Source organism: Salmo salar, chromosome ssa07 (assembly GCF_905237065.1).
Source record: "Salmo salar chromosome ssa07, Ssal_v3.1, whole genome shotgun sequence".
Classification (NCBI taxonomy): Eukaryota; Metazoa; Chordata; class Actinopteri; order Salmoniformes; family Salmonidae; genus Salmo; species Salmo salar.
The window spans coordinates 57,153,377-57,214,324 of record NC_059448.1 but is presented as its reverse complement, the minus strand read 5'-3'; the positions used below and the strand labels follow the sequence as shown (position 1 = coordinate 57,214,324).

General features: G+C 46.3%; 2 protein-coding genes and 1 long non-coding RNA gene across 3 annotated transcripts; 2 read left to right on the top strand and 1 right to left on the bottom strand.

The window, feature by feature from the left end:
• The first annotated feature begins 2,324 nt into the window (after positions 1-2,324).
• Positions 2,325-27,450, top strand: LOC106609682 (NUAK family SNF1-like kinase 1). The gene is made up of 7 exons (XM_045722353.1): positions 2,325-3,099; positions 12,604-12,724; positions 17,471-17,622; positions 20,547-20,612; positions 20,780-20,899; positions 25,088-25,220; positions 25,641-27,450. Exons 1-7 carry the CDS (start codon positions 2,791-2,793, stop codon positions 26,762-26,764), a joined length of 2,025 nt encoding a protein of 674 aa, XP_045578309.1. The 5' UTR covers positions 2,325-2,790; the 3' UTR covers positions 26,765-27,450.
• A 19,018-nt stretch (positions 27,451-46,468) lies between these two features.
• LOC106609709 (complement C1q-like protein 2) lies at positions 46,469-47,483 on the bottom strand. Its single transcript, XM_014208680.2, has one exon. It carries the CDS (start codon positions 47,299-47,301, stop codon positions 46,753-46,755), a length of 549 nt encoding a protein of 182 aa, XP_014064155.1. The 5' UTR covers positions 47,302-47,483; the 3' UTR covers positions 46,469-46,752.
• A 4,900-nt stretch (positions 47,484-52,383) lies between these two features.
• On the top strand, positions 52,384-55,904 carry LOC123743856 (uncharacterized). The gene is made up of 3 exons (XR_006770723.1): positions 52,384-52,526; positions 52,694-52,813; positions 55,690-55,904. It is a non-coding gene; the product is annotated as an uncharacterized lncRNA (long non-coding RNA).
• Positions 55,905-60,948: the final 5,044 nt, after the last annotated feature.

Below are 60,948 nucleotides of genomic sequence, written 5' to 3'. Positions count from 1 at the left end.
ATGTGTCGGGGGCTAGGGTCAGTCTGTTACATCTGGAGTATTTCTCTTGTCTTATCCGGTGTCCTGTGTGTATTTAAATATGCTCTCTCTAATTCTCTCTTTCTCTCTTTCTGTCTTTCTCTCGGAGGACCTGAGCCCTAGGACCATGCCTTAGGACTACCTGGTATGATGACTCCTTGCTGTCCCCAGTCCACCTGGCCGTGCTGCTGCTCCAGTTTCAACTGTTCTGCCTGCGGCTATGGAACCCTGACCTGTTCACTGGACGTGCTTGTTGCACCCTCGACAACTACTATGATTATTATTATTTGACCATGCTGGTCATTTATGAACATTTTAACATTTTAACATCTTGACTATGTTCTGTTATAATATCCACCCTGCACAGCCAGAAGAGGACTGGCCACCCCTCATAGCCTGGTTCCTCTCTAGGTTTCTTCCTAGGTTTTTGGCCTTTCTAGGGAGTTTTTCCTAGGAGTTTTTCCTAGCCACCGTGCTTCTTTCACATGCTTTGCTTGCTGTTTGGGGTTTTAGGCTGGGTTTCTGTACAGCACTTTGAGAATATCAGCTGATGTACGAAGGGCTATATAAAAATAAATTTGATTTGATTTGAAATTTGATCAATACTATGACAGTGGATATTGCTTGTCCGCCTGCCGCTAACTCTAGCAGGCTTGTAGCTGCGCTTCCACGTCACACATGGTTAGTCGAACGCCAAACTCTTCGTTGAGACAATGCTGAAAAATCAACCCATGTGCAAGTCAGTGCCACAGTTTCATTTGTGAAGAAATCAAAATGAAAGAAAATTTATTTTTACAAATTCAGCAGACTATGGTGTGAAATAGGCTTTTAGAAGTGCTGTCTTTATTTGATTACTTAATTAATTAATGCCGTCTTTGGTGTGCTTATCGCTCCTTATTCTATGTGTGGAACAGCTTGTTGTGTTGTGACCTCTGACCCTGTCAATTTGACTGTTAAACTCATGGGTACACTAGCAATGGCTGGCAGTCTTGACTTGAATAGGAACTACCATCTATGGTTGGTTGTGGCTGTCAGTTTGTCTTTTGCACATTTCTAAATACAATAGTGTGAAAAAACATACAGTTTGGTAAGCAAATGCTGTTGTTACTTTTTGGTTTATTTGTTTTCATTTGAAATTGTCAAAATTAAGTAAGGTACTGAATTGTAACCCAGAAATGATTTGATATTGAGATAAAAACAGCTGCATTAGACCTTTAAATGCTCTCCAAAGGAGGACATATTGTCATTCTATTCATAAAGGCTACTAGCCTAATGAATAAATAAAGGTAAACCTATGTTTGTGCATCAGTGTCCCTCTGCCGAAGAGATGTCAGTATGACATCTTACTATAGCAAAATGACATTGGCTAAGGCTAGCTGGCCAGTCAAGTGGATCTATTACACTAACAAGGATCCTATCAGTAGGGTACAACAACATGAGAAGTGAGAATGTATATTGTATTTCTAATCTCTCTCTCTCATTCCCTTCCTGTGTGGGTGGGTGTAAATGATTTCTCTAGGGACTACAGGAGGGCCTGGTTTACCATTAGGTAGTCTGAGCACCCATAGGCACACCATGTTCAAGAGGAGTGTCACCATGTTAAGTAATTACACACATCGCCTGCTACAGAGCTATAGGACAAACCAAGGTCGCCTCATCTCAAGGTTGGAATGCATTTACTGGAGAATTCTACAGAGAATTGACTAATATTGTCACGCCCTGACCTGAGAGAGAGGGTTTGTTTCTCTATGTGGTTAGGTTAGGGTGTGGGGTGGGGTGGGCATTCTATGTTTTTGTATTTCTTTGTGTTGGGCATAGTATGGTTCCTAACCAGAGGCAGCTGTCTATCGTTGTCTCTGATTAGGAACCATACTTAGGCAGCCTGTTTTTCCTGTGGGTTTTGTGGGTAGTTGCTTTCTGTTTAGTTTGACGGAACTGTTGGCTGTCATTTTGTTTATTTTGTCTAGTGTTCGTTTTCATTAAAAAATAACGATGAGCACTCAACACGCTGCGCCTTGGTCTCCTCTATATGACGCCAGTTACAAATATAACCCTTTATCAAAATAAGAGCAGGGCTAGTAATACATTCATACTTTTCTAACATTGTCTTTTGCTCCAAGTTTGCTTGTTCTTTCAACAGGCAAAGCCAGCACAGTGTACAATACTTGCTTTTAGCCCATGTCTCTCTTTCTAATAATACACACAAAAGGCAATCATGGAAAGGGGACAGTATGGGTCTAGACCCCACCCCCCTCCTGCCGCTACTGGCTCCAGCTCCTTACACCTCTCTGACAAAAAGAAACAGCGAAAGGGAGAGAGGGCGTATGAAAGAGAGTCGATGAGAAACAAACCCGAACAGCTCTGTGTGTCACACTCGAATACATCGCATCCACAGGTATGACCTAGGCGCGGATCGTCGCTGTCAAGACAAGCGCAACATCGGAGAGAGCAATTACGCATGGTTCTGATAGAGAATGAATGCGAAGCTGTATCCAACAATTCCAAAACGCCCGGTTGGTCTCATTTTGCTACCATTAAAGCGTCAATAGGATTACCATAAGGGAGCGACCAAAACGGAGCACAGTAGAAACGTCTTTACAATTGAGGAATAAGAGATTTTGCTCCAATGATTGAATAATTTACTTTTAATCAAAACACAAATATTTGTATATATTTGGAGGTGTATTTCCAAGGACACATACATTAAAGCACGGATAGCCGTCATTAGGTCCACTTGGATTTGATCATATTGACACTTTATTAGTTATCCTGATGGAAACTGCTTCAAAAGCTCGTCGACTATCCAATGTGTCCACGGCATCTAACGTGTCCAATGTGTCCGCGTCCAGCGCTGGGACTGAGGTAGGACAGAGCGATGTGCAGATTTGGGGGGACAGACCTTTACCTGTCGACTACCTTGGTGACGTCTCGATCCTGGATGACGGAAGATGGTCGAACTCTAGCGTGAAGAAACATCACCACAAGCACAACCTGAAGCACCGCTACGAACTGCTGGAGACACTGGGGAAAGGGACATACGGCAAAGTGAAGAAAGCCATCGAGAGACAATCCGGCAAAGTGGTGAGTTTTAGACTCACTTTTAGACTCAGCGCCAATAAAACGAGTGTGACATTTGGAACTTTGTGTGTTACAACAAATTAATAACACCAGTATAATGTAGGTTGTGATGTAAGAACATCAAAACACAGCGTCTGGCAACTGAATATAGTGACATTTTGGTGTTTCATTGATAAATATTCATAAACACTCCCATGTGCATGGTGTGTCAATCAGAAATCAATTGAGAATTCCCTGATGATGTTATGTGGGATTTCAGCTTTCCAATTTAAATTCAGAAATGAGCCGATTTAATGTGGTTTTATGGCCATAATTACACACTTGGCTTCAGGAGACAAAATCGGTTGTATTGCCTCAGAGGTCACACTGCTTATACAAGATGAGTCAAAGGTCAGTTTAAAAATACATTGGGGCCCATGTAGCTACATGTAGTTTCCATTTATAACATGTGTTTTCAGTGTTACCAGACCTCAGAAGAATGAGTCTCTTGTCTAATTCTGTTGACTTTAACTTGTGAGTTTTGATGAGCTGAGATGCATGAGTAAAAATGAAAGTTTTGTCCCAATGAACATGAACTGACAAATCCATGTAATAATCCACCTTGAACCACCTTCCCTGTAGCCATGACATGTGAATTATAGGGATATTTCAGGTATTTTGTTGACTAGTACTAAAATAGGTCTAGTGGGTTATTCAACCTCTGTACTGTGTGAAGAGACAGTAGGAGGGGGAGAGAGAGCAGAGAGAGAGAGAGCGATACTGAGGGTATTATTTGACCTCTGGTCACCCCCTGGCTGGGCAACTAGAACTTTCCAAGTGTGAGGTATGCAGGAGGAAAGTAGACAGTCTGGTGTGTGTGTTTCCTCGTTCTGACTAACACCTAGGTGTGAAGGAAGCAGAGGCTCTTGGAGAGGTTACGTGTGGGGTACACACACACAACCCCACATATATATACATACACGCCGAGAGCTTCTCACTTGGTCGCTGAATTGATGAGGTACCTAATGACGAGAGAGAGAGAGAGATTCTCACTGGTTATCCTGTAAAGCCAGGAAGCGCAGACCCCACATAGCCTCCAATACATTACCCTTCTGTGTGTGGGCTCTGTCAGGCATAGAAATGCCTCCCTGTCCATGTCTAGGAGGTCTGGAGACATGCCTGTTTCAGGACACCCTGCTTACTAGACAGAGAGAGAGAGGATGAGCCAGTGAGTGAACACACACTCACACAGACAATACAAACAGAAGTCTGGATGGAATAGTTTGGGGATTTTTAGGCCGCGGTGACTCATTGAGATTAGCTGCTATAAAACCACCAGCATAGCGTACAGTCTCCTGGCTGCTACCATGCAAGAGTCTTCAGTCTCCTGGCTGCTACCATGCAAGAGTGTTCAGTCTCCTGGCTGCTACCATGCAAGAGTCTTCAGTCTCCTGGCTGCTACCATGCAAGAGTGTTCAGTCTCCTGGCTGCTACCATGCAAGAGTGTTCAGTCTCCTGGCTGCTACCATGCAAGAGTGTTCAGTCTCCTGGCTGCTACCATGCAAGAGTCTTCAGTCTCCTGGCTGCTACCATGCAAGAGTCTTCAGTCTCCTGGCTGCTACCGTACAAGAGTCTTCAGTCTCCTGGCTGTTACCGTACAAGAGTCTTCAGTCTCCTGGCTGCTACCGTACAAGAGTGTTCAGTCTCCTGGCTGCTACCGTACAAGAGTCTTCAGTCTCCTGGCTGCTACCGTACAAGAGCATTCAGTCTCCTGGCTGCTACCATGCAAGAGTGTTCAGTCTCCTGGCTGCTACCATGCAAGAGTATTCAGTCTCCTGGCTGCTACCATGCAAGAGTGTTCAGTCTCCTGGCTGCTACCATGCAAGAGTGTTCAGTCTCCTGGCTGCTACCATGCAAGAGTATTCAGTCTCCTGGCTGCTACCATGCAGAGTGTTCAGTCTCCTGGCTGCTACCATGCAAGAGTGTTCAGTCTCCTGGCTGCTACCATGCAAGAGTGTTCAGTCTCCTGGCTGCTACCATGCAAGAGTCTTCAGTCTCCTGTCTGCTACCATGCAAGAGTCTTCAGTCTCCTGGCTGCTACCATACAAGAGTCTTCAGTCTGCTGGATGCTACCGTAAAATAGAAGTCAGTCTCCTGGCTGCTACTGTAAAAGAGCAATCAGTCTCCTGGCTGTTACTGTAAAAGAGAAATCAGTCTCCTGGTTGCTACCGTAAAAGAGCATTCAGTCTTCTGGCTTCTACCATACAACAGCATTCAGTCTCCTGCCTGCTACCATGCAAGATCGTTCAGTCTCCTCGCTGCTACCATAAAAGGGCATTCAGTCTCCTGGCTGCTACCATACAACAGAGTTCACTCTCCTGGCTGCTACCGTAAAAGAGCATTCCGTCTCCTGGTTGCTACTGTAAAATAGCATTCAGTCTCCTGGCTGCTACCGTAAAAATAACATCCAGTCTCCTGGCTGCTACCGTAAAATAATATCCAGTCTCCTGGCTGCTACCGTAAAATAACATTCAGTCTCCTTGCTGCTACTGTAAAATAACATCCAGTCTCCTGGCTGCTACTGTAAAATAACATTCAGTCTCCTGGCTGCTACTGTAAAATAACATTCAGTCTCCTGGCTGCTACCGTACAAGAGCATTCAGTCTCCTTGCTGCTACCGTAAAATAACATTCAGTCTCCTGGCTGCTACTGTAAAATAACATTCAGTCTCCTGGCTGCTACCGCACAAGAGCATTCAGTCTCCTGGCTGCTACCGTACAAGAGCATTCAGTCTCCTGGCTGCTACCGTACAAGAGCATTCAGTCTCCTGGCTGCTACTGTAAAATAACATCCAGTCTCCTGGCTGCTACCGTACAAGAGCTTTCAGTCTCCTGGCTGCTACCGTACAAGAGCATTCAGTCTCCTGGCTGCTACTGTAAAATAACATCCAGTCTCCTGGCTGCTACCGTAAAATAACATTCAGTCTCCTGGCTGCTACTGTAACATAACATTCAGTCTCCTTGCTGCTACCGTAAAATAACATTCAGTCTCCTGGCTGCTACTGTAAAATAACATTCAGTCTCCTGGCTGCTACTGTAAAATAACATTCAGTCTCCTGGCTGCTACTGTAAAATAACATTCAGTCTCCTGGCTGCTACCGTACAAGAGCATTCAGTCTCCTGGCTGCTACCGTAAAATAACATTCAGTCTCCTTGCTGCTACCGTAAAATAACATTCAGTCTCCTGGCTGCTACTGTAAAATAACATTCAGTCTCCTGGCTGCTACCGTACAAGAGCATTCAGTCTCTTGGCTTCTACCGTACAAGAGCATTCAGTCTCCTGGCTGCTACCGTACAAGAGCATTCAGTCTCCTGGCTGCTACCGTACAAGAGCATTCAGTCTCCTGGCTGCTACTGTAAAATAACATCCATTCTCCTGGCTGCTACCGTACAAGAGCATTCAGTCTCCTGGCTGCTATCGTACAAGAGCATTCAGTCTCCTGGCTGCTACTGTAAAATAACATTCAGTCTCCTGGCTGCTACCGTACAAGAGCATTCAGTCTCCTGGCTGCTACCGTACAAGAGCATTCAGTCTCCTGGCTGCTACCGTACAAGAGCATTCAGTCTCCTGGCTGCTACCGTACAAGAGCATTCAGTCTCCTGGCTGCTACCATGCAAGAGTCTTCAGTCTCCTGGCAGCTACCGTAAAATAACATTCATTGGGACTCTGAGTCAGTCAATCATGATACACATAGTTGAGTCGACATGTGTGTGTCTGATCTGTCTCTCTCACTGACTGACTGAACGTTTGTGTTCCCACCCTGAACCTTTTTTCCCAAAAGAGACATAAAACACAGTCATATGGTGGAGGGTTGAGAGAGCCTTTAGATTGAATGTTATGTAATTATGCAGCTTTCCCTGGCCTGGCCTGGCCTGGTCTGGTCTGGTAATGTTGTTATCAAGGCAGTGAGAGGAGCAGGTTGACAGGGTCAGCCAAGCAGCAGGAAGGGAACACTTCTATGTTGACCTGTCAGGGTGTGTAAGTGTGTGTGAGTGTGTGTAAGTGTGTGTGAGTGCCTGTGTTCTGCGCCAGCTTCTCTGAATAGATTGGTATTTCAGAGACAGGTCTAAGGAGAGAGAGAGAGAGAGAGAGAGACAGAGATAAGAGGGGGGGGTACCAGCTGGGCTAGTCTGGTGTATACATCACAATAAACCCCCAGTAGCATCTCTCCTCTCCAGCTGGGTTAGTCTGGTGTATACATCACAATAAACCCCCAGTAGCATCTCTCCTCTCCAGCTGGGCTAGTCTGGTGTATACATCACAATAAACCCCCAGTAGCATCTCTCCAGCTGGGTTAGTCTGGTGTATACATCACAATAAACCCCCAGTAGCATCTCTCCTCTCCAGCTGGGTTAGTCTGGTGTATACATCACAATAAACCCCCAGTAGCATCTCTCCTCTCCAGCTGGGCTAGTCTGGTGTATACATTAATAAACCCCCAGTAGCATCTCTCCTCTCCAGCTGGGTTAGTCTGGTGTATACATCACAATAAACCCCCAGTAGCATCTCTCCTCTCCAGCTGGGCTAGTCTGGTGTGTACATCACAATAAACCCCCAGTAGCATCTCTCATCTCCAGCTGGGCTAGTCTGGTGTATACATCACAATAAACCCCCAGTAGCATCTCTCCTCTCCAGCTGGGCTAGTCTGGTGTATACATCACAATAAACCCCCAGTAGCATCTCTCCAGCTGGGCTAGTCTGGTGTATACATCACAATAAACCCCCAGTAGCATCTCTCCAGCAGTGTTAGTCTGGTGTATACATCACAATAAACCCCCAGTAGCATCTCTCCGCTTATCATTCTCATCAACCCTGTGTTTAACATTATCTGTAATGACCATGCTGTGAATAGCAGCACCTGCTATGGTGAGCCTCCTTTCCACTCCACTGCACTGATGCAGGGCATACCCTTTCCCTAATTTCTTCATCAACCAGTCTGCCTGTAAACCAACACATCTGGTTTCTACCACAGACAAAGTCCTGGTTTGTATCTGTGACAGCTCTTCTTCTCTTATAGCTCGAGGCTAAAGAGCACACATGAACACACACACACACACACACACCACTGAGCCCAGTCGCCAGCTGTTGTATGGCCCAAACGGTGGTTGTGACTAACGATCCATAACCCTGGGCTGGAGGGGTAAGGGTGTGTCCGTCCTGTCTACCCAGCTGTACAGTAGGCAGGGATCACCATTCACTATCACCACAATAGACTATTCATGAGTTCAGAGTTGCGTCCCAAATGGCACCCTTCGGTCCAGAGTAGGGCACTATGTAGGGAATAGGGTGCCATTTGGGACATATACTAGACTTTGACTGTAGTTAAGGAAGGACTTAGAACCTATTCAATATAGTTCTGTTCTCTGTATTTCCTTTAATAAATTATAATATGCAACTGTAACCACATTCTACACTCTGTTTATAACCCATAAACATTTAAAAAAATATATATATTTAATTGGACACTTAACCATAACACATGGTTTGTTACCATAACACATGATTTGTTACTATATTACATGATTTGTAACCATAACACATGATTTGTTACTATATTACATGATTTGTAACCATAACACATGATTTGTTACCATATTACATGATTTGTTACTATATTACATGATTTGTTTGGCAGCATGAATGAAGGATGCTTTGTTGCGAAATAGGAAGCCAATTCTAGATTTAACTTTGGATTGGAGATGTTTGATGTGAGTCTGGAAGGAGAGCTTACAGTCTAACCAGACACCTAGGTATTTGTAGTTGTCCACATATTCTAAGTAAGAACCGTCCAGAGTAGTGATGCTGGACGGGCGGGCAGGTGCGGGCAGCGATTGGTTGAAGAGCATGCATTTAGTTTTACTTGTATTTAAGAGCAGTTGGAGGTCACGGAAGGAGAGTTGTATGGCATTGAAGCTCGTCTGAAGGGTTGTTAACACAGTGTCCAAAGAAGGGCCAGAAGTATACAGAATGGTGCCGTCTGCGTAGAGGTGGATCAGAGACTCACCAGCAGCAAGAGCGACATCATTGATGTTACTATATTACATGATTTGTAACCATAATACATGATTTGTTACTATATTACATGATTTGTAACCGTAATACATGATTTGTTACTATATTACATGATTTGTAACCATAATACATGATTTGTTACTATATCACATGATTTGTAACCATAATACATGATTTGTTACTATATCACATGATTTGTAACCATAATACATGATTTGTTACCTTAACACATGATTTGTTACTATATTACATGATTTGTAACCATAATACATGATTTGTTACCATATTACATGATTTGTTACCATATTACATGATTTGTTACTATATTACATGATTTGTAACCACAACACATGATTTGTAACCATAATACATGATATGTTACTATATTACATGATTTGTAACCATTATACATGATTTGTTACTATATTACATGATTTGTAACCATAATACATGATTTGTAACCATAACACATGATTTGTTACTATATTACATGATTTGTTACTATATTACATGATTTGTAACCATATTACATGATTTGTTACCATATTACATGATTTGTAACCATAATACATGATTTGTTACTATATTACATGATTTTTAACCATAACACTTGATTTCTAGACATCCAAGGCACCATTGTTTTGAAACAATGCTGAGTCTAGAGGCAGACGTCTTAGTAGCCACCTAGCCTCACTTTGTTAGGAAAGTGGAAATCCAATGTACCACATACAGGGCATTACCAATACTAATATCATTCCATATGATGTAATAGAGTCTTATCAGACGTGTTGCATAATGTTCTGATACTGCTACTGCCAGCCTGCCACTATGTCTTCTGAGAAGGGGGGGATATTTTACTTCCATACACTTGTTTGCGTCCCTTATGGCACCCTATTCCTTATATAGTGTACTACGTTTGACTAGCTCGGGTATAAAGTAGTGCACTATATAGGGAATAGGGTGCCATTTGTGACACATATTTTGTCAAAGGGGAGATAAAAAACTCCCTAAAAAGGAATGATGGAGGATATGGTGCCATGAGTGACGCAGGGAATAAGGAAGTACATCTCACTGGAACTTCCTGTCCCTGTCGGCTGACTCATAACCCCCCCCACCCCTCCCACACACACACAAAAATATGCTGGGGATATTTCCTGTCCCATTTAACAAGGCTAATGTCATCCCACTGTGTTCATTATGAGTGTGACGTGTGGAACCAGCATGGTCTGTCTGAGATACTGTAGAGCAGTGGTTCCCAACCCCAGTCCTCCACTTCCCTCAACAGTACACATTGTTGTTGTGGTCCTGGACAAAAACCACCTGATTCCTCATTGAGGGCCTGATGATTAGTTGACAAGTTAAATCAGGTGTGCTTGTCTGGGGCTACAATAAAAATGTGTACTGTTGAGGGTACTGGAGGACTGGTGTTGAGAAACACTGGTGTAGAGTACTGTTACTTCTATACTCTATCTGTTCCACAGTAGGACACACGTAACTCTGATTAGAACTATTTATGTGGCTCTCAAGACATTGGGAGCCCCACACACACACACACACACACACACACACACACACACACACACACACACACACACACACACACACACACACACACACACACACACACACACACACACACACTGCGCTGTGAAAAATGGAACATGTATTTGTATCTAACCTCATTTAGCATCTGTTGTCTCCAGTGGGCTGGCTGCGTGTCCTTCCATAAACCTAGTTTCTCTCTTCAAGGTTGTGGTAAAACTTCACCATCCATCCTCTCCTCCTCCTCCTCTGAGAGAGAGATATTCTTGAGGGTCTTGGCCCAGTTAGAGACACAGCCAGGTTATTTTCCACTACCAGAGGACGGGACACTGCTTATGAGCTTTATTGTGAGACCTAGAACAATCAAAAGTTTATGAGCACATAAGAGTAAAATAGTATTTCTTTCCTCTCGCAGGGGACTGGACAAGTTTTACGACTCTTACAAGACCTGAAACAATAAACATAAGTACAAAAGGGAATTGACCACACAAAAGTGAAAATATACCACAGAGATAAACAATGAAACAGTATTACTGTTACTGTCAATTCATCGCTTCCTATCGCCGCTGTATCTGTGGAGAGCCATGAGACTGGCAATGGACAATACTACTCTGTTGAAGACCTGAGACCTGAACCATGCTGCCCCTCTGACCTCACTGACCCAGGGCAGGATAATACTCTGTTGAAGACCTGAGACCTGAACCATGCTGCCCCTCTGACCTCACTGACACAGGGCAGGATAATACTCTGTTGAAGACCTGAGACCTGAACCATGCTGCCCCTCTGACCTCACTGACCCAGGGCAGGATAATACTCTGTTGAAGACCTGAGACCTGAACCATGCTGCCCCTCTGACCTCACTGACCCAGGGCAGGATAATACTCTGTTGAAGACCTGAGACCTGAACCATGCTGCCCCTCTGACCTCACTGACCCAGGGCAGGATAATACTCTGTTGAAGACCTGAGACCTGAACCATGCTGCCCCTCTGACCTCACTGACACAGGGCAGGATAATACTCTGTTGAAGACCTGAGACCTGAACCATGCTGCCCCTCTGACCTCACTGACCCAGGGCAGGATAATACTCTGTTGAAGACCTGAGACCTGACCCATGCTGCCCCTCTGACCTCACTGACCCAGGGCAGGATAATACTCTGTTGAAGACCTGAGACCTGAACCATGCTGCCCCTCTGACCTCACTGACCCAGGGCAGGATAATACTCTGTTGAAGACCTGAGACCTGAACCATGCTGCCCCTCTGACCTCACTGACCCAGGGCAGGATAATACTCTGTTGAAGACCTGAGACCTGAACCATGCTGCCCCTCTGACCTCACTGACACAGGGCAGGATAATACTCTGTTGAAGACCTGAGACCTGAACCATGCTGCCCCTCTGACCTCACTGACCCAGGGCAGGATAATACTCTGTTGAAGACCTGAGACCTGAACCATGCTGCCCCTCTGACCTCACTGACCCAGGGCAGGATAATACTCTGTTGAAGACCTGAGACCTGAACCATGCTGCCCCTCTGACCTCACTGACACAGGGCAGGATAATACTCTGTTGAAGACCTGAGACCTGAACCATGCTGCCCCTCTGACCTCACTGACACAGGGCAGGAGAAGCCAGAGACAGTTCTACTAAACGCTGAGCTGTTGTATTGACCCAGTATTGATCATCTGTTAGTCTCCCGTGACAGACGATAACATTTAAACGTCTGTGAATGTCATCAGGTCCTGTCAAAATACAAGGGTCACTCCAATACAACATGTTCACAGTGGACTCAGATAACTGTGTGTGAAGTCATCTGTTATCACACTCTAATCAGTGATCACACTTCTGTTGTGTGACCTGTGTGTGATCTGCCATCAGTGTGTGATGATGTGATGTTCTCTCTCTCTCTTCTGTCAGGTGGCCATTAAGTCCATCAGGAAGGAGAAGATCAAGGATGATCAGGACATGGTTCACATCCGCAGAGAGATCGAGATCATGTCCTCCCTCAAACACCCTCACATCATCTCCATCTACGAAGGTAGGTCTGAGAGAGAGAGAGACAGATAGGGAGAGAGACAGATAGGGAGACATGGAGAGAGAGAGAGACGGAGAGAGAGAAAGAGAGACAGAGAGAGGGAGACAGAGAGAGAGACATGGAGAGAGAGAGAGACACCGAGGGAGAGCAGTTCATTTGTTTGTCTTTGCACATACTGCACTGTACAGCGAATCAGAAGGGAACATTGGGGAGATTCCACTGAAGATTCCTCATCCCTCTGTCTCCACTATCGCCAAGCCCAACATCTGTGGATGTTTACTATGATGTTGGCTGCTTACGTAGGAACAGGGAACACACACACACACACACACATACGACTGAGAGACCAAGTGTAACCCAAAACAAACCCAAATAACACTCAAATAGCAACACATGTAATAACATAGACTTGTATTTGTATTTTAAGTACATCTGTCTGGATAATTTGAACATTTGAGTATATTTGGATGTGAAAGCCGTCAGTGTCTTGTTGCCTTGCTGGTGTGTGTCTCATTGTGAAACCACAGAGGTTCTGTGAGGGCAGCCAGCAGTACCATCTCTGTGTTCTGTACAGTATCTGTCATCAACTATACAACAGAGTCTTTAACGGATGAATACTACATGTGCTTATTGTTGTGGTTTGGACCGAGCCCAGAAAGCCCTAGAAACCTATAGACACACACTTAATCAAGTTTATACAGCCTCGCCCCCGGTGTCACCTGAATGAGAGAGAGAGAGAGAGAGAAAGAGGAGGAGGGAGAGAGAAAGAGGAGAGAGAGAGAGAGGAGGAGAGAGAGAGAGAGAGAGAGAGAGAGAGAAGAGAAGGGAGAGAGAGAGAGGAGGAGGGAGAGGAGAGAGAGAGAGGAGGAGAGAGAGAGAGAGGAGGAGGGAGAGAGAGAGAGAGAGAGAAGAGAAGGGAGAGAAAGAGGAGGAATAGAGAGAGAGAGAGGAGGGAAGAGAGAGACAAGGGAGAGAGAGAGGAGGAGGAGGGATAGAGAGAGAGAAGAGGAGGGAGAGAGAGAGGAGGAGGGAGAGAGGAGAAGGAGGGAGAGAGTGAGACAGAGAGAGAAAGAGAATGAGAGGGAGGAGGAGGGAGAGAGGACGGAGAGAGAGAGGAGAGAGAGAGAGAGAGAGAGGAAATAGGAAATAGAGAGAGAGATAAGCGGAGGGAGAGAGGAAGAGGAGGAAGAGGAGAGAGAGAGGAGAAGAGAGAGAGAGCAAGGAGGGGGAGAGAGAGAGAGCAAGGAGGGGGAGAGAGAGAGAGGAGAAGAGAGAGAGAGAGGAGGTGGAAGAGAGAGAGAGGAGGAGGGAGCGAGAGGAAAAGGAGAGAGATGAGAAAGAGGAGCGGGAGAGAGAGAGAGGAGGAGGGAGAGAGAGGAGAAGAGAGAGGCAGGGAGGAGAGAGAGTTTCCAGTGTATCCAGTTCTGTAGTGAAGTAAAACTTGTAAAAAATAGTAATAGTAAAGTACAGATAGTACTTTAAAGTATTTTTACTGAAGTACTTTACACCACTGCCTTTGTCACCCTTCACGGTGGCAAGGTTAAAGACATGATGTATCCAGTTCTACAGGCCTATGTCACCCTTCATAGTGGCAGGGTTGGAGACATGATGTATCCAGTTCTACAGGCCTATGTCACCCTTCATAGTGGCAGGGTTAGAGACATGATGTATCCAGTTCTACAGGCCTATGTCACCCTTCATAGTGGCAGGGTTAGAGACATGATGTATCCAGTTCTGTAGGCCTATGTCACCCTTCATAGTGGCAGGGTTGGAGACATGATGTATCCAGTTCTGCAGGCCTATGTCACCCTTCATAGTGGCAGAGTTGGAGACATGATGTATCCAGTTCTGCAGGCCTATGTCACCCTTCATAGTGTCAGAGTTGGAGACATTATGCATCCAGTTCTGCAGGCCTATGTCACCCTTCATAGTGGCACTGTTGGAGACATGATGTATCCAGTTCTGCAGGCCTATGTCACACTTCATAGTGGCAGGGTTAGAGACATGATGTATCCAGTTCTACAGGCCTATGTCACCCTTCATAGTGGCAGGGTTAGAGACATGATGTATCCAGTTCTGTAGGCCTATGTCACCCTTCATAGTGGCAGGGTTGGAGACATGATGTATCCAGTTCTGCAGGCCTATGTCACCCTTCATAGTGGCAGAGTTGGAGACATGATGTATCCAGTTCTGCAGGCCTATGTCACCCTTCATAGTGTCAGAGTTGGAGACATTATGTATCCAGTTCTGCAGGCCTATGTCACCCTTCATAGTGGCAGAGTTGGAGACATGATGTATCCAGTTCTGCAGGCCTATGTCACACTTCATAGTGGCAGGGTTGGAGACATGATGTATCCAGTTCTGCAGGCCTATGTCACCCTTCATAGTGGCAGAGTTGGAGACATGATGTCTTTGGACTCCCAGTGTTTTGGGGCCTGACCAGTCTCATTCATTAGTCTCTATGTTTAGACTAGAGGGGAGAGGGCCCACCTCTGAGTCTACTAGCCTGTATCTAATACGGATTAACTGAACTAGCTAGGTAATTACATTGAGGAGTGGCTGGAGATGACTGCCATAGGTCGCAGCTAGCAGACAGACTGAAGGCCAGACAGTCAGACGCATACAGATGGGCAGAATAAGACACACACACACACACACACACACACACACACACACACACACACACACACACACACACACACACACACACACACACACACACACACACACAAACACAGTGGAACCAGCCCCCTGTAGTTTTCTGGTTCCACAGCAACAGCAGCAGATGAAGTGTCCAGGAGTCAGAGAAAGTTCAGGTTCAGTCCTGGCTAGCCAGCCCACAACCAGCACTGTAGAGATCCTTCCTTAGATGTCAAAACACTGTCGAACACAAACATGATAAATGATGAAGAAAGTTATCACCTGACCAATATAAATACCCTTTATTTTATCACATAAACGGTCTACAACGGTCAGTTCGTGGGGAGTTTCCAGGAGCTCTGGACCTGAGTCAGCTGTTGTTATTGTGCAGAGCCATATAGTGTAGAAGGAGAATAGACAGGTCCTCTGGCAGCCTACTATCGACTGACAGGCTACTGTCGCTTAGCTCCAGGTCAGGTCCAATGGAAAGAGTTCAGGATCTGGGAGAGGACAGACAGACAGACAGACAGACAGACAGACAGACAGACAGACAGACAGACAGACAGACAGACAGACAGACAGACAGACAGAGACACAGAGACACAGGGACACAGGGACACAGAGACACAGAGACACAGAGACACAGAGACACAGAGACACAGAGACACAGAGAGAGAGAGACCAACAGTACTCTCCTGTCCTGGGCGAGGACATGACTCAGATATCACAGTGTTCCTCAACTATAGCAGGGTAGAGCAGTGTTCCTCAACTATAGCAGGGTAGAACAGTGTTCCTATACACTAGCAGGGTAGAGCAGTGTTCCTCAACTATAGCAGGGTAGAACAGTGTTCCTTAACTATAGCAGGGTAGAAGCGTGTTCCTATACTATAGCAGGGTAGAACAGTGTTCCTATACACCCCGCAGGGTAGCACAGTGTTCCTCAACTATAGCAGGGGTGGAATAGTGTTCCTCAACTATAGCAGGGTAGCACAGTGTTCCTCAACTATAGCAGGGTAGCACAGTGTTCCTCAACTATAGCAGGGTAGCACAGTGTTCCTATACTACAGCAGGGTAGAACAGTGTTCCTATACTACAGCAGGGTAGAACAGTGTTCCTATACTACAGCAGGGTAGTCGGTGTTCCTCAACCCAAGCAGGGTAGAACAGTGTTCCTATACTATAGCAGGGTAGAACTGTGTTTCTCAACCATAGCAGGGTAGCACAGTGTTCCTATACTATAGCAGGGTAGAACTGTGTTCCTATACTATAGCAGGGTAGAACAGTGTTCCTCAACTATAGCAGGGTAGAACAGTGTTCCTCAACTATAGCAGGGTAGAACAGTGTTCCTATACTATAGCAGGGTAGAACAGTGTTCCTCAACCCAAGCAGGGTAGAACAGTGTTCCTCAACTATAGCAGGGTAGAACAGTGTTCCTATACTATAGCAGGGTAGAACAGTGTTCCTATACTATAGCAGGGTAGCACAGTGTTCCTATACTATAGCAGGGTAGAACAGTGTACCTATAATATAGCAGGGTAGAACAGTGTTCCTATACTATAGCAGGGTAGAACAGTGTTCCTATACACTAGCAGGGTAGAACAGTGTTCCTATACACTAGCAGGGTAGAACAGTGTTCCTATACTATAGCAGGGTAGAACAGTGTTCCTATACTATAGCAGGGTAGAACAGTGTTCCTATACTATAGCAGGGTAGAACAGTGTTCCTATACTATAGCAGGGTAGAACAGTGTTCCTATACTATAGCAGGGTAGAACAGTGTTCCTATACTATAGCAGGGATGAACAGTGTCCCTATTCTAAACAGTTAACAGTTAACAGCATTAAAACACAACAATGTGAACATTATCAGTGACCTCGCCGTTGAAACACAGAAGCAAGATCACCAGTTGTGCTAAATTGGCGACAGTATGTCTCTCTGTGTTCTGTATTTACTCCAAAGGGCCCCATTGTTGAAACTGTGGACCCTGGTCAAAAGTAGTGTTCACTATATCTGGAAATACAGGGCTATTTGGGATGCAACCTGAGATGCGTTTGCTGATTTCAAACTCATCCCATCCTGATGTTGTCCTCTGTGTATGTCCTTGTGTCCAGTGTTTGAGAACAAGGACAAGATAGTGATCGTGATGGAATACGCCAGTAAGGGAGAGCTGTATGATTACATCAGCGAGCGACGGCGGCTGAGCGAGAGAGAGACACGACACTTCTTCAGGCAGATTGTTTCTGCCGTGCACCACTGTCACAAGGTAAGAGATACGCTGATCTGAAGTCTGTTTTACTCTCTTCTGTATGGTAAAGGCTAGGACCTGTGGAAGGCTGAGCTGATCCTAGGTCTGTGCCCTAAGCCAAAGGACATTTCTACAAGGAAGAGCTATGTAGCCACAGGACCCTACAGCAGATGACCCTACAGCAGACCAGAGTACAGTACCCTACAGCAGACCAGAGTACAGGACCCTACAGCAGACCAGAGTACAGGACCCTACAGCAGACCAGAGTACAGGACCCTACAGCAGACCAGAGTACAGGACCCTACAGCAGACCAGAGTACATGACCCTACAGCAGACCAGAGTACAGGACCCTACAGCAGACCAGAGTACAGGACCCTACAGCAGACCAGAGTACAGGACCCTACAGCAGACCAGAGTACATGACCCTACAGCAGACCAGAGTACAGTACCCTACAGCAGACCAGAGTACAGTACCCTACAGCAGACCAGAGTACAGGACCCTACAGCAGACCAGAGTACAGGACCCTACAGCAGACCAGAGTACATGACCCTACAGCAGACCAGAGTACATGACCCTACAGCAGACCAGAGTACAGTACCCTACAGCAGACCAGAGTACAGGACCCTACAGCAGACCAGAGTACAGGACCCTACAGCAGACCAGAGTACATGACCCTACAGCAGACCAGAGTACAGTACCCTACAGCAGACCAGAGTACAGGACCCTACAGCAGACCAGAGTACAGGACCCTACAGCAGACCAGAGTACAGGACCCTACAGCAGACCAGAGTACAGGACCCTACAGCAGACCAGAGTACATGACCCTACAGCAGACCAGAGTACAGTACCCTACAGCAGACCAGAGTACAGGACCCTACAGCAGACCAGAGTACAGGACCCTACAGCAGACCAGAGTACATGACCCTACAGCAGACCAGAGTACATGACCCTACAGCAGACCAGAGTACAGGACCCTACAGCAGACCAGAGTACAGGACCCTACAGCAGACCAGAGTACAGGACCCTACAGCAGACCAGAGTACAGTACCCTACAGCAGACCAGAGTACAGTACCCTACAGCAGACCAGAGTACAGTACCCTACAGCAGACCAGAGTACAGGACCCTACAGCAGACCAGAGTACAGGACCCTACAGCAGACCAGAGTACAGTACCCTACAGCAGACCAGAGTACAGGACCCTACAGCAGACCAGAGTACAGGACCCTACAGCAGACCAGAGTACAGGACCCTACAGCAGACCAGAGTACAGGACCCTACAGCAGACCAGAGTACAGGACCCTACAGCAGACCAGAGTACAGGACCCTACAGCAGACCAGAGTACAGGACCCTACAGCAGACCAGAGTACAGGACCCTACAGCAGACCAGAGTACAGTACCCTACAGCAGACCAGAGTACAGGACCCTACAGCAGACCAGAGTACAGTACCCTACAGCAGACCAGAGTACAGGACCCTACAGCAGACCAGAGTACAGTACCCTACAGCAGACCAGAGTACAGGACCCTACAGCAGACCAGAGTACAGTACCCTACAGCAGACCAGAGTACAGGACCCTACAGCAGACCAGAGTACAGGACCCTACAGCAGACCAGAGTATAGTACCCTACAGCAGATCAGTTAGCTCACACAATAAGACACATAATTGCCCTTCTGTGCCCATGTAGCAGCCCATCCCCCAACCTCCACCCTCCCCTTCCCTCAGGCCCTCTCCACCTCCAGGTTGAGTGCTGTTCCCTGGGGAGATGGAGAGAGGGTTGGCCCTTTGTCCTCCACAGTCCCTACAGCTGGAGGCTATGACTGATGTCATTACTGTAGGTCCTGTTGGAGTGATGTCATATCCCCAGCTGGGAGAGACTGAGGGTGCATCCCAAATATAGTGCACTACTATGGGCCCTAGTTAAAAAAGTGTGCATTATAAAGGGAATAGGATGCCAGCTGGGAGAGGATGACTGACAGATAGGGCTGGCTACAGCTGCTGGTGACATCCTGGTGAGGGAGTTGTCGGGGGGCAACCGTGACATCCTGGTGAGGGAGTTGTCGAGGGCAACCGTGACATGGTGAGAAGGGAGGAGCCGGACATAGAGATACAGTAGGTTAGGACAGGGCAGAGCTGCAGTGACAGACTGAAGGAAGTGTGGCAGAGTATAGACTTCCCCTGCTTCCTCCCTACAGATAGAGAGACAGGGAGGGAGGGAGGGAGGGAGGGAGGGAGGGAGTGTGTGAGAGTTAGAGAGAGAGTTAGAGAGACACACAGAGAAATGGCGAGAGAGAGAGGTCAACCACATCTGCCTTCCATGGTTAAGTGAATTATCAACACACAGTGCATGGTCAAACTGTTCATGTGGTTCCTCTGGTTCATGTCGAACCATGACCACACTTCCTGTCACTGGCTGAACTCCAAATGGCACCCTGATCCCTACATGCTGCACTGACTACTGCACTCATCTGGCCCAAAGTAGTGCACTATGTAGGGAATAGGGTGGCATTTGAGATGTGGATCCTGTGTCCCACATGTTTAATGGCTGTTTATGTAAATGTTTAGTGTGTCACCCAACAACACGAGAGATGTTTATGAGAATACATTTTATCATTGAAATGAATTAAAGATGCTAGATTTATATAGAACATGTGCCACTTGAAAAGAACCATTGCGGATGAGCTCACCAAACATGGTAGACAAAAGAAAGGTGCGCATGTGTGTGTGTGTGTGTGTGTGTGTGTGTGTGTGTAAGCGGGCGTGTGTGTGTGTATGCAGGTGTGTGTGTGTGCGCAGGTGTGCGTGTGTGTGTGTACGCGGGCGTGTGTGTGTATGCAGGTGTGTGTGTGTGTGTGCGCAGGTGTGCGTGTGCGTGTACGCGGGCGTGTGTGTGTGTAAATGGGTCACAGTTTAATTAGACTTGTCCTGTTTTGTCTTTGTAGAACGGAGTGGTGCACAGGGATTTAAAACTGGAAAACGTGCTGCTGGATGAAAACTGTAATATCAAGGTAAGATCTTTGACTTCGTAGAGATGTCAATCTCTTGTCTTTCATATGCTGTACTTCAACACAGCATCTTAGGGATAGGGACAGTCTCTTTACAGGTGCAATCAGGGATCTGCGAGTCTTATCCAAGGGTAATTTAACGTTGATTGTCATGCTCTTCTCTCCTCCAGATTGCTGACTTTGGTCTGTCCAACCTTTACCACAAAGACGAGCTCCTTCAGACGTTCTGTGGCAGCCCTCTGTACGCCTCACCAGAGATCGTCAACGGCAGGCCCTACCATGGTCCAGAGGTACACACACACACACACACACCAGTGGTTCTCACCAGTGGAAAATCCCCAGATCAAATTCCCCCTTACAGTTGGATAAGGGAAACACTGAAGGGAACCCCCATCCCAAAAAGTACTCTTGCTCCCTGGGCCTTCTGGGTTTGTCCTTAAGCTGACAAGTGAAGGTAGTGAACACCCGTTCCTGTCTTGGAGGAAGTTTACTCACACACACATTTCTCCCACACACACACACATTTCTCCCACACACACACACACTTCTCCCACCATGACACTTTCACACGCACGCACGCCCGCCCGCCCGCACAAGCACACACACACACACACACACACACACACACACACACACACACACACACACACACACACACACACACACACACACACACACACATCCTGTCAGGCCCAACCAGCCAGGCTTCACAGCCACTTCCCCAACAGCCAGCCCAGGTCAGCTCACTCATCTGTTACCAAACATAGACCCAGAATGACTGTGACTCCAGGATTTCACTGAGTCCCATCATTTCATGAGACATTAGGAGCCGCCCCTCTCCCACCCTACAGTAAATATTACATAATGACCCCTACACCACCTGACCCTGTGTCACCCCTCTCCTACTCCCATCTCCTTTAGCTTCCTGACCCTGTGTCACCGCTCCCCTACTCCCATCTCCTTTAGCTTCCTGACCCTGTGTCACCCCTCCCCTACTCCCATCTCCTTTAGCTTCCTGACCCTGTGTCGCCGCTCCCCTACTCCCATCTCCTTTAGCTACCTGACCCTGTGTCACCCCTCCCCTACTCCCATCTCCTTTAGCTTCTTGACCCTGTGTCTCCCCTCCCCTACTCCCATCTCCTTTAGCTTCCTGACCCTGTGTCTCCCCTCCCCTACTCCCATCTCCTTTAGCTTCCTGACCCTGTGTCACGCCTCCCCTACTCCCATCTCCTTTAGCTTCCTGACCCTGTGTCACCCCTCCCCTACTCCCATCTCCTTTAGCTTCCTGACCCTGTGTCTCCCCTCCCCTATTCCCATCTCCTTTAGCTTCCTGACCCTGTGCCCCCCCTTCCCCTACTCCCATCTCCTTTAGCTTCCTAACCCTGTGTCACCCCTCCCCTACTCCCATCTCCTTTAGCTTCCTGACCCTGTGTCACCCCTCTTCTACTCCCATCTCCTTTAGCTTCCTGACCCTGTGTCACCCCTCCCCTACTCCCATCTCCTTTAGCTTCCTGACCCTGTGTCACCCCTCCCCTACTCCCATCTCCTTTAGCTTCCTGACCCTGTGTCACCGCTCCCCTACTCCCATCTCCTTTAGCTTCCTGCCTGTCTCCCCTCCCCTACTCCCATCTCCTTTAGCTTCCTGACCCTGTGTCACCCCTCCCCTACTCCCATCTCCTTTAGCTTCCTGACCCTGTGTCACCCCTCCCCTACTCCCATCTCCTTTAGCTTCCTGACCCTGTGTCACCCCTCCCCTACTCCCATCTCCTTTAGCTTCCTGACCCTGTGTCACCGCTCCCCTACTCCCATCTCCTTTAGCTTCCTGACCCTGTGTCACCGCTCCCCCTACTCCCATCTCCTTTAGCTTCCTGACCCTGTGTCACCCCTCCCCTACTCCCATCTCCTTTAGCTTCCTGACCCTGTGTCACCCCTCCCCTACTCCCATCTCCTTTAGCTTCCTGACCCTGTGTCACCCCCTCCCCTACTCCCATCTCCTTTAGCTTCCTGACCCTGTGTCTCCCCTCCCCTACTCCCATCTCCTTTAGCTTCCTGACCCTGTGTCACCCCTCCCCTACTCCCATCTCCTTTAGCTTCCTGACCCTGTGTCACCCCTCCCCTACTCCCATCTCCTTTAGCTTCCTGACCCTGTGTCTCCCCTCCCCCTACTCCCATCTCCTTTAGCTTCCTGACCCTGTGTCACCCCTCCCCTATTCCCATCTCCTTTAGCTTCCTGACCCTGTGTCACCGCTCCCCTACTCCCATCTCCTTTAGCTTCCTGACCCTGTGTCACCCCTCCCCTACTCCCATCTCCTTTAGCTTCCTGACCCTGTGTCACCCCTCCCCTACTCCCATCTCCTTTAGCTTCCTGACCCTGTGTCTCCCCTCCCCTACTCCCATCTCCTTTAGCTTCCTGACCCTGTGTCACCCCTCCCCTACTCCCATCTCCTTTAGCTTCCTGACCCTGTGTCTCCCCTCCCCTACTCCCATCTCCTTTAGCTTCCTGACCCTGTGTCACCCCTCCCCTACTCCCATCTCCTTTAGCTTCCTGACCCTGTGTCACCCCTCCCCTACTCCCATCTCCTTTAGCTTCCTGACCCTGTGTCACCCCTCCCCTATTCCCATCTCCTTTAGCTTCCTGACCCTGTGTCACCCCTCCCCTACTCCCATCTCCTTTAGCTTCCTGACCCTGTGTCACCCCTCCCCTACTCCCATCTCCTTTAGCTTCCTGACCCTGTGTCACCCCTCCCCTATTCCCATCTCCTTTAGCTTCCTGACCCTGTGTCACCCCTCCCCTACTCCCATCTCCTTTAGCTTCCTGACCCTGTGTCTCCCCTCCCCTACTCCCATCTCCTTTAGCTTCCTGACCCTGTGTCACCCCTCCCCTACTCCCATCTCCTTTAGCTTCCTGACCCTGTGTCACCGCTCCCCTACTCCCATCTCCTTTAGCTTCCTCCCCTACTCCCATCTCCTTTAGCTTCCTGACCCTGTGTCACCGCTCCCCTACTCCCATCTCCTTTAGCTTCTTGACCCTGTGTCACCCCTCCCCTACTCCCATCTCCTTTAGCTTCCTGACCCTGTGTCACCGCTCCCCTACTCCCATCTCCTTTAGCTTCCTGAGAAAAGCCCTTCCTCGGTTTGACACAGCCTGTCAAAGAGGCCGAGACCGACAGAGTCCCAGCCAACAATCACAGCTCTAGACACACACACACACACACACACACACACACACACACACACACACACACACACACACACACACACACACACACACACACACACACACACACACACACACACACACACACACACACACACACACACACATTCTGAGGTTATGGAGTCAGGGGAGTAGACTTCCCATAGACTAATCATCCATTGTTTCCCAGCTAGCTGTGATTCCTGGAGATAATCTCAGCTAATCAGAGAATACAGCTTGTGTCCCAAATTAAACCATACTCTCTATGAGCCCTGGTCACTACATAGGGAATAGGCTGTCATTTGGGCCCGAAGCCTAAGGTTTATACCTCAGAGCCAAAGGCAACCTCATCAGAACAGAACCCAATCACTTAAGTCACAGACCTTGACATGGCTTTTACGACAGCAATCAGTGTGTAAAGAACGGAGTGTTTGGAGAAGATACAGCATCTTGTTATTGTTTCTGTTAAAACACATTAAAGGGCCATTATCTTAGCCAGCAGACGGGTGTGAAAACAGTAGGAAGTGAACCAATGACAAACCAACAGTAGTAAATCAGCAGCCTTGGGGAATGTGTGCTACTGAGGCCACCATACAAGAACGCTTTGGAGAAACTATGTGTTGTCTACCTATCACAAAGGTGTTGTATTGTAACTACCAGTGTGTTGTGATTCCAGGTAGACAGTATTGTACCTACCAGTGTGATGTGTTTCCAGGTAGACAGTAATGTTTCCAGGTAGACAGTATTGTAACTACCAGTGTGTTGTGATTCCAGGTAGACAGTATTGTAACTACCAGTGTGTTGTGTTTCCAGGTAGACAGTAATGTTTCCAGGTAGACAGTATTGTAACTACCAGTGTGTTGTGATTCCAGGTAGACAGTATTGTAACTACCAGTGTGTTGTGATTCCAGGTAGACAGTATTGTAACTACCAGTGTGTTGTGATTCCAGGTAGACAGTATTGTAACTACCAGTGTGTTGTGTTTCCAGGTAGACAGTATTGTAACTACCAGTGTGATGTGTTTCCAGGTAGACAGTAATGTTTCCAGGTAGACAGTATTGTAACTACCAGTGTGTTGTGTTTCCAGGTAGACAGTATTGTAACTACCAGTGTGTTGTGATTCCAGGTAGACAGTATTGTAACTACCAGTGTGTTGTGTTTCCAGGTAGACAGTATTGTAACTACCAGTGTGTTGTGTTTCCAGGTAGACAGTATTGTAACTACCAGTGTGTTGTGATTTCAGGTAGACAGTATTGTAACTACCAGTGTGTTGTGTTTCCAGGTAGACAGTTGGGCCCTTGGAGTGCTTCTCTACACCCTAGTCTATGGGACCATGCCCTTCGATGGGGAAGACCACAATAAACTAATCCGCCAAATCACCAATGGAGAGTACAGGGAACCTACACAGTCCTCAGGTACTAGTTTAACTATGTTGCTGTCCCCTCTTTCTTTCTCTCTCTGTAGCTGTCTCCTCTCTCTCTCTGTAGCTGTCTCCTCTCTCTCTCTGTAGCTCTCCTTCTCTGACCTCTCTCTGTAGCTGTCTCCTCTCTCTCTCTCTGTAGCTGTCTCCTCTCTCTCTCTGTAGCTTCCTCTCACTCTCTCTGTAGCTGTCTCCTCTCTCTCTCTGTAGCTGTCTCCTCTCTCTCTCTGTAGCTGTCTCCTCTCTCTCTCTGTAGCTGTCTCCTCTCTCTCTCTCTGTAGCTGTCTCCTCTCTCTCTCTCTCTCTGTAGCTGTCTCTTCTCTCTCTGTTTGTCTCCTCTCTCTCTCTGTCTGTTAAATAATTCCATAGATTGCTGCTAAAGTCTCTGTCCTCCTGACCTTCCACTCTCTCCCAGATGCTCGTGGTCTGATCCGCTGGATGTTGATGGTTAACCCGGAGCGTCGAGCCACGGTGGAAGACATTGCCAACCACTGGTGGGTCAACTGGGGCTGGAAGACCACTGTGTGTGACTGTGACATCCAGAAGGACAACACTGGCTGCACCTCTTCTCCAACGCTAGCACGCTTTATCGACTGGCAGAACCGCACCACAGAGTCACCCAGGGTGGCGCCAGTCAAGCCTCCCCGCTTGGAACCCCCCGCCGTACCCCCCCACGCTGGTCGCCAACGCCTGAGGAAGTGCAGGAAGGAGAATGATAGCGGAGCGCTCCACCATCACACCGCGTGGGAAGACAAAGACAAACCAGGACTGAAGAGGCCCAAGGGGATCCTGAAGATGCATGTGTCTGAGCAGAGGTCCCACAGCCTGGGGGAGATCGAGCTGAGTCGCTCCCTGCACTTCCATGAGGGAAGGGAGCTGCCCTCCAGCCCCGAGAGGGATGAGGAGGAGGACGATGATCAGGATCGCCTGGGGGTCTCGCCGGCCAAGATGGTGCCCACCCTCCCCAAGAAGGGCATCCTGAAGAACAACCAGCAGCGGGAGTCTGGCTACTACTCCTCTCCAGAACGCAGTGAGTCCTCTGAACTGCTAGGGGGCAGCACCTCCATGGCCCCACCCGCCAGCTCACCAACAAAGAGGTCCATGGGGAGAAAGGGCATATTGAAGCGTAATGGGAAGTACGGCAACTCCACTTCCTTCCACAGTGGCTTGTCCAATATGGGCTACCATGGAGAGACTCAGGGGGACTCAGGCCTCTCTCGCAGCCAGAGTAGACCCTCCAGTATTGTCTGTGAGGAGATGGGTTTCTCCAGTGTTCCTCCCTTAATGGGAATGGATTGGTCTCCCTCGTCCCCGCAGCCCAACGTCAGGGCCTGTATGTCGGCTGAGGATCTACTCCAGCTGGCAGGCTTCAGACGGGGCCTCCAGACAGCTGCAGGGGGGCTCCATGGGGGGAAGGTGGGGACCCGAGGGACACCAGGGTCTCCTGGGGACGACGGCAGCTTCTCTCTGCTAGGGGACATGGACGATATGACCCAGGTCTACCAACACGCCCTGGACATCAGCAGCAAACTGACCTAGGGGAGGTGGAGTTAGGGGAGTTAGGACGATGGGAAGGGACATGGGAAGGACAGACACCCACACTTGAACCCTCATTTCTGTATTAGGACTGGCCACGTGTGTTGTGAACTAGGCGTTCCAGCCATCTTAACGTACTGAATCTACCCTCTCAGACACAGTGCTGCTGTCAATGTTTATATGTTTAATAGAGCTAAATAAGTATTGTATTATATGTCAGTCAGAGACACAAACCATGCTGTGGTGAAGCTCATGGAAAACCTCCATTAGGTTTCCTGAAGAATCTTTAGAAGAAGGACTGTTGTTTCTGAATCCATGGACTTATCTCATTGTAATGGACAGTTAGGACTACTGTTCATGTTATCTCAATGTAATGGACAGTTAGGACTACTGTTCATGTTATCTCAATGTAATGGACAGTTAGGACTACTGTTCATGTTATCTCAATGTAATGGACAGTTAGGACTACTGTTCTGTTATCTCAATGTAATGGACAGTTAGGACTACTGTTCATGTTATCTCAATGTAATGGACAGTTAGGACTACTGTTCATGTTATCTCAATGTAATGGACAGTTAGGACTACTGTTCATGTTATCTCAATGTAATGGACAGTTAGGACTACTGTTCATGTTATCTCAATGTAATGGACAGTTAGGACTACTGTTCATGTTATCTCAATGTAATGGACAGTTAACTATTATTATTCTTGACTATAGATAGATGGACAGTTAGGACTACTGTTATGTCAATGTAATGGACAGTTAGGACTACTGTTCATGTTATCTCAATGTAATGGACAGTTAGGACTACTGTTCATGTTATCTCAATGTAATGGACGGAATCATTTATCTCAATGTAATGGACAGTTAGGACTACTGTTCATGTTATCTCATTGTAATGGACAGTTAGGACTACTGTCCATGTTATCTCATTGTAATGGACAGTTAGGACCGTGTGTTATCTATTTATATTGTTGAAACAGACATATATTGCCTGTGTGTTTTGGTCATTTCAAGACGTACTGTATGTAACCATCAAGGAATGGTACTGTATAATAGTAGTGCTTGATTGAATTGACATGAATGCCATACGTGATATTTGTCCTAATCCAGCATCACAGTGGGAAGGTTTAAGAGCAAACCGTGTGTATTGATATAAGTCTACTGTATGGGCCGTCCAAAGGAAGTGCCTTTCTTAGTGCTATGTTATCATGTACTGTATTTCCTGAAGGTTTATGGAGGAACAGTTAGATAACCAACAAAACTCACCACATTAGACACTACTATAAGGAGACGATTCACAGAGCTGTGACCACGCACTCTCCTGAGTCTAAACAACCAGGACTTGTTCATGTTCGTAACCATTTGGTTTCGCAGTTGTTTTGGAAATGGGACTGAAAGACAGAACGACTGAAAGAACAAAAGAAGGGTGGATAGACTTGTAGTCAAAACTTAAGTAGAGTCACAGAGTTGTGGCTACAAGCTCTCCAGTCTACATGATTAGGTCATGTGTAGGTCGTATGATATTGAACTGTAGTTGTTTTAGAAAGAGAAATAGTGAAAAAAACAAGGGGTAGATAGACGTGAGTTAGTGGGAGGGGTTAATGGGTTGGTTGTGGAGGTCTTGTTTGTGGAGGGAAGTTGGGTACTGGCCAAGGCTGTTACACCTCTTCCTCCCCAGACTGAAGACTCAGAGTGGAGCGAGAAAAGAGGGGGCTGAGAGAGAGAGAGAGAGAGAGAGAGAGAGAGAGAGAGAGAGAGAGAGAGAGAGAGAGAGTAGCTTAGTGTAGCTGGGAAAATAAAGGGGTAGAGAGAGAGAGAGAAAGAAAGAGAGAGATAGTAGCTTAGTGTAGCTGGGAAAATAAAGGGGTAGAAGAGAGAGAGAAAGGTTGGGTGAAAAAAAGGTAAAATGGAAAGAATGTTTGGAAGGGTAAAAGGAATGTTATGTTTCAGCTTTAAGTTGGGAAGATATACAGTTCAACACATTGCAGCTGAAAGTCATTACAGTCACTGTAGCTGAAAGTCATTACAGTCACTGTAGCTGAAAGTCATTACAGTCACTGTAGCTGAAAGTCATTACAGTCACTGTAGCTGAAAGTCATTACAGTCACTGTAGCTGAAAGTCATTACAGTCACTGTAGCTGAAAGTCATTACAGTCATTGCAGCTGAAAGTCATTACAGTCACTGTAGCTGAAAGTCATTACAGTCACTGTAGCTGAAAGTCATTACAGTCACTGTAGCTGAAAGTCATTACAGTCACTGTAGCTGAAAGTCATTACAGTCATTGCAGCTGAAAGTCATTGCAGCTGAAAGTCATTACAGTCATTGCAGTCACTGTAGCTGTAAGTCATTGCAGCTGAAAGTCATTACAGTCACTGTAGCTGTAAGTCATTGCAGCTGAAAGTCATTACAGTCACTGTAGCTGGCACTACACAACCTTGATAGAACAGCAGTGAACAGCAGCTCACTGTGAGTGTTACATATGGATGGCCTTCTCTCTCTACAGCCTGTGTGCTGCTGGACCAGTTATATGTGCTCTATGAAGCGTGGCTTGGTGAGAGGGTGTGACCTTAAGTACCACTCTAGAACAGAAACAACCCAGGCAATATGTTTCAGTGTGTTTGGGTTTCTCAAACACCACACGGTTGTTTAAATGTCTGGGTTTGTGTCCCAAATGGTACCCTATTGGTTACTTTTGAACGCAGCTCTATGGGCCCTTTGTGAAAAGGAGTGCACTACATAGGGAATAGGTTGCCATTTGGGACACAGACCCAGACATTTAAACAACCGAGTGGTGTCCGAGAAACCCAAACACACTGAAACATATTAGTGTTGAGAAATCAATGGAGCCCCACTGTGGAAATGTCACATATGCCAACGGCTAGCTCATCAAAATAAATCTAAATCAGCCAATGAATGCTTCTGAAAGGTCAGGGGTCTTTATGGCTCAGGGCCCAGGGTGTTACCATAACAACCCACAGTCTTGTTAAGTATTGTTTAGCCTTTTTGTATTGTATGGACTGAAAGTGTATTTTTTAACTGGATTTTACAGTGCTGAAAAATGATACTATGTTAGTATTTTTGAAAGGATTTGTTTTTTATCATGCTTCTGTTTTTGATTTTTCCAAAATATAGAAACATTGAATGGTTTTATTTTATGGGCAGAGGATGTGTACCAGGTCTGCTTTAATAACTGGAAGGGGTCCTGCCTCCTATGAAAACAGGGTTAGCGGTATGTGTGTGTGTATAAGGGACTGAAGAGGTTAAAGTTCAACAACAGTAAGGAACAGATCGTAAACACACAAGTGATTCTCTGGGAGTCGTAAGATTGAAAACACGCACACATGCACGCACGCACGCAGGCACACACACACACACACACACACACACACACACACACACACACAGCTACGTAGACTGTAATGGAAAAGAAAGGGGTGCCATCAAGTCTCAACAGGTCTAAGAGCCCCCAAGCTGCCCTCTGCCTAACTAGACAAAACAGATGTTAGCCTACATCTGTTTGTTAAAATATGTCATATAACTATAGGAAAACTTGACTAGATATTATCTTATGATAAAGTATTATAATGTTATTTAAGCTTTATTTTGCTGCTGTCTATTGATAGTGAAGTTATTACTGTACTGTAGTTACTATCTTGTTATAGATGGTTCAACCTGGATCATGCTTTTGTTTGTTACCATCACAGATGTGCTGTTCTGGTTTTTATAAAAACTGTTTCAGATTGTGTAATAGCATTGTTCTCTACTGCGTATTGCAGTGGAAATCATGTTTGTAGTCAGGAGAGTGAGGAAACCACAGATTCTCACAATATCTTCTTTCTGCATCATCTCAAATAAACAGCTCCATTTAAAAGTGAAGTCTCTTGTCTTCTCTGGTGTGTGTTCTTGCGTGCGTCTATTAAAGTCTTCCCATGCTGACTCTAGTAAAAGTCTCCCTCAGCAAAGGAAAATAAGTACTCCATGTCCCTTGTTCTCCATGTTCCTACATCTACACACCCACCATGTTCCTCTTACACTACCTAGTTGTCAAAACAACTTTATTATAGCTGCTAGCTTTGTTTTCTCTGATAGCCAGCAGGAAGAAGACATTTCACAGACCAGGCCAGTCCATATTTCGCACTGAGTAATGGCATTCTTTTGCTCCAACAATTTTTCCAAAGGTTGTTGAGAAGACAAAGCAGAAGGAGGGGTATTTAACACAGGTATTTAACACAGGAGGGGATAGGTGTAGACTACAGTATGTAATTTAACACAGGAGGGGCTAGGTGTAGACTACAGTATGTAATTTAAAACAGGGGGATAGGTGTAGACTACAGTATGTAATTTAACACAGGAGGGGATAGGTGTAGACTACAGTATGTAATTTAACACAGGAGGGGCTAGGTGTAGACTACAGTATGTAATTTAACACAGGAGGGAATAGGTGTAGACTACAGTATGTAATTTAACACAGGAGGGGCTAGGTGTAGACTACAGTATGTAATTTAACACAGGAGGGGATAGGTGTAGACTACAGTATGTAATTTAACACAGGGGGGGATAGGTGTAGACTACAGTATGTAATTTAACACAGGGGGGATAGGTGTAGACTACAGTATGTAATTTAACACAGGAGGGAATAGGTGTAGACTACAGTATGTAATTTAACACAGAAGGGGATAGGTGTAGACTACAGTATGTAATTTAACACAGGAGGGGATAGGTGTAGACTACAGTATGTAATTTAACACAGGGGGGATAGGTGTAGACTACAGTATGTAATTTAAAACAGGAGGGGATAGGTGTAGACTACAGTATGTAATTTAACACAGGAGGGGCTAGGTGTAGACTACAGTATGTAATTTAACACAGGAGGGGATAGGTGTAGACTACAGTATGTAATTTAACACAGGGGGGATAGGTGTAGACTACAGTATGTAATTTAACACAGGAGGGGATAGGTGTAGACTACAGTATGTAATTTAAAACAGGAGGGGATAGGTGTAGAATACAGTATGTAATTTAACACAGGGGGATAGGTGTAGACTACAGTATGTAATTTAAAACAGGGGGGATAGGTGTAGACTACAGTATGTAATTTAACACAGGAGGGGATAGGTGTAGACTACAGTATGTAATTTAACACAGGGGGGATAGGTGTAGACTACAGTATGTAATTTAACACAGGAGGGGATAGGTGTAGACTACAGTATGTAATTTAACACAGGGGGATAGGTGTAGACTACAGTATGTAATTTAACACAGGAGGGGATAGGTGTAGACTACAGTATGTAATTTAACACAGGGGGATAGGTGTAGACTACAGTATGTAATTTAACACAGGAGAGAATAGGTGTAGACTACAGTATGTAATTTAACACAGGGGGGATAGGTGTAGACTACAGTATGTAATTTAACACAGGGGGGATAGGTGTAGACTACAGTATGTAATTTAACACAGGAGGGGATAGGTGTAGACTACAGTATGTAATTTAACACATGGGGATAGGTGTAGACTACAGTATGTAATTTAACACAGAAGGGATAGGTGTAGACTACAGTATTTAAATTAACACAGGAGGGGATAGGTGTAGACTACAGTATGTAATTTAACACAGGAGGGGATAGGTGTAGACTACAGTATGTAATTTAACACAGGGGGGATAGGTGTAGACTACAGTATGTAATTTAACACAGGAGGGGATAGGTGTAGACTACAGTATGTCATTTAACACAGGAGGGGATAGGTGTAGACTACAGTATGTAATTTAACACAGGAGGGGATAGGTGTAGACTACAGTATGTAATTTAACACGGGGGGATAGGTGTAGACTACAGTATGTAATTTAACACAGGAGGGGATAGGTGTAGACTACAGTATGTAATTTAACACAGGAGGGGATAGGTGTAGACTACAGTATGTCATTTAACACAGGGGAGATAGGTGTAGACTACAGTATGTAATTTAACACAGGAGGGGATAGGTGTAGACTACAGTATGTAATTTAACACAGGGGGATATGTGTAGACTACAGTATGTAATTTAACACAGAAGGGGATAGGTGTAGACTACAGTATGTAATTTAACACAGAGGGGATAGGTGTAGACTACAGTATGTAATTTAACACAGGAGGGGATAGGTGTAGACTACAGTATGTAATTTAACACAGGAGGGGATAGGTGTAGACTACAGTATGTAATTTAACACAGGAGGGGATAGGTGTAGACTACAGTATGTAATTTAACACAGGGGGATAGGTGTAGACTACCGTATGTAATTTAACACAGGGGGGATAGGTGTAGACTACAGTATGTAATGTAACACAGGGGGGATAGGTGTAGACTACAGTATGTAATTTAACACAGGGGGGATAGGTGTAGACTACAGCATGTAATGTAACACAGGGGGATAGGTGTAGACTACAGTATGTAATTTAACACAGGGGGATAGGTGTAGACTACCGTATGTAATTTAACACAGGGGGGATAGGTGTAGGCTACAGTATGTAATTTAACACAGGGGGATAGGTGTAGACTACAGTATGTAATTTAACACAGGGGGATAGGTGTAGACTACAGTATGTAATTTAACACAGGGGGGATAGGTGTAGACTACAGTATGTAATTTAACACAGAAGGGGATAGGTGTAGACTACAGTATGTAATTTAACACGGGAGGGGATAGGTGTAGACTACAGTATGCAATTTAACACAGGAGGGGATAGGTGTAGACTACAGTATGTAATTTAACACAGGGGGATAGGTGTAGACTACAGTATGTAATTTAACACAGGGGGGATAGGTGTAGACTACAGTATGTAATTTAACACAGGGGGATAGGTGTAGGCTACAGTACGTAACAGGAGAAGAGAGAGAATGGACATGTTCTGTTATCAGGACTTAGTGAACTACAATACAAGACAGAGGGGCGTCCCAAAAATGCACCCTATTCTCTCTATATATATATTTTATTTGTTTTATTTAACCAGGCAAGTTTATAAGAACAGATTCTTATTTACAATGAGGGCCTACACCGGCCAAACCCGGACAACGCTGGGCCAATTGCGAGCTGCCCTATGGGACTCCCAACCATGGCCAGTTGTGATACGGCCTGGCATTGAACCAGGGTGACGCCTCTAGCACTGAGATGCAGTGCCTTAGACCGCTGCGCCACTCGGGAGCCGCTTGGGAGCACTACTTTGGACCAGTTTTGACCAGAGCTCTGTAGTGCACTACATCGGGAATAGAGTGTCATTTGGGATGCAAATTAAGACAGAGTGGGAACTTGTATAAACTCTAGTGGACTAGTGTTTTCCCCTGGAGTGAACACCAACAGAGGAGTGAAAAGGGCCAAGTCTGAAGGTAGTCACTCATGCTCCTGTCTGGAGAAACAGACACTGTAGGCTAGCAGGACATGCTCCCGTCTGGAGAAACAGACACTGTAGGCTAGCAGGACATGCTCCCGTCTCGAGAAACAGGCACTGTAGGCTAGCAGGACATGCTCCCGTCTGGAGAAACAGACACTGTAGGCTAGCAGGACATGCTCCCGTCTAGAGAAACAGGCACTGTAGGCTAGCAGGACATGCTCCTGTCTGGAGAAACAGACACTGTAGGCTAGCAGGACATGCTCCCGTCTGGAGAAACAGTCACTGTAGGCTAGCAGGACATGCTCCCGTCTGGAGAATAAGGCACTGTAGGCTAGCAGGACATGCTCCCGTCTGGAGAAACAGTCACTGTAGGCTAGCAGGACATGCTCCTGTCTGGAGAAACAGACACTGTAGGCTAGCAGGACATGCTCCCGTCTAGAGAAACAGAACACTGTAGGCTAGCAGGACATGCTCCTGTCTGGAGAAACAGACACTGTAGGCTAGCAGGACATGCTCCCGTCTGGAGAAACAGACACTGTATGCTAGCAGGACATGCTCCCGTCTAGAGAAACAATCACTGTAGGCTAGCAGGACATGCTCCCGTCTAGAGAAACAGACACTGTAGGCTAGCAGGACATGCTCCCGTCTAGAGAAACAATCACTGTAGGCTAGCAGGACATGCTCCCGTCTGGAGAAACAGGCACTGTAGGCTAGCAGGACATGCTCCCGTCTAGAGAAACAGGCACTGTAGGCTAGCAGGACATGCTCCCGTCTGGAGAAACAGTCACTGTAGGCTAGCAGGACATGCTCCTGTCTAGAGATACAGGCACTGTAGGCTAGCAGGACATGCTCCTTTCTAGAGAAACAGATACTGTAGGCTAGCAGGACATGCTCCCGTCTGGAGAAACAGGCACTGTAGGCTAGCAGGACATGCTCCCGTCTGGAGAAACAGACACTGTAGGCTAGCAGGACATGCTCCTGTCTAGAGAAACAATCACTGTAGGCTAGCAGGACATGCTCCCGTCTGGAGAAACAGTCACTGTAGGCTAGCAGGACATGCTCCTGTCTAGAGAAACAGGCACTGTAGGCTAGCAGGACATGCTCCTGTCTAGAGAAACAATCACTGTAGGCTAGCAGGACATGCTCCTGTCTAGAGAAACAGTCACTGTAGGCTAGCAGGACATGCTCCTGTCTAGAGATACAGGTACTGTAGGCTAGCAGGACATGCTCCTGTCTGGAGAAACAGGTACTGTAGGCTAGCAGGACATGCTCCTGTCTAGAGATACAGGCACTGTAGGCTAGCAGGACATGCTCCTGTCTAGAGAAACAGTCACTGTAGGCTAGCAGGACATGCTCCTGTCTAGAGATACAGGCACTGTAGGCTAGCAGGACATGCTCCTGTCTAGAGAAACAGATACTGTAGGCTAGCAGGACATGCTCCCTGTCTGGAGAAACAGGCACTGTAGGCTAGCAGGACATGCTCCTGTCTGGAGAAACAGTCACTGTAGGCTAGCAGGACATGCTCCTGTCTAGAGAAACAGGTACTGTAGGCTAGCAGGACATGCTCCTGTCTAGAGAAACAGATACTGTAGGCTAGCAGGATATGCTCCTGTCTAGAGAAACAGATACTGTAGGCTAGCAGGACATGCTCCTGTCTAGAGAAACAGGCACTGTGGGCTAGCAGGACATTCCACATGCAGGGCTGGGTCTGGTGGGTCTGAGGTTGAAAACAGAGAAAGTAAAATAAACACAGGAACACACACACACACCAGGAACCCAAGCAGGCCCAGGGCCAGTAGTAACAGTACAGTGGAGTGTGTAAGTGTGTGTGTAGGTGTGTAGGTATGTGTGTGACAGTGGTCGTTTTAGAGGGCCGGTTTAAAGGGCTGGTTTAATGGGCTGGTTTAATGGGCTGGTTTAATGGGCTGGTTTAAAGGGCTGGTTTAAAGGGCTGGTTTAAAGGGCTGGTTTAATGGGCTGGTTTAATGGGCTGGTTTAAAGGGCCGGTTTAAAGGGCCGGTTTAAAGGGCCGGTTTAAAGGGCTGGTTTAATGGGCCGGTTTAAAGCTTTAGCATGGGTGGGTTTCTTCAAACGTCTCTGAGAAGACTGGTCTCTTTCTACCACTGACTGAGTTCTGTAGAGATAGCCTGGTCCCCGGTCTGTTTGTGCTGTATAGCCAACTCCTATTGTCATATACAGCAAACACCGCAATGACCATAAGAGCTGGCAACACAGCACAAACAGATGTGGGCCCAGGCTTCTGTAGAGCTCTCAATCTAGTAGCAGGGAAGGAATCTGGAGCTCAATTTATCACCCCTCCTCCAACCCAGCCCAACCCAAGCTAACCCCTAAACCCTGGAACCAGTGACCACACCATTAAGCATTTCTCTATGAACGTCAAACACGTTTCCGTGGTGATCTTTCTATTTTTAGCTGCTTCTATGCTGGCGATGTTCGGGAATTGAGGTATTTGGTTCTGACTGGCTGAATGGGTTGTCTCCGGTTGTCTGGACTACTACACAATTAGGAATGTCTCTGGCATACGATCAAGAACCACTACAGAGGGGGTGGGGGGGAGGGAGGGAGAGAGAGGGGGAGAGAGAGAGAGAGAGAGAGAGAGAGAGAGAGAGAGAGAGAGAGAGAGAGAGAGAGAGAGAGAGAGAGAGGGGGGAGAGAAGAGGAGAGAGAGAGGGGGAGAGAAGAGGAGAGAGAGAGGGGTGGGAGAGAAGAGGGGAGAGAGAGAGAGAGAGAGAGGAGAGGAGAGGAGAGGAGAGGAGATGAGAGGAGAGGAGAGGAGAGGAGAGGATATTCAGGAACTCTGATAGCCATCTAACATTCCAAACGTTCTGACAGGAATCAATAGACTGTTTGGTTGTTCACTCTAACTGGCCAATCAGCAACCAAGACAGGGGCTGACGTATGAAGGTATGGACCATGGGCCATGTGAGTGTTGGGCAGAGAGAGAGAGGTGTGTGTGTGTGTGTGTGTGTGTGTGTGTGTGTGTGTGTGTGTGTGTGTGTGTGTGTGTGTGTGTGTGTGTGTGTGTGTGTGTGTGTGTGTGTGTGTGTGTGTGTGTGTGTGTGTGTGTGTGTGTGTGTGTGTGTGTGTGTGTGTGTGTGTGTGTGTGTGTGTGTACGTGTCCATGCCTGATTCTATGTGTCTGTGGGGTGTTGTTCGTCTGTCTGAGCTCTCAGGATAGTTACTCAGTATCAGCTGGTAATCCTTCTTTCCTACGAACAGAGGTGTTCTTTCAATGTGGCCCCCTTAGAGACCTCCTGGAGACCCCTTGAAAACCCCTCCACTGAGGGGGAGAGGTGACCCGTTCACCACATGCGTAGAGGAACAGAAGAAGTCATTCTGGTCATCCTGCACCATCTACACTGTTAGATATGGTTTCAATGCATGGAGAGAAAAATACTTCTACTCCCCTTTGACCTAAAGCATCCTCACCCATTATTCACACACACATCTACCCAGTTATACCTGTTACCATGGAACCATGACCTGGGACTTAGCTGTTATACCTGTTACCATGGAACCATAACCTGGGACTTAGCTGTTATACCTGTTACCATGGTACCATGACCTGGGACTTAGCTGTTATACCTGTTACCATGGTACCATGACCTGGGACTTAGCTGTTATACCTGTTACCATGGAACCATGACCTGGGACTTAGCTGTTATACCTGTTACCATGGTACCATGACCTGGGACTTAGCTGTTATACCTGTTATCCATGACCTGGGACTTAGCTGTTATACCTGTTACCATGGTACCATGACCTGGGACTTAGCTGTTATACCTCTTATCATGACCTGGGACTTAGCTGTTATACCTGTTATCATGACCTGGGACTTAGCTGTTATACCTCTTATCATGACCTGGGACTTAGCTGTTATACCTGTTATCATGACCTGGGACTTAGCTGTTATACCTGTTACCATGGTACCATGACCTGGGACTTAGCTGTTATACCTGCTACTCATGTTACCATGACCTGGGACTTAGCTGTTATACCTCTTATCATGACCTGGGACTTAGCTGTTATGCCTGTTATCATGACCTGGGACTACCTGTTATCATGACCTGGGACTTAGCTGTTATACCTGTTACCATGTTACCATGACCTGGGACTTAGCTGTTATACCTCTTATCATGACCTGGGACTTAGCTGTTATACCTGTTATCATGACCTGGGACTTAGCTGTTATACCTGTTATCATGACCTGGGACTTAGCTGTTATACCTGTTACTATGTTACCATGTTAACATGACCTGGGACTTAGCTGTTATACCTCTTATCATGACCTGGGACTTAGCTGTTATACCTGTTACCATGGTACCATGACCTGGGACTTAGCTGTTATACCTGTTACAATGTTACCATGACCTGGGACTTAGCTGTTATACCTCTTATCATGACCTGGGACTTAGCTGTTATACCTGCTACAATGTTACCATGACCTGGGACTTAGCTTTTATACCTGCTACTATGTTACCATGACCTGGGACTTAGCTGTTATACCTGCTACAATGTTACCATGACCTGGGACTTAGCTGTTATACCTGCTACTATGTTACCATGACCTGGGACTTAGCTGTTATACCTGCTACTATGTTACCATGACCTGGGACTTAGCTGTTATACCTGTTACAAAACGGAAAACAAGTACCCACAAAAACCCAGGAAGAAAAACCCCTACTTAAATATGATCTCCAATCAGAGGCAACGAGGACCAGCTGCCTCCAATTGGAGATCAACCCAAAAAACAACAACATAGAAATAGAAAACCTAGAACACAAACATAGAAACAGAAAACATAGAAAAACACAAAACACCCCTTGTCACGCCCTGACCTACTCCACCATAGAAAATAACCTCTTACTATGGTCAGGGCGTGACAATATTAAGCAAACCAGAAGGCACAATTTCCCTGTTTTAGTTAGGGGCACACTCCAACACTCATACATAATTTACAAACAAAGCATTTGTGTTTAGTGAGTCTGCCAGATCAGAGACAGTAGGGATGACCAGGGATGTTCTCTAGAGAAGTGCGTGAAATGGACAGTTTTCTTATCCTGCTAACCATTCAAAATGTAACGAGTACTTTTGGGCGTCAGTGAAAATGAATGGAGTAAAAAGTACATTATTTTCTTTAGGAATGTAGTGAAGTAAAAGTAAAAGTTGTCAAAAATATAAATAGTAAAGTAAAGTACAGACACCCCAAAAAACGACTTAAGTGTTACTGTACTTTAAAGTATTTTTACTTAAGTATTTTACACCACTGCATACCAACCCTTCTCTCTCTTCTTACTGACCAAGTGCTGGTCCTACATTCCTCCCCATCACTCTGACATGCCTGCATACTGCTGTCACGAGGCCAACCACTCTTATCAGTAAAATAAGGAGCTATAGACAGCTAGGAGAGGCATGGAGGTGTGTATGTATGTATGTATGTATGTATGTGTGTGTGTGTGTGTGTGTGTGTGTGTGTGTGTGTGTAAACCCTGGTAATCTGTCTAGCTGGATAAGGCTTTCACGTCTCTGCAAAGCTCTCATCACGCTCTCATTGTAAAGCTCACACATGACAACAGTCCCCTTCTGGCCGGCACCATAATCATTACCACATCACTCATGCATGTTCTGTGCTATGCCAGGTCTGCCCATGATGTTTTCAAAGAGCTTGCTATACCATACAGTATATTTTTATTGGTGTATTCACATTTTTCTTTTCTTACAAGGATCTGCACAGTAGTATTGTAGACAGTGTTGTATTCCAGGACTCTGATTCAAGCTGTAGTGACTTGACTTATGACACAGATAGTTGGTGCAATAGGGTGAAGGCAAACATACATGATATTTTAGGCTACAGTATTTCTGCAGTAGTGGAGATAACACATTCTGTCTTGAACAAGGCTACATCTTCTAATAGTAGACCCAGATCTAGGGGCTGATGTTCAGGAATTTACTAACTTCTTGGACCCAGTCCGACAGTGTCATAGCATCAGACCACTGGAATGTGTGTTTGTCCTTCACCATCTTAGATACATGTAATATAACCTGAAATATGAAGACAGAAAAAACTGGTGAATGAGAATAGAGGTAGGTATCACGTTCCAGGGCATTGACTTGTGAGAGATGAGATTCGGCTTCACTAATCAGAATCTATATATCTATCTATGCTATGCAGGCAGGAGGGTAGGTGGGTTGATGAGTGACTGATGATTAACCTTTAACCTGTAAGTGTAGAAAATAGATAATTCCTCCATTGACAGTACTTTGTTCCCATGGCAATAGTGACTATTTGAGCATTCTAAGGAGTTGACATGTGCTGACATCTCTCTCCTCTTCACTCACAGAGACTGGGCTGATAGTGTAGAGAGGCAGGCTGAAGGGGTAGATGGGAGTTTCTGCTATGCAAAGCCCTCTGCCTCCAGAGGGCTTTGGCCTAGATTCAATCAGGTCAAGCTTTAACCGATGATAGCCGACGCCCTCATAGCTGATGTTTTGGTGGTGTTGATAGAAGAATTTGTATGTTCAGATTTAATGACTAAAGTATTCCACTCTAAAACCATATAACTTTGTGAAATGTATTAGGATTATAAGGCTATAATAATGTGTTAGAGTCATAATTCTATAAAGGTGTGTGACTAGGCCTTTGTGTTACTATTTTGCAAGATGGTCTGGGTAAAGTTGAGACATTCTAGACCAACTGGGCTGACTTGTAATAAAATAGGCCCCAACCTAGGTGGGGGAGAAACTGGTGGGGTTGTAGAAGATTAGATGATATATGTGAAAACCTGGAATGTGAGGTCAGTGGAAGATACTGTTTGTTTGAACAGGGAGTAGCCTGAAGATAAGTGTGTGTGTGTGTGTGTGTGTGTGTGTGTGTGTGTGTGTGTGTGTGTGTGTGTGTGTGTGTGTGTGTGTGTGTGTGTGTGTGTGTGTGTGTGTGTGTGTGTGTGTGTGTGTGTGTGTGTGTGCATATAAAAAGACTGTGTCCTCATTTTTAGGCAGAGCCCTCATGGATAAACTTTTTTATTCTTGTAGATTGGGACTCAGTCTTTTTCATTCAACCAGAACTTTACAAACTCTGAGTTACAGACTGAGTAGTTTAATTGAAGTTCATTTGGAACCTTGAGAATCTAGAAATTATTTTGACAGGTGTTGGAGGTGGAACTGCTGTCTGATTGGTGAGCAGCTGCTCTTGATCATTGTCACAAAGCCACACCCACCCCACTCACGTTAGAAAATCAAGTGTAGGCTATAAAGAACTAATGATCAGCCTAATCATTAAACTAAATCAGGAAGATTTCTATCAGCCTAATGGAGGTGTACAGTGGCTTGCAAAAGTATTTACCCCCCTTGGCATTTTTACTAATTTGTTGACTTACAACCTGGAATTGAAATATATTTTTAAAAAATTGGGGGGGGGGTTGTATCATTTGATTTACACAAAATGTGAAACAAACAAGAAATAAGACAAAAAACTGAAAACTTGAGCGTGCATAACTATTCACCCCCCCAAAGTCAATACTTTGTAGAGCCACCTTTTACAGCAATTACAGCTGTAAGTCTCTTGGGGTATGTCTCTATAAGCTTGGCACATCTTGCCACTGGGATTTTTGGCCATTCTTCAAGGCAAAACTGCTCCAGCTCCTTCAAGTTGAATGGGTTCCGCTGGTGTACACAATCTTTAAGTCATACCACAGATTCTCAATTGGATTGAGGTCTTGGCTTTGACTAGGCCATTCCAAGACATTTAAATGTTTCCCTTTAAACCACTCGAGTGTTGCTTTAGCAGTGTGCTTAGGGTCATTGTCCTGCTGGAAGGTGAACCTCCGTCCCAGTCTCAAATCTCAGGAAGACTGAAACAGGTTTCCCTCAAGAATTTCCCTGTATTTATAATTCTTTCAATTCTGTCCAGTTTCAAAGTTCCTGCCGATGAAAAACATCCCCACAGCATGATGCTGCCACCACCATGCTTCACTGTGGGGATGATGTTCTCGGGGTGATGAGAGGTGTTGGGATTGTGCCAAACATAGCGTTTTCCTTGATGGCCAAAAAGCTCAATTTTAGTCTCATCTGACCAGAGTACCTTCTTCCATACGTTTGGTGAGTCTCCCACATGCCTTTTGGTGAACACCAAACGTGTTTGCTTATTTTTTAATTTAAGCAATGGCTTTTTTCTGGCAACTCTTCAGTAAAGCCCAGCTCTGTGTAGTGTATGGCTTAAAGTGGTCCTATGGACAGATACTCCAATCTCCGCTGTGGAGCTTTGCAGAATTTAATGGCGCTCTGTGGGATGTTCAAAGTTTTGGATATTTTTCTATAACACAGCTCTGATCTGTACTTCTCCACAACTTTGTCCCTGACCTGTTTGGAGAGCATCTTGGTCTTCATGGTGCCGCTTGCTTAGCTGTGTTGCAGACTCTGGGGCCTTTCAGAACAGGTCTATATATACTGAGATCATGTGACACTTAGATTGCACACAGGTGGAATTTATTTAACTAATTATGTGACTTCTGAAGGTAATTGGTTGCACCAGATCTTATTTAGGGGCTTCATAGCAAAGGGGGTGAATACATATCCACTTTTCCGTTTTTTTCTTTTTTGAATTTTTTGAAACAAGTAATTTATTTCATTTCACTTCACCAATTTGGACTATTTTGTGTATGTCCATTACATGAAATCCAAATAAAAATCAATTTAAATTACAGTTTGTAATGCAACAAAATAGGAAAAACACCAAGGGGGATGAATACTTTTGCAAGGCACTGTACATTACATTTCTCATTCCAGTGTTTCAACTGGTTAACAAGGCTGCACGGAATTTATTGAATAGAGCCCTTAGATGCCTAATGCACTCAGTGTTATGACTAGAGGTGACCAGACCCCAGGACCACTCAGTGTTATGACTGCAGGTGACCAGAACAGACCCCAGGACCACTCAGTGTTATGACTGCAGGTGGCCAGACCACAGGACCATTCAGTGTTATGACTGTAGGGGACCAGACCCCAGGACCACTCAGTGTTATGACTGCAGGGGACCAGAGCCCAGGACCACTCAGTGTTATGACTGTAGGGGACCAGACCCCAGGACCACTCAGTGTTATGACTGCAGGTGGTCAGACCCCAGGACCACTCAGTGTTATGACTGCAGGTGGCCAGACCCCAGGACCACTCATTGTTATGACTACAGGTGGCCAGACCCCATTAACACTCAGAATGAATGAATGACACAGGCTGGAAGACAACAGGAAATTAACCACTTGTAATGTTGCCAATGCTCCGATGAAAGAAGCAACCATAACTGTTAATAAACACAGGAGTCACTGTCTCCTATTGGTGTCGGAGGTATTTAGAATTGTTTATTTTTTTTATTTAAAAAGGCAAGTCAGCTTAGAACAAATTCTTATTTACAATGACGGCCTACCCCGGCCAAACCCAGACAACGCTGGGCCAATTGCGCGCCGCCATATGGGTCTCCCAATCATGGCTGCATGTGACACAGCCTGGATTCGAACCAGGGACAGTAGCAACCAGTGCCTTAGACTGCTGTGCCACTCGGGAGCCCCAAGGTTAATAACTGTTGCCCCTCTAAATACAGTACTACCTTCATATTACCTACAGGACAGTAGAAAAGGGCATGTTTAGGCCCATTGAAGAGAAAATAATCATGAAAATCACCAGACCTTGTATTGTTGTTATTTTATTGTGTTACTTTATTCTGTGTTTTACTTTAGTTTATTTAGTAAATATTTTCTTAACTCTATTTCTTGAACTGCATTATTGGTTGAGGGCTTGTAAGTAAGCATTTCATTTCATCAAAATAACATTTGATTTTATCAGACGCAGGTACTAGCAGACAGGATGTAGTTTTATTGGCCTGGCACAGATATGTGGGTGTCAGCATTCACCCATAAAGGCACCAGATTAAATCACATAATTCTCTTCACCTGTTTGGAATAGAAACAGTTGTTGTTTGTGTTATTGTTTATGTAGGGGATATCCTGTTTTCATAAAACCCACATTTCTTAGGGCAAATGTTTCCTCCGATTTCGCCATGGTGAAGGAGTTTTGGTTTGATATTCTAAAAAGAACATTGTGATCTCATCTTACATAACCTTCCGAACCATCTATTTGTGTCCCAAATGGCACCCTATTCCTTACATAGTGCACTACTTGTGACCAACGCCTCATATGTTTTAGTGCACTATGTAGGGAATAGGGTGCCATTTGGGATGGGAGCTGTGCATGTTTACGTGAGCTATGTTGACAGTGTGTGCTCAATTCTATTTCCACATCTGCTATTGTTTAGCTGAAGCGTCTTCTGAATAAATTATATCACCTTAGAGGTATTCTTTAAAAGATGTTCCAGTTTAGCAATGATATTACACTACACACACATGTGGTTGTGACCAGAGCACATTTTATATTTCTGATTGATTGTTATGAAATCTAATTGGGTTGGTATGTACTAGAGGAGAGATGTGGGGCCTTGGTAATGGTCTGCTCTCACAACCTTGTAACACTACATTTCTGTCCCTCTGTGTGTTTGTCTCTCTCCCTCCTTCTCTACCTCCCTAATTAATTCTCACCTCCCTCCAACTCTCCATCCTTCTCCACCTCCCTCCAGCTCTCTATCCTTCTCTACCTCCCTTCAACTCTCCATCCTTCTCTACCTCCCTTCAACTCTCCATCCTTCTCTACCTCCATCCTCCATCTCTCCCTGACATCCAATGACCTTGCACCTCAGTGTGTTCCATATAAAGCCATGTATGGTGCGTGTGTGGATAACTTCTCCCTCTCTATACATGCATGATGTCAACCACTGAACCACCTGAGAGTTGAGGGAATTACAGAATGTAAAAGATAGGCAACAACTCAACCAGGGTCAAACAGTGCTCAGTGCAAGGCTGCTGTCATTCCACATACAGCACTCCTCTTGTCCATTCACACTCATACTGTATCAGTGATGCAAACCACCTGTCTGTGAGCCGCGACAACATATTTTGGAGAACCTAAATATGCATTGTGGCAGACCAGGGGGTTTGGTCAAGACGTTTACACAGATCAGACACGGACAGAGTATGATTAGCTCGGTTTCAAGGGTGTTTATTAATAAAATAATCAAAAGAAAAGGATAGGGCTCCCCATGAGACCCTCTCCAGGATACCGTATACTGGGCTCCGGGTCTTGCTGTATCCTGTCGGGCACAAAAATTCAACTCCCTCGTCTTAGCGTGGGCACCGTCTCTAACTACACGGAAGTCACCTTACTTCCCCCTGTCCTCCCTTGTGTGTTGCCCTTCTGGCAGCTTTATGGGCCTTCCACAGCTGGTGAGCAATCCGCCCTTGATTACTCACCAGCTCCCAATCAGCCACAATTAGTCCTGGAGAGCCCGTCGAGACCTGGCACGTCCAGCAGATAGAGCCACCGGCTCGTGATGTATACTCCATCTGTTACCAGGCCTCGACGAGTCTCCCCCCTGGTGGCTGCCCTGCTGTACGCCACAGCATGTATTTTCAGTATGCATGACCAAAAATGTTTCAGAAAGAGGGATGTTGATGTTTTCAATTCCTGTTGTCCAGAATGACGGTCCGATATTGATTAATATATGTTGTCCAGAATGACGGTCCGATATTGATTAATATATGTTGTCCTGAATGACGGTCCGATATTGATTAATATATGTTGTCCTGAATGACGGTCTGATATTGATTAATATATGTTGTCCTGAATGACGGTCTGATATTGATTAATATATGTTATCCAGAATGACGGTCCGATATTGATTAATATATGTTGTTCAGAATGACAGTCTGATATTGATTAATATATGTTGTCCAGAATGACGGTCCGATATTGATTAATATATGTTGTTCAGAATGACGGTCCGATATTGATTAATATATGTTGTTCAGAATTATATTGTATGCCTGACATCGTGTAGACTCCTACTAGAGCATGTCCAGATTTTCCAGATTGTCTTTAAATAACATACAGGGTGCTGGCACCAAATGAAATGGAAAGCCAAACAATTCATTCACTCCTTTCTGATTACCTGCGTCCAAAACACACTCATTGTTATGGCAGTCATATTTTCCATAGCACCTTGTCAATCATGCTAGGAAAGGATTTGATTGTATACAATGATGAATTTCATGGAACATTGTCAAAGATCCCAGATTGGCAAAAATGTGTAAATAAACATGTCAAAATTCATTTAAAACATGAACACAGAAACTGATCGAAAAACTGATCGTTGGAGAACATTCATGCATACTGTACATCTCTCAATATTTTTTACAAACAGACAATTCAATGTGTATCTTATTAATCATATTTTATTTTTAAATCAAAGATACATACAACTCAATGTCTTAAGCATCGCAGAAAACACCACAGTCGATATATTTCAGTAGCAAATCAAAACCTTTATAAAGGATTGTCACATTGTTATCAAAACCTACAATGTTTTTCTATTTTACTTTAGAGAATGTAAATCACTGGAACTGTTAACATCTATTCATTAACAATTTTACTGAATAAAAAAGCTGAATTTTGACTTTGTAATCAAATGCTAATTTTTGCTAACAATTGTTACTCTGCTTCCTAAGCGCAGATCAGAAAGCCGGTGAAGGTGGTATGGTGAGCCCCGTCATCATAGACCTGATGTTCTGCTTTAAGACGTGTGTAGACCTCTTCACCTTCCTTCAGCTGCAGGGTGACACCATTGGATCCACTGTCTTCTCCATCATGTGGTGTGCTATGGTCAGTCACAGTCACCATAAGTTGTCCTCCTTTGTACAGGGACACTCTTCTATGTTTGGAGGTGAATCCAAAGGCAGTGTACCTGAAGTAGTAGATTCCACTCACCGGCGCCTTAAAGATGCCAGTCACCGGACTGTAAGCATTGCCAGTGTTGGTGAAGACATGCTTGTAGACCAGGGTGATGTCAGTATTGTATGGTCCTTTGGTTTCAGACAGTGAAGCTGAGAAGGCTACCTTCGGTCTCTCTCTGTTCTCTCTCTTCAGTTCCTCCACGGTGGCTCTCAGCTCTTGGAGTGCAGAACTCTGTTTCTCCACTGTGGCTCTCAGTGATAGCAGTAGGTCTTTCTGTTCCTCTACCTGGCACTCACTGGCTGTCAGGGTGGCTTCCATGACTGTTTTAGATAGAGACCTTCAGAAACAAGTTGACTCTGTAACGGAGAAGAATTGAGTCTGTGGTCGAGGTCGAGGTAACAGCTTTATGCAGAGTGCTCTGGGGTACAAGCAGTCACATCAAAATGCAAAGGCTAGTACAAATGGAAACTTCTTCGATCTTGAGGTTATATGCGTTGACTTAATTAAGTATGCATTCATCACTTCAGTGTCACAATTATGTAAATTCTCTTTCATAAAACATGAGTTTCTTGGGAACAGGATGAACTTCTGGTGAGTAGGAGGTTTGTGTATTTAACGTTACTCAGTGAGATAAGGGGAAGTGCAGAAAGGTCATATTCTGTTCAAACATGTTGTTGGATGTTAATATTTCCAAGGAAACCGGATGAACTTCTGGTGACCGTTTTTCTGCCTATTACGGGGAAATCAGTGGCGGATTAGGTACAGGGGACATGGGCAGCATCTTGCCGGGGACCTCACGGGGCATCCGCACCAATTTATTTGGAAAGGTGACATTTGCGCAATCGTTTTTCTATCGCTCATTTTCACGCCACGTCAACGATATCATGTCACCATGTGGGACTGTGGGTCAATTAACCTTGTCGGAGTGGGCGCCCTGATTCTAGTTTGTGAGCTAGGCAGGCTACTGGGAAGGTCTCCCACTCAGAAGTACGAGATGGGGAGGGGGAGCGGGGGTAGGTTGACCTCAGGTCTCCCCACTGGAAGACAGAGGTAGGGGACGGGGGTAGGTTGACCTCAGGTCTCCCCACTGGAAGACAGAGGTAGGGGGACGGGGGTAGGTTGACCTCAGGTCTCCCCACTGGAAGACAGAGGTAGGGGGACGGGGGCATGTTGACGTCAGGTCTCCCCACTGGAAGACAGAGGTAGGGGGATGGGGGTAGGTTGAGCTCAGGTCTCCCCACTGGAAGACAGAGGTAGGCGGATGGGGGAATCTATCAAATAGCGCATCTCTAACTGTGTACAGTACTAATGCAATTAGTAAAATCAGTCACACTATGAAACATTACCAAATAAACCCCAATTCATTCATAATACTGTGAATATATAGTTTCACAGACATATTGTTGTTTGTTTTTCTGGTTTGTGTGAAATGGTTAAGATTAATATAAAACCAGTCTGCACACCACCAAGGTGAATTGGTTTAGTCTTGACTCTTGGTTGATAGTGTTGGGGGATGGGTAATGTATTGATGCTCGAGTGACAAATCAACAGAAATTGATTAAAAGGGGGGGGGGCGCCCAGGAGCCATACAAGCTCGAACCACCACTGGGTGAAATGGTCTGTCTGTGTTGCATTGTGTCCTGTACATGTTCTGCATTTATGGAGAAACAGACAGTTGGTGGTGTTCTGATGAGGCCCGTGTTCTTCTTTTAAATCATCTGATCCTTAGAGCCAGGAAATACATGTAATGACATTCAATGCAGTGGCAAACTGTTTTCTCTTCTCTTTCTTCAGAAATGTTGTTTGTCACCGTTTTCGGTTTTGTGAACTTGATGAGCAGCAATTCAACTGTAAATTTCTTAATAGACCAATAAGAAAGAAAGTTCCAAACCTCTCTGCCAATAACAGCTGGTTTTCAGTTTTCCACTCCCTTCTCAGACCACTCCCAGACTGTCCTAGTAAAATTCTTGCTTGAGAAATATTTTTTTGCTAACAATTTACTTTTGTCAGTTTAAACGGAAATCTATTACAGTAAGGTCCTAATTGCTACACATAAATGATTTGATATTGAGATAAAAACGGCTGCATTGGGCCTTTAAGAACCCCACCCGCTACCCCAAACCTCACCATCTTATAATAGTACCAACACCCCCCCCCACCTCACCATCCTATAATAGTACCAACACCCCACCCCCCACCTCACCATACTATAATAGTACCAACACCCCACCCCCCCACCTCACCATCCTATAATAGTACCAACACCCCACCCCACCCCCTCACCATCCTATAATAGTACCAACACCCTCCCCCCCACCCCCCCACCTCACCATCTTATAATAGTACCAACACCCCACCCCCCACCCCCACCACCTCACCTCACCATACTATAATAGTACCAACACCCCACCCCCAATCTCACCATCCTATAATAGTACCAACACCCTCCCCCCACCCCCCCACCACACCATCCTATAATAGTACCAACACCCCACCACCCACCATCCTATAATAGTACCAACACCCCACCCCCCCACCCTCACCATCCTATAATAGTACCAACACCCCCCACCCCCCCCACCTCACCATCCTATAATAGTACCAACACCCCACCCCCCACCCCCCCACCTCACCATACTATACTAGTACCAACACCCCACCCCCCCAACACACCATCCTATAATAGTACCAACACCCCACCCCCACCCCCCCACCACACCATCCTATAATAGTACCAACACCCCACACCCCCCCACCTCACCATCCTATAATAGTACCAACACCCCACCCCCCCCCCCCACCTCACCATCCTATAATAGTACCAACACCCCACCCCCCCCACCTCACCATCCTATAATAGTACCAACACCCCACCCCCCCACCCCCACCTCACCATCCTATAATAGTACCAACACCCCCACCCCCCCACCTCACCATCCTATAATAGTACCAACACCCCACCCCCCCCCCACCTCACCATCCTATAATAGTACCAACACCCCACCCCCCCCACCTCACCATCCTATAATAGTACCAACACCCCACCCCCACCCCCCACCTCACCATCCTATAATAGTACCAACACCCCACCCCCCACCACACCATCCTATAATAGTACCAACACCCCCCCCCCCACCCCCCACCTCACCATCCTATAATAGTACCAACACCCCACCCCCCCACCTCACCATCCTATAATAGTACCAACACCCCACCCCCCCCACCTCACCATCCTATAATAGTACCAACACCCCACCCCCACCCCCCACCTCACCATCCTATAATAGTACCAACACCCCCACCCCCACCACACCATCCTATAATAGTACCAACACCCCACCCCCACCTCACCATCCTATAATAGTACCAACACCCCACCACACCCCACCCTCCACCACACCATCCTATAATAGTACCAACACCCCACACCCCAATAAAGACCACCCCCACCCCCACCTCACCATCCTAAAATAGTACCAACACCCCACCCCCCACCTCACCATCCTATAATAGTACCAACACCCCACCCCCACCTCACCATCCTATAATAGTACCAACACCCCACCCCCCACCTCACCATCCTATAATAGTACCAACACCCCACCCCCCACCTCACCATCCTATAATAGTACCAACACCCCACCCCCCACCTCACCATCCTATAATAGTACCAACACCCCACCCCCCCACCCCACCATCCTATAATAGTACCAACACCCCCCCACCTCACCATCCTATAATAGTACCAACACCCCACCCCCCCACCTCACCATCCTATAATAGTACCAACACCCCACCCCCCACCTCACCATCCTATAATAGTACCAACACCCCACCCCCCCACCCCCCACCTCACAATCCTATAATAGTACCAACACCCCACCCCCACCTCACCATCCTATAATAGTACCAACACCCCACCCCCCACCTCACCATCCTATAATAGTACCAACACCCCACCCCCCACCCCCACCCCACAATCCTAAAAGACCAACCCCCCACCTCACCATCCTATAATAGTACCAACACCCCCACCCCCCACCTCACCATCCTATAATAGTACCAACACCCCACCCCCCCACCACACCATCCTATAATAGTACCAACACCCCACCCCCCACCCCCACCTCACAATCCTATAATAGTACCAACACCCCACCCCCCCACCTCACCATCCTATAATAGTACCAACACCCCACCCCCCACCCCCACCCCACCATCCTATAATAGTACCAACACCCCACCCCCCACCCCCACCCCACAATCCTATAATAGTACCAACACCCCAACCCCCCCACCTCACCATCCTTTAATAGTACAAACACCCCACCCCCCCCACCTCACCATCCTATAATAGTACCAACACCCCACCCCCCACCTCACCATCCTATAATAGTACCAACACCCCCCCCCCCCACCTCACCATCCTATAATAGTACCAACACCCCACCCCCCACCACACCATCCTATAATAGTACCAACACCCCACCCCCCCACCATCCTATAATAGTACCAACACCCCACCCCCCACCCCCCACCTCACCATCCTATAATAGTACCAACACCCCACCCCCCCACCTCACCATCCTCACCATCCACATGGTGAGGAGGGAGGAGCCGGACATAGAGATACAGTAGGTTAGGACAGGGCAGAGCTGCAGTGACAGACTGAAGGAAGTGTGGCAGAGTATAGACTTCCCCTGCTTCCTCCCTACAGATAGAGAGACAGGGAGGGAGGGAGGGAGGGAGGGAGGGAGGGAGGGAGGTGTGTGAGAGTTAGAGAGAGAGTTAGAGAGAGAGTTAGAGAGAGAGTTAGAGAGACACACAGAGAAATGGCGAGAGAGAGAGGTCAACCACATCTGCCTTCCATGGTTAAGTGAATTATCAACACACAGTGCATGGTCAAACTGTTCATGTGGTTCCTCTGGTTCATGTCGAACCATGACCACACTTCCTGTCACTGGCTGAACTCCAAATGGCACCCTGATCCCTACATGCTGCACTGACTACTGCAGTCATCTGGCCCAAAGTAGTGCACTATGTAGGGAATAGGGTGGCATTTGAGATGTGGATCCTGTGTCCCACATGTTTAATGGCTGTTTATGTAAATGTTTAGTGTGTCACCCAACAACACGAGAGATGTTTATGAGAATACATTTTATCATTGAAATGAATTAAAGATGCTAGATTTATATAGAACATGTGCCACTTGAAAAGAACCATTGCGGATGAGCTCACCAAACATGGTAGACAAAAGAAAGGTGCGCATGTGTGTGTGTGTGTGTGTAAGCGGGCGTGTGTGTGTGTATGCAGGTGTGTGTGTGTGCGCAGGTGTGCGTGTGTGTGTGTACGCGGGCGTGTGTGTGTATGCAGGTGTGTGTGTGTGTGTGCGCAGGTGTGCGTGTGCGTGTACGCGGGCGTGTGTGTGTGTAAATGGGTCACAGTTTAATTAGACTTGTCCTGTTTTGTCTTTGTAGAACGGAGTGGTGCACAGGGATTTAAAACTGGAAAACGTGCTGCTGGATGAAAACTGTAATATCAAGGTAAGATCTTTGACTTCGTAGAGATGTCAATCTCTTGTCTTTCATATGCTGTACTTCAACACAGCATCTTAGGGATAGGGACAGTCTCTTTACAGGTGCAATCAGGGATCTGCGAGTCTTATCCAAGGGTAATTTAACGTTGATTGTCATGCTCTTCTCTCCTCCAGATTGCTGACTTTGGTCTGTCCAACCTTTACCACAAAGACGAGCTCCTTCAGACGTTCTGTGGCAGCCCTCTGTACGCCTCACCAGAGATCGTCAACGGCAGGCCCTACCATGGTCCAGAGGTACACACACACACACACACACCAGTGGTTCTCACCAGTGGAAAATCCCCAGATCAAATTCCCCCTTACAGTTGGATAAGGGAAACACTGAAGGGAACCCCCATCCCAAAAAGTACTCTTGCTCCCTGGGCCTTCTGGGTTTGTCCTTAAGCTGACAAGTGAAGGTAGTGAACACCCGTTCCTGTCTTGGAGGAAGTTTACTCACACACACATTTCTCCCACACACACACACATTTCTCCCACACACACACACACACTTCTCCCACCATGACACTTTCACACGCACGCACGCCCGCCCGCCCGCACAAGCACACAAACACACACACACACACACACACACACACACACACACACACACACACACACACACACACACACACACACACACACACACACACACACACACACACACACACACACATCCTGTCAGGCCCAACCAGCCAGGCTTCACAGCCACTTCCCCAACAGCCAGCCCAGGCAAGCTCACTCATCTGTTACCAAACATAGACCCAGAATGACTGTGACTCCAGGATTTCACTGAGTCCCATCATTTCATGAGACATTAGGAGCCGCCCCTCTCCCACCCTACAGTAAATATTACATAATGACCCCTACACCACCTGACCCTGTGTCACCCCTCCCCTACTCCCATCTCCTTTAGCTTCCTGACCCTGTGTCACCGCTCCCCTACTCCCATCTCCTTTAGCTTCCTGACCCTGTGTCACCCCTCCCCTACTCCCATCTCCTTTAGCTTCCTGACCCTGTGTCTCCCCTCCCCTACTCCCATCTCCTTTAGCTTCCTGACCCTGTGTCACCGCTCCCCTACTCCCATCTCCTTTAGCTTCCTGACCCTGTGTCACCCCTCCCCTACTCCCATCTCCTTTAGCTTCCTGACCCTGTGTCTCCCTCCCCTACTCCCATCTCCTTTAGCTTCCTGACCCTGTGTCACCCCTCCCCTACTCCCATCTCCTTTAGCTTCCTGACCCTGTGTCACCCCCTCCCCTACTCCCATCTCCTTTAGCTTCCTGACCCTGTGTCACCCCTCCCCTACTCCCATCTCCTTTAGCTTCCTGACCCTGTGTCACCCCTCCCCTACTCCCATCTCCTTTAGCTTCCTGACCCTGTGTCTCCCCTCCCCTACTCCCATCTCCTTTAGCTTCCTGACCCTGTGTCACCCCTCCCCTACTCCCATCTCCTTTAGCTTCCTGACCCTGTGTCACCCCTCCCCTACTCCCATCTCCTTTAGCTTCCTGACCCTGTGTCACCCCTCCCCTACTCCCATCTCCTTTAGCTTCCTGACCCTGTGTCTCCCCTCCCCTACTCCCATCTCCTTTAGCTTCTGCCCTCACCCCTCCCCTACTCCCATCTCCTTTAGCTTCCTGACCCTGTGTCTCCCTACTCCATCTCCTTTAGCTTCCTCCCCTACTCCCATCTCCTTTAGCTTCCTGACCCTGTGTCACCGCTCCCCTACTCCCATCTCCTTTAGCTTCTTGACCTCCCCTACTCCCATCTCCTTTAGCTTCCTGACCCTGTGTCACCGCTCCCCTACTCCCATCTCCTTTAGCTTCCTGAGAAAAGCCCTTCCTCGGTTTGACACAGCCTGTCAAAGAGGCCGAGACCGACAGAGTCCCAGCCAACAATCACAGCTCTAGACCACACACACACACACACACACACACACACACACACACACACACACACACACACACACACACACACACACACACACACACACACACACACACACACACACACACACACATTCTGAGGTTATGGAGTCAGGGGAGTAGACTTCCCATAGACTAATCATCCATTGTTTCCCAGCTAGCTGTGATTCCTGGAGATAATCTCAGCTAATCAGAGAATACAGCTTGTGTCCCAAATTAAACCATACTCTCTATGAGCCCTGGTCACTACATAGGGAATAGGCTGTCATTTGGGCCCGAAGCCTAAGGTTTATACCTCAGAGCCAAAGGCAACCTCATCAGAACAGAACCCAATCACTTAAGTCACAGACCTTGACATGGCTTTTACGACAGCAATCAGTGTGTAAAGAACGGAGTGTTTGGAGAAGATACAGCATCTTGTTATTGTTTCTGTTGAAACACATTAAAGGGCCATTATCTTAGCCAGCAGACGGGTGTGAAAACAGTAGGAAGTGAACCAATGACAAACCAACAGTAGTAAATCAGCAGCCTTGGGGAATGTGTGCTACTGAGGCCACCATACAAGAACGCTTTGGAGAAACTATGTGTTGTCTACCTATCACAAAGGTGTTGTATTGTAACTACCAGTGTGTTGTGATTCCAGGTAGACAGTATTGTAACTACCAGTGTGATGTGTTTCCAGGTAGACAGTAATGTTTCCAGGTAGACAGTATTGTAACTACCAGTGTGTTGTGATTCCAGGTAGACAGTATTGTAACTACCAGTGTGTTGTGTTTCCAGGTAGACAGTATTGTAACTACCAGTGTGTTGTGATTCCAGGTAGACAGTATTGTAACTACCAGTGTGTTGTGTTTCCAGGTAGACAGTATTGTAACTACCAGTGTGTTGTGTTTCCAGGTAGACAGTATTGTAACTACCAGTGTGTTGTGTTTCCAGGTAGACAGTATTGTAACTACCAGTGTGTTGTGATTCCAGGTAGACAGTATTGTAACTACCAGTGTGTTGTGTTTCCAGGTAGACAGTATTGTAACTACCAGTGTGTTGTGTTTCCAGGTAGACAGTATTGTAACTACCAGTGTGTTGTGTTTCCAGGTAGACAGTATTGTAACTACCAGTGTGTTGTGTTTCCAGGTAGACAGTATTGTAACTACCAGTGTGTTGTGTTTCCAGGTAGACAGTATTGTAACTACCAGTGTGTTGTGTTTCCAGGTAGACAGTTGGGCCCTTGGAGTGCTTCTCTACACCCTAGTCTATGGGACCATGCCCTTCGATGGGGAAGACCACAATAAACTAATCCGCCAAATCACCAATGGAGAGTACAGGGAACCTACACAGTCCTCAGGTACTAGTTTAACTATGTTGCTGTCCCCTCTTTCTTTCTCTCTCTGTAGCTGTCTCCTCTCTCTCTCTGTAGCTGTCTCCTCTCTCTCTCTGTAGCTTCCTCTCACTCTCTCTGTAGCTGTCTCCTCTCTCTCTCTGTAGCTGTCTCCTCTCTCTCTCTCTGTAGCTGTCTCCTCTCTCTCTCTCTCTCTCTCTGTAGCTGTCTCCTCTCTCTCTCTGTAGCTGTCTCCTCTCTCTCTCTCTCTCTCTGTAGCTGTCTCTCTCTCTCTCTCTCTCTCTGTAGCTGTCTCTCTCTCTCTTTCTCTCTCTCTCTGTAGCTGTCTCCTCTCTCTCTGTAGCTGTCTCCTCTCACTCTCTCTGTAGCTTCCTCTCACTCTCTCTGTAGCTTCCTCTCTCTCTCTGTAGCTGTCTCCCCTCTCTCTCTGTAGCTGTCTCCTCTCGCTCTCTGTAGCTGTTTCCTCTCTCTCTCTGTAGCTGTCTCCTCTCTCTTTTTGTAGCTGTCCCTCTCTCTCTCTGTAGCTGTCTCTTCTCTCTCTGTTTGTCTCCTCTCTCTCTCTGTCTGTTAAACGCAGCTCTATGGGCCCTTTGTGAAAAGGAGTGCACTACATAGGGAATAGATTGCCATTTGGGACACAGACCCAGACATTTAAACAACCGAGTGGTGTCCGAGAAACCCAAACACACTGAAACATATTAGTGTTGAGAAATCAATGGAGCCCCACTGTGGAAATGTCACATATGCCAACGGCTAGCTCATCAAAATAAATCTAAATCAGCCAATGAATGCTTCTGAAAGGTCAGGGGTCTTTATGGCTCAGGGCCCAGGGTGTTACCATAACAACCCACAGTCTTGTTAAGTATTGTTTAGCCTTTTTGTATTGTATGGACTGAAAGTGTATTTTTTAACTGGATTTTACAGTGCTGAAAAATGATACTATGTTAGTATTTTTGAAAGGATTTGTTTTTTATCATGCTTCTGTTTTTGATTTTTCCAAAATATAGAAACATTGAATGGTTTTATTTTATGGGCAGAGGATGTGTACCAGGTCTGCTTTAATAACTGGAAGGGGTCCTGCCTCCTATGAAAACAGGGTTAGCGGTATGTGTGTGTGTATAAGGGACTGAAGAGGTTAAAGTTCAACAACAGTAAGGAACAGATCGTAAACACACAAGTGATTCTCTGGGAGTCGTAAGATTGAAAACACGCACACATGCATGCACGCACGCACGCAGGCACACACACACACACACACACACACACACACACACAGCTACGTAGACTGTAATGGAAAAGAAAGGGGTGCCATCAAGTCTCAACAGGTCTAAGAGCCCCCAAGCTGCCCTCTGCCTAACTAGACAAAACAGATGTTAGCCTACATCTGTTTGTTAAAATATGTCATATAACTATAGGAAAACTTGACTAGATATTATCTTATGATAAAGTATTATAATGTTATTTAAGCTTTATTTTGCTGCTGTCTATTGATAGTGAAGTTATTACTGTACTGTAGTTACTATCTTGTTATAGATGGTTCAACCTGGATCATGCTTTTGTTTGTTACCATCACAGATGTGCTGTTCTGGTTTTTATAAAAACTGTTTCAGATTGTGTAATAGCATTGTTCTCTACTGCGTATTGCAGTGGAAATCATGTTTGTAGTCAGGAGAGTGAGGAAACCACAGATTCTCACAATATCTTCTTTCTGCATCATCTCAAATAAACAGCTCCATTTAAAAGTGAAGTCTCTTGTCTTCTCTGGTGTGTGTTCTTGCGTGCGTCTATTAAAGTCTTCCCATGCTGACTCTAGTAAAAGTCTCCCTCAGCAAAGGAAAATAAGTACTCCATGTCCCTTGTTCTCCATGTTCCTACATCTACACACCCACCATGTTCCTCTTACACTACCTAGTTGTCAAAACAACTTTATTATGGCTGCTAGCTTTGTTTTCTCTGATAGCCAGCAGGAAGAAGACATTTCACAGACCAGGCCAGTCCATATTTCGCACTGAGTAATGGCATTCTTTTGCTCCAACAATTTTTCCAAAGGTTGTTGAGAAGACAAAGCAGAAGGAGGGGTATTTAACACAGGTATTTAACACAGGAGGGGCTAGGTGTAGACTACAGTATGTAATTTAACACAGGAGGGAATAGGTGTAGACTACAGTATGTAATTTAACACAGGAGAGAATAGGTGTAGACTACAGTATGTAATTTAACACAGGAGGGAATAGGTGTAGACTACAGTATGTAATTTAACACAGGGGGGATAGGTGTAGACTACAGTATGTAATTTAACACAGGAGGGAATAGGTGTAGACTACAGTATGTAATTTAACACAGGAGGGGATAGGTGTAGACTACAGTATGTAATTTAACACAGGAGGGGATAGGTGTAGACTACAGTATGTAATTTAACACAGGGGGATAGGTGTAGACTACAGTATGTAATTTAACACAGGGGGGATAGGTGTAGACTACAGTATGTAATTTAACACAGGAGAGAATAGGTGTAGACTACAGTATGTAATTTAACACAGAAGGGGATAGGTGTAGACTACAGTATGTAATTTAACACAGGGGGGATAGGTGTAGACTACAGTATGTAATTTAAAACAGGGGGATAGGTGTAGACTACAGTATGTAATTTAACACAGGAGGGGATAGGTGTAGACTACAGTATGTAATTTAACACGGGGGATAGGTGTAGACTACAGTATGTAATGTAACACAGGGGGATAGGTGTAGACTACAGTAGGTAATTTAACACAGGGGGATAGGTGTAGACTACAGCATGTAATGTAACACAGGGGGATAGGTGTAGACTACAGTATGTAATTTAACACAGGGGGATAGGTGTAGACTACCGTATGTAATTTAACACAGGGGGGATAGGTGTGGGCTACAGTATGTAATTTAACACAGGGGGGATAGGTGTAGACTACAGTATGTAATTTAACACAGGGGGATAGGTGTAGACTACAGTATGTAATTTAACACAGGGGGGATAGGTGTAGACTACAGTATGTAATTTAACACAGAAGGGGATAGGTGTAGACTACAGTATGTAATTTAACACGGGAGGGATAGGTGTAGACTACAGTATGTAATTTAACACAGGGGGGATAGGTGTAGACTACAGTATGTAATTTAACACAGGGGGATAGGTGTAGGCTTCAGTACGTAACAGGAGAAGAGAGAGAATGGACATGTTCTGTTATGAGGACTTAGTGAACTACAATACAAGACAGAGGGGCGTCCCAAAAATGCACCCTATTCTCTCTATATATATATTTTATTTGTTTTATTTAACCAGGCAAGTTTATAAGAACAGATTCTTATTTACAATGACGGCCTACACCGGCCAAACCCGGACAACGCTGGGCCAATTGCGAGCTGCCCTATGGGACTCCCAACCATGGCCAGTTGTGATACGGCCTGGCATTGAACCAGGGTGACGCCTCTAGCACTGAGATGCAGTGCCTTAGACCGCTGCGCCACTCGGGAGCCGCTTGGGAGCACTACTTTGGACCAGTTTTGACCAGAGCTCTGTAGTGCACTACATCGGGAATAGAGTGTCATTTGGGATGCACATTAAGACAGAGTGGGAACTTGTATAAACTCTAGTGGACTAGTGTTTTCCCCTGGAGTGAACACCAACAGAGGATTGAAAAGGGCCAAGTCTGAAGGTAGTCACTCATGCTCCTGTCTGGAGAAACAGGTACTGTATGCTAGCAGGACATGCTCCTGTCTGGAGAAACAGTCACTGTAGGCTAGCAGGACATGCTCCCGTCTGGAGAAACAGACACTGTAGGCTAGCAGGACATGCTCCTGTCTGGAGAAACAGACACTGTAGGCTAGCAGGACATGCTCCTGTCTGGAGAAACAGTCACTGTAGGCTAGCAGGACATGCTCCTGTCTGGAGAAACAGACACTGTAGGCTAGCAGGACATGCTCCCGTCTGGAGAAACAGACACTGTAGGCTAGCAGGACATGCTCCCGTCTGGAGAAACAGACACTGTAGACTAGCAGGACATGCTCCAGTCTGGAGAAACAGACACTGTAGGCTAGCAGGACATGCTCCCGTCTGGAGAAACAGACACTGTAGGCTAGCAGGACATGCTCCCGTCTAGAGAAACAATCACTGTAGGCTAGCAGGACATGCTCCTGTCTAGAGAAACAGATACTGTAGGCTAGCAGGACATGCTCCCGTCTGGAGAAACAGACACTGTAGGCTAGCAGGACATGCTCCCGTCTAGAGAAACAATCACTGTAGGCTAGCAGGACATGCTCCCGTCTGCAGAAACAGGCACTGTAGGCTAGCAGGACATGCTCCCGTCTGGAGAAACAATCACTGTAGGCTAGCAGGACATGCTCCCGTCTAGAGAAACAATCACTGTAGGCTAGCAGGACATGCACCCGTCTGGAGAAACAGTCACTGTAGGCTAGCAGGACATGCTCCCGTCTGCAGAAACAGGCACTGTAGGCTAGCAGGACATGCTCCCGTCTGGAGAAACAATCACTGTAGGCTAGCAGGACATGCTCCCGTCTAGAGAAACAATCACTGTAGGCTAGCAGGACATGCACCCGTCTGGAGAAACAGTCACTGTAGGCTAGCAGGACATGCTCCCGTCTAGAGAAACAGACACTGTAGGCTAGCAGGACATGCTCCCGTCTGGAGAAACAGTCACTGTAGGCTAGCAGGACATGCTCCCGTCTAGAGAAACAATCACTGTAGGCTAGCAGGACATGCTCCCGTCTAGAGAAACAATCACTGTAGGCTAGCAGGACATGCTCCTGTCTAGAGAAACAGGTACTGTAGGCTAGCAGGACATGCTCCCGTCTGGAGAAACAGGCACTGTAGGCTAGCAGGACATGCTCCCGTCTGGAGAAACAGACAATGTAGGCTAGCAGGACATGCTCCTGTCTAGAGAAACAATCACTGTAGGCTAGCAGGACATGCTCCCGTCTGGAGAAACAGGTACTGTAGGCTAGCAGGACATGCTCCTGTCTAGAGATACAGGCACTGTAGGCTAGCAGGACATGCTCCTGTCTAGAGAAACAATCACTGTAGGCTAGCAGGACATGCTCCTGTCTAGAGAAACAGTCACTGTAGGCTAGCAGGACATGCT

Excerpts from the sequence above, each read along its gene's own strand:
- LOC106609682 (XM_045722353.1), top strand. The coding sequence starts at position 2,791 with ATGGAAACTGCTTCAAAAGCTCGTCGACTATCCAATGTGTCCACGGCA. Across the intron at positions 3,100-12,603 it reads AGAGACAATCCGGCAAAGTG|GTGGCCATTAAGTCCATCAG; the intron begins GTGAGTTTTAGA and ends CTCTTCTGTCAG. Across the intron at positions 20,613-20,779 it reads ATGAAAACTGTAATATCAAG|ATTGCTGACTTTGGTCTGTC; the intron begins GTAAGATCTTTG and ends TCTCTCCTCCAG.
- LOC106609709 (XM_014208680.2), bottom strand. The coding sequence starts at position 47,301 with ATGGAAGCCACCCTGACAGCCAGTGAGTGCCAGGTAGAGGAACAGAAA.